Here is a 72,089-nt window from a genome sequence, read left to right on the forward strand (position 1 = left end):
TTACAACTTCCTGAGATTCAGCCTCAGTTTCATCCTTGACTATAGCCTCCGCCCCTTGTATATTAGAATTGTTGTTCCTTTCCCACTCCTTCTGGATGGCTGGTAGGCTTCCAATGAATGATGTTTTCCGATCATGCGTCATGTTATCTAGAAGGTTTTTTAGGATATTCCAAGCTGGCAGGTCATTTTTACACACCCAGAGCAAGTGACCAGCTCTCAGTGCCATAGTGTTACTCACTCCTGTACAAGCCAAATGGAATCTAGTCTTACAGATATAACATTCAATTCCCGTTACCTTCGTCTTTAAGGAGTTGTTACAGTGGCCACAAATTTGTTTATTTACTCCCATTTTGCCTTGTTTTGTTGTATATATCTATATATTTATAATATTATATGTATATTGTATATTTGTAACAATATATATGTATATATATTTATATGTTTAATATTTATAGTATTATATGTATACCGTATATTTGTAATATTATGTATGTTATTTTGTTCAAACTTTATGGCAGGTACTTAGCGTAGGGTAGCGAGGCTGGTCCCCCGGTCGGTACAGGTGACCTCTTGTTGTCCCAGGTTGATGTCACCAGTTTCCAGTTACCCGATTTATAACCACTGATGCCGCCTCTTGCCACTATTCTATAGTTCTACTATTCTATATTTATAATATTCACTTGCAACTTATATGTTGTTGTGATACCCGTTCCACATCACTGTTCCACGAATCACCGTTCACAATTTTTTTTTTCCTAATACACGCATGTACACAAAGCCTCATTCACTGGCTCACACGTGATCTCCCGTTTATTCTCTATTTAACACAAAGTTCTATTGTTAATGACTATTTTCAATTTTCTAGCGGGTCACTATGCACTTTGTTATGTCTGTAATCAGTAATCCACGGCAGTAGTCCTAAGAATCCCGGTTAATGTCACGATTTTAACGGAGCGCGCACGGTACGTCTTCCCCCTCCCTCGACCTCGACCTGACTCGTGTTGGGGGAGTGTGTAGTGGTAGTGCTGTGTGGGGGAGAGTGTGTCGTGGTAGTACTGTGTGGGGGGGGGAGTGTGTGTAGTGGTAGTACTGTGTGGGGGAGTGTTTGTAGTGGTAGTACTGTGTGTTGGGGAAAATGTGTATTGGTAGTACTGTTTGGGGGAGAGTGTGTAGTGTTTTGTACTGTGTGGGGGGGGGGAGAGTGTGAAGGGGTAGTACTCTGTGGGGGGGGGGAGAGTGTGAAGGGGTAGTACTCTATGGGGGGGGGGGGAGAGTGTGAAGGGGTAGTACTCTGTGTGGGGGAGTGTGTAGTGGTCGTACTGAATGTGAGGGAACAGTGTGTAGTGGTAGTACAGAATGTTGGGGAGAGTGTGTAGTGGGCGAACTGTATGTGGGGGAGTGTGTGTAGTGGTAGTACTGTGTGTAGGGGAGTGTGTGTAGTGGTAGTACTGTGTGTAGGGGAGAGTGTGTAGTGGTAGTACTCTATTTGGGGTAGAGTGTGTAGTGGTCGTACTGTATGTGGGAGAGAGTGTGTAGTGGTTGTGCTGTGTGTGGTGGGAGAGTGTGTAGTGGTAAGCGGTAGTACTGTATGTGGGGGAGAGTGAGTAGTGGTAGTACTGTGTGTGAGGGAGAGTGTGTAGTGGTAATACTGTGTGTGGGGAGAGTGTGTAATGGTAGTTCTGTATGTGGGGGAGTGAGTGTAGTGGTAGTACTGTGTGGGGGTGAGTGTGTAGTGGACGTACTGTGTAGGGGGAGAATGAGTATGTAGTGGTAGTACTGTATGTTGGGGACAGTGTGTAGTGGTAGTACTGTGTGTGGGGGAGAGTGTGTAGTGGTAGTACTGTGTGGGGGGGAGAGTGTGTAGTGGTTGTACTGTGTGTGGAGGGAGAGTGTGAAGTGGTCGTACTGAATGTTGGGGAGAGTGTGTAGTGGTTGTACTGTGTTAAGGGAGAGTGTGTAGTGGTAGTACTGTGTGGGGGGAAGACTGTGTAGTGGTAGTACTCTGTGTTTGGGGGAGAGTGTGTAGTGGTCGTATTGTGTGGGGGGAGTGTGTGTAGTGGACGTACTGTGTTGGGGAGACTGTGTAGTGGTCTTACTGTGTGTGGGGAAGATTGTGTAATGCTAGTACTGTGTACTCACCTAGTTGTACTCTCCTAGTTGTGCTTGCGGGGGTTGAGCTTTAGCTCTTTGGTCCTGCCTCTTAACCGTCAATCAACAGGTGTACAGGTTCCTGAGCTTATTGGGCTCTATCATATCTACACTTAAAACTGTGTATGGAGTGTTACGATATATCGTATCGTGTTATTTCATCGCATAAAGGCACGATTATTTAAGTCATACGTTCATTATTACAGGAAGAACGAGGTTAACAACCATGGAGGTCGTTAACGGTCAGCACGGTATGGCTCGTCCGGTGGCGGGAATTTATGTTAGCCAATCAGAACCACCGGGCGAGGTAACGTGTGCTGGCCGGAGCATGTGGAGAGACAGACATCTACTCCCCTCCATTGAGTCAACAGGCTGTCGTCGCGTTTGGATGTGTGACCAACGGACCCAACTGTTAATGTGCTCCACCCTCACGAAGGAAGAGGACCTCGAGGCATGGTCGACGTTCTTGAAAGTTATGGAAGATAACAGCTTTGAGATTTAGAGGTCGGCGTAGAGGTAACGCGCTGATTTTCCTGATAGCGGTACAAATTGCAGGAAAGTAGATGATTTATAAGTTGGAAGATCAATCGGACAAGAGACAACCGTAGCATGGTCGTAGTATCTCTCTCTCTATATATATTTAACTGTACTTGTGTACAATGCACACACACATATATATTGTGACGGTAACGCGTTGGTGTTTGGCTGTTCAAAAGCTAGGGGTATGGCCTCGTCACATATAGAAAATCTGGAACTTCGTCTGTGGTAAGGTAAGGAGAAGACACACAAAACACAAGTAAATTTTAACAATGAAATTTTAATTACATTAAAGAAAGCAAAACATGAATAAAATGGACATACAAATTCGTATAATAAAATCAATCAAAGTAATAAGAATAATCGAATGACAAAATGAAAAGTTACGTTAAGACAAGTGAACAAATAACAAGTGTGAAACAATGGAAATAGGTGCCGGAATATTGGCTTCAAGCTATCACTTCTCTTAGTACACGTAAGCCTGGGGCTTTAGTCTACCAACGAGACGTGTTAACCTGTCGAAAGCACGGGATATTCTGAAGACTGAGGTCGTGGCGGCCCCAGACATCAAGTAGTATGGTGGGTGGAGTGCAGTTGCAGCTAGACCCACAGCCAATCAGCGATGAGCCGGCGACAAGACAGGTAGTTTGGCGGTTTGAGGTGGAGCAGGTGTTCCTGGCTGCATACGTTTTGCGCTCTGGCAAACCTTGCTGGTGTTGTCGTTGTTGGATTTTTCTTCCATATTAGTTTTATATAGATGTATCGACGTATTTTTGGAGGGAAGAGCAGGCTCAATCTCTTTGAAGGAGATTACCGTCACAACTCTCCCCCGAAGCCTGCGGTTCTGGAAGAAGTACGTCGTTATGTGGTGGAGTAATAGATGGAGTCGCTTCTACTTCATAAACTCTGGAGAGGGCATCGGCTATGGTGTTGTCAGAACCCTTGATATAGCGGATCTTCAGGTTGAAATCTTGTAAATTCAAAGCCCATCGTAGAAGACGCTGGTTGGTGAATTGGGCTTGATGTAGGAAGCGGAGAGGGTTGTGGTCTGAGAAGATGGTTGTAGACCTGGCGCCTTGTAGGTACGGAGCGAAGTGTTGGAGGTTCAGGACGATGGATAGTAGCTCCTTTTCAATAGTGCTGTAGTTCCTCTGGTGTGGTTTCAATTTGTAGCTGTAGTAGCCGACAGGTAGAACCTACTCGCCTCGTTGTTGCATCAGGACACCACCAACGCCGGTACCACTGGCGTCGACATGAAGGACGAAAGGCTTGGTGATATCTGGTGGGGCGAGAATGGGATTAGAACAGAGGAGGAATTTGAGTTGTTCGAAAGCAACGGTTTGCTGCATGGTCCAATTATACCGTTGCTTGGGACTGGTTAATAGAATTAGAGGTGTGGCGACTGTACTGAAATTCCTCACAAACCTACGGTAGTAGGAGGCAAGACCAAGGAAGCGCAGGAGCTGCTTCCTGGTGGTAGGCTGTGGATACTGTTGGATGGCTTGAATGTGAGAGTCTAACGGAGCTAGGCTGCCACTCCCAATAACATGACCCAGATAACGCACTTTACCTTTCGCGAAGGTGGACTTGCCCAGGTTGATGGTGAGGCCGGCTGTCAGGAGCTTGGAGAACAGACGTCGCAACTGGAGCAATGTTCACTCCAGGTGTTGGATGCTACGACGATATCGTCCAGGTAGGCGTATGTGTTATCCAAGTCCTGGATGACACGGTTGACAGCTCTCTGAAAGGTGGCCGGGGCATTACATAGTCCGAAAGGAAGGCGTTCATATCTTAAAAGTCCAAAAGGAGTGATGAAGGCAGATATCTCTTTAGCTCGCTCCGTTAGTCACACTTGATAGTACCCCTTAAGCAAGTCCACTTGGGACAAGTACTGGGCACTACCAATGGCGTCAAGGATGTCATCTATCCTAGGCAAGGGGTAAGCATCCTTGACAGTTACGTTGTTAAGTTTTCGATAGTCAGTACATAACCGCACCTTACCTTGGGGTTTGGGCACCAAGATACAAGGTGAGGCCCAGGGGGACTCACAAGGTGTAGCCAGTCCATGATCCAAGAGGTACTGCACCTCAGCACGCATGACTTCCTTCTTGCTCGGGCTGATTCGGTAGAAGGGTTGACGAATCGGCCGGGTGTCGGGGAGCAGTTGGATGTCGTGCTGGGTAACATTACACTCTTGGGGATCATCTCGGAACAACTCCTGATGTTCTCTGAAGATCTTGACAAGAGGTGCACTGTGATTATCCTGAAAGTATTTGGGAAGATCATTAAGGATTTCGGAATTAGAAAGCGCTGACTCCTTGTCAGTGCTTTCGGGAGGAGAAGCTGGGAAGGTCTCACTGTGGATGTAGGGTTCTGTGAAGGTAGAATAATTTATTAGGACAGTGGGAGGAGTACCATTATATTGCTTCAGGAGGTTGACGTGGCACAGCTGGGTCTTCCGCCGCCTATCTGGAGTCTCTATGACGTAGTTGTTGTTATTTCTGCACTCTTTGACGCGGTAGGGTCCTGAAAACCTGTTTTGTAAAGGTGAACCTGGGATAGGGAAGTATGCTAGAATGAAGTCTCCTGGCTTAAATTTTCGTACTTTGCTGGTCTGGTCGTAATGAGTCTTCATCCTCTCCTGGGCTTTCAATAGATTATCATGGGCAAAACGGTGGACTCTCTCTAGAATGTGTTGAAGGTTTTGAAGAAACTGGGGCACATTCTGATGCTCACTGAAGGTGGCATCTCGGAGAGAGTCTTTGAAAGCCTTAAGGGGAGTACGGCACTTACGGCCGTAGAGCATCTCATAAGGAGATACTCCTAGGGACTCATTGGGAAGACTTCTGTAAATACACATTATAAGGTCGATTTGCTTATCCCAATCCTTAGAGGTTTCACTACAAAACTTTTTCAAGAGTGCTTTGATAGTCTGATGACTACGTTCAAGAGAACCCTGTGAAGCAGGATGATAGGGGCTGGACAATACCTGTTTGATGTTGAACTCCTCCAGTGTCCTTTTGAAGAAATCACTGGTGAAGTTGGTACCACAGTCGCTCTGAATCTCCCTGGGAAATCCGTATTGAGTGAAGATCTTCAATAGATGTTTTACAACCGTAGCAGCCGTGATGTTCTTCACTGGAACTGCTATGGGAAATCTGGTGGTAGGACACAGGATGGTTAAGATATAGGCGTTACCTGAACTGGTTCGAGGTAAAGGACCAACACAGTCTATTATGAGTCTGTGGAAAGGTTCCGCTGGCACCTGTATGGGAATCAGTGGCGCTCTGGGAATGGAGATGTTCGGTTTGCCTGCCATCTGACATGTATGACACTGTTTTACGTACTGTTTGACGCTATTTACCATACCTGGCCAGTAGTAGTCTTGACGAATTCCATGGTAAGTCTTGTTGAAGCCGTAGTGGGAGAGTGCTCCGTGGGCCAGGTGTAGAATAGTGGGCCGCAGGCTGGTAGGAATCACAAGTTGTTCGATGTTGGCCCAATCGTCCTCCTCCTTCAGTTTACTGGGTCTATATCTGCGGTAGAGCAAGTCGTTCTCTATGAAGAACCCAGGAATACTGTCGGGTTGAGTCTCAGCCTGGAAAAACAATGGTGTTAAAGTAAGATCTTCCCTCTGCAACTTACGGAACTCCAACTTGGTCAGATGCGGGGGTAGTTTCTGAGGGTCTTGAGGGACAGCGGTAGCAGTAGAGTCAGCTGGCTGTGGACGTGCGGCTTGTGCACGGGTGGTCATGAGAACCGGAGGAGAAACTTCATCACTCTCTTGAACCTCTGCTGGAACATACGCTAGAATAGGGTTACTTGGCACAGAGTTACACACCTGGGGTTTGTCCATGACGATCAGGTTGGTTGGATGCAGGTCTTCTGCCAAGTCGTTGCCTAGGAGAAGTTGCACTCCAGGCATGGGAAAAGGCTTTTCCCTGACGGCGACTTGGACTTCTCCGTTCACGTAGGGACAATCCAGGTGGACTCTGGCGAGAGGGTATGGAGTGGTAGCAGTGAGGTCAGTGATGAAGACAGTTTCTCCGGTGTAGGCGATGTTGGGCACAGCCGACTTCAAGATGATCGATTGAAGAGCCGCTGTGTCCCCCAAGATGTTCAATTTGAAACGTCCCTCCGGATTTGAACCGTTGGCAGAGACAGTTCCAGTATACAGGTGGTTACTGAAAAGAGAAAGATCATTAACATTAACACCAACATTCATCACAGGCTTACCGGACTTAGGAGGAGTTGGTTTGGTTTTTTTTGGGTCAGTGGTTCCCTTGTATTGAGACTTACCACACTTGTCTATGGTATGTCCATAGAGTCTACAATATTTGCAGTACAATTGCGAGCCAGCTTGATCGGTGCTCGCTTTCTCGTAACTGTACCACGACTTCTTACTGGAGGATGGTTCGGGTGTCAGCCGGTGGATGAGGCTGTAAGTGTCAGCCGACTTAGCACACTTCAGGTAGTCGGTTTCTTCTTTATCTGCTTAGTAGAGACGGACAGGAGGCGGCACACGCCTCAAGAATTCTTCAACTAACATCAGGTTGACGAGTTCTGTAAAAGTAGAGACATGTGCTGCTTCCAGCCATTTCATGAAATATCTCCGTTTTGTGTTAGCAAACTCAAGGAAGGTAGTGGTACTTGCCTTCAGGTGGTCACGGAATTTCCTTCTATAGCTTTCTGTAGAGAGGAGGTAGGCGTCCAACACTGCTTGTTTCAGAGTCTGGTAGTCATTCTCAGACGCCAAAGTACTGAGTGTGACTGCAGCTCTACCTGTAAGATGGACTCTGAGAAGTGTGGCCCATTGGTCGACAGGCCAACTGAGTTGATTAGCAAGGGTTTCAAAGGTGGTGAAAAACACATCAACTTCTGCTTCTACAAAGGATGGCATTAACTTACTTGCATGTGATATATTAAAACTGACGGGAAGATTGGCAGTAGCTTGCTGGCGTTGAGCGAGGTGTGAAGTTTCCAACGTGTATTCTCGTTGACGACACTCTAGAGCCAGAGTCGCTTGTTGCTTGTCATGTTCGCGTTGCATCTCCAACTCGCGTTGTTTGGTTTCAAGCTGTAAGCGTTCCCGCTCCTGGAGTGTTTTAAGCTGCACGCGTTCCCGCTCCTGGAGCATTGCAACCTCACGTTCCTGGAGGGCGAGTTCACGTTCTTGTCTTCTTGTCGTCTTGTCTTCTCCCTTCGTATGACAGCTGTTCTTGTTGTTCGAGGGCTTCCCTTTGCTGCTCACGTTCAATCTTGGCCAGCTCTAGTTTGAGTTTCATCGTCGCCAAATCAGTTTTATCTGCAATATAGTAAGTTTCATGAGTTTCAGAGTCTATCTTACCTTGTTCTAAGAAACGATCCAGCAACAGATTGTGTATTTCACTCTTGTTGGCTTGGTAGGGAACTGTTAGCTGATACTCATGTGCAAGAGTTTGTAATTCAGTCTTCTTGGCATGACTTAAAGTCCCTATTGCACCTGCTGGATCTGCACGGAAAGCTTGGAGACGAAACATGGTGAAATTAGCAAATAAAGGTACAACGAATATTCAGTTATAGTGAATGTCAGAAACAGGACAACGTGGCAACTGGTACCTATCCTGTGGGATCTTTAACAATTACAGTTAAGTACAAGGTGTTAAATGATTAATTTAAATCAAGGGCGCAGGAAATCTTGTACCCGGTACTCATGTAAGAGGATAAGGGCAAGAAAATCCTACTAACAAATGAAACAGAGTTTCGAAAACAAATGAAACAGTTAATTGCCTCAAAAGTAAAATTGGTAGTCCAAGGATGTAGGCATACCTTGCCGAGTCTCTATAGGACATAAAGCAAGTTTTTCCTACTGAATTTAATATGATACTTACAGAATTAGCGAACTTTTGTGCTCTGAAAAGTAAGCTAATTCCCTACCGTTGTATGTATCATCATCTCTGACTGACGTGTAGGGGTGCGAGGTGTCAACTGGTGACGAGAACTGCTGCCGAGGTCCCAATTCAGCAACTAAAGTTCGAGCTAGAGGAACTATGGCCCTCTTTGTCCTCCTACAGTCAGATTGCAGAAGATTGGGTGCTCTTGACCCGGGGCAGACCACAGTACCAGGGTACCAATATGATGATCTGTCAAAAATGAGAAATATCCAAGGGACAAAGATGGTAAACACGAGTAATAACACGGTGGGAGAGATGACCAATTAAAAGTATGACTGAGGCCTACAGTCATCACGTAATCCAAAGTTGTCTCACCTTCACCATATGTTACTCTCGTAACGCACAATACACCGCACCATATAAAAAATGAAATTGAATATGAAAAATAGTAAAAGCTACGTTAACAGAGTTAAATACGCTTACCATTAATTACCACTTGGCACCAGTACCTGAGTGAAGCTCCTAGGACAGGCCCCCATATAATATGTGACGGTAACGCGTTGGTGTTCGGCTGTTCAAAAGCTAGGGGTATGGCCTCGTCACATATAGAAAAAAAATAGAAAATCTGGAACTTCGTCTGTGGTAAGGTAAGGAGAAGACACACAAAACACAAGTAAATTTTAACAATGAAATTTTAATTACGTTAAAGAAAGCAAAACATGAATAAAATGGACATACAAATTCGTATAATAAAATCAATCAAAGTAATAAGAATAATCGAGTGACAAAATGAAAAGTTACGTTTAAGACAAGTGAACAAATAACAAGTGTGAAATAATGGAAATAGGTGCAGGAATATTGGCTTCAAGCTATCACTTCTCTTAGTATACGTAAGCCTGGGGCTTTAGTCTACCAACGAGACGTGTTAACCTGTCGAAAGCATGGGATATTCTGAAGACTGAGGTCGTGGCGGCCCCAGACATCAAGTAGTATGGTGGGTGGAGTGCAGTTGCAGCTAGACCCACAGCCAATCAGCGATGAGCCAGCGACAAGACAGGTAGTTTGGCGGTTTGAGGTGGAGCAGGTGTTCCTGGCTGCATACGTTTTGCGCTCTGGCAAACCTTGCTGGTGTTGTCGTTGTTGGATTTTTCTTCCATATTAGTTTTATATAGATGTATCGACCTATTTTTGGAGGGAAGAGCAGGCTCAATCTCTTGAAGGAGATTATCGTCACAATATATATATATATATATATATATATATATATATATATATATATATATATATATATATATATATACATGTAAAATATTGTATATAAGGTGATTAGAGATATATCACAATATATCCATGATGAAGTTTTATACCATCTTATTTTCTTGTCCTTTGTCAGACCTCAGCACAAAGTGTGTCGCACCTGACAACAGGTCCGGCTGAGGCTGACAACTGTTCAGATTCATGTACCCCGTTGTAGTACAACGAAGCATTAGGATAAACATTCAGAATAAACCTAAATTAAATGTGTTGGGTTGTCAACAGTTCGATCCCAACACATATGGGGTCCTGTCCGGGAGTGTTTTGAGCAAGACACACTGTGTACACTTGCAGCACCCATTGCTAGTCATCTAGGTGTCCAGCCAGGCAAAGTTTTTATCATGGATCGTGTCCAAGAATTTATAACAAAAGAGGACCCATTGATTTTGGAGAGCTGTACAAAAGAACAGCTGAAGCAAATCGCCGAACACTATGAGATAGAATTAGTGTCGACTAAAGTGGTCTATATGAGACAAGAACTTGGAAATAAAGTAAGGTCTCGACGCGAAGACGTCGGAGCGGGTGTGGGGGAGAGTGTGTAGTGGTAGTACTGTGTGTGGGGGAGAGTGTGTAGTGGTTGTACTGTGTGTGGAGGGAGAGTGTGAAGTGGTCGTACTGAATGTTGGGGAGAGTGTGTAGTGGTAGTACTGTGTGGGGGGAAGACTGTGTAGTGGTAGTACTGTGTGGGGGGAAGACTGTGTAGTGGTAGTACTGTGTTTGGGGGAGAGTGTGTAGTGGTCGTACTGTGTGGGGGGAGTGTGTGTGTAGTGGACGTACTGTGTGTGGGAGAGAGTGTGTAGTGGTTGTACTGTGTGTGGAGGGAGAGTGTGAAGTGGTCGTACTGAATGTTGGGGAGAGTGTGTAGTGGTTGTACTGTGTTAAGGGAGAGTGTGTAGTGGTAGTACTGTGTGGGGGGAAGACTGTAGTGGTAGTACTGTGTTTGGGGGAGAGTGTGTAGTGGTCGTACTGTGTGGGGGGAGTGTGTGTGTAGTGGACGTACTGTGTTGGGGAGACTGTGTAGTGGTCTAACTGTGTGTGGGGAAGAGTGTGTAATGCTAGTACTGTGTACTCACCTAGTTGTACTCTCCTAGTTGTGCTTGCGGGTTTGAGCTTTAGCTCTTTGGTCCCGCCTTTTAACCGTCAATCAACAGGTGTACAGGTTCCTGAGCCTATTGGGCTCTATCATATCTACACTTGAAACTGTGTATGGAGTCAGCCTCCACCACATCACTTCCTAATGCATTCCATTTGTCAACCACTCTGACACTAACAAAGTTCTTTCTAATATCTCTGTGGCTCATTTGGGCACTCAGTTTCCACCTGTGTCCCCTAGTGCGTGTGCCCCTTGTGTTAAATCTAAATCTACCCAATGAATTCCCTTGAGAATCTTGAATGTGGTGATCATGTCCCCCCTAACTCTTCTGTCTTACAGCGATGTGAGGTTTAATTCCAGAAGTCTCTCCTCGTAGCTCATACTTCTCTGCTCGGGTACTAGTCTGGTGGCAAACCTTTGAACCTTTTAGAGTTTGGTCTTATACTTCACTAGATATGGACTTCATGCTGCGGCTGCATACTCCAGGATTGGCCTAACATGTGTGGTATACAAAGTTCTGAATGATTCCTTACACAAGTTTCTGAATGCCGTTCAAATGTTAGCCAACCTGGCATATGCCGCTGATGTTATCCTCTTGATATCGGCTCCAGGAGACAGGTCTGACGTTATATCAACCCTTAAGTCTTTTTTATTCTCTGACTCTTGAAGTATTTCATCTCCCAGATGGTACCTTGTATCTGGCCTCCTGCTCTCTACACCTATCTTCATAACATTTCATTTGCTTGTGTTAAACTCTAACAACCATTTGTTTGATCATTTCTTCAGCTTGTCTAGGTCTTTTGTGTATGGCGGAGAGTGTAGAGTAGTAGTACTGTGTGTGGGGGAGAGAGTGTAGTGGTAGTACTGTGTGGGGGAGAGTGTGTAGTGGAAGTACTGTGTGTGGAAGAGTGTTTAGTGGTAGTACTGTGTGTGGGGGAGAGTGTGTAGTGGTATTACTGTGTGTAGGAGTGTTTGTAGTGGACGTACTGTGTGGGGGAAAGCGTGCAATTGTAGTACTGTGTCTGGGGGAGTGTGTGGAGTAGTAGTACTGTGTGTTGGGGAGAGTGTGTAGTGGTAGTACTCTGTGGGGGAGAGTGTGTAGTGGTAGTACTGTGTGTGGGTGAGAGTGTGTAGTGGTAGTACTGTGTGTGGGTGAGAGTGTGTAGTGGTAGTACTGTGTTGCGGAGAGTGTGTAGTGGTAGTACTGTGTGTGGGGGGGGAGTGTGTAGTGGTAGTACTGTGTGTGGGGAAGTGTGTGTAGTGGTAGTACTCTGTGGGGGAGAGTGTGTAGCGGTAGTACTGTGTGTGGGTGAGAGTGTGTAGTGGTAGTACTGTGTGTGTGTGAGAGTGTGTAGTGGTAGTACTGTGTGTGTGTGAGAGTGTGTAGTGGTAGTACTGTGTGTGTGTGAGAGTGTGTAGTGGTAGTACTGTGTGTGGGTGAGAGTGTGTAGTGGTAGTACTGTGTGTGGGTGAGAGTGTGTAGTGGTAGTACTGTGTGTGGGTGAGAGTGTGTAGTGGTAGTACTGTGTGTGGGTGAGAGTGTGTAGTGGTAGTACTGTGTTGCGGAGAGTGTGTAGTGGTAGTACTGTGTGCGGGGGAGTGTGTAGTGATAGTACTGTGTGTGGGGGGGGGAGTGTGTAGTGGTAGTACTGTGTGTGGAGAAGTGTGTGTAGTGGTAGTACTGTGTGGGGGAGTGTTTGTAGGGGTAGTACTGTGTGTTGGGGAGAGTGTGTAGTGGTACTACAGTGTGAGGGAGTACTGTGTGTGTACGGGGAGTGTGTAGTGGTAGTACTGTATGTCGCGGTGTGTGTGTAGTGGTTGTACTGTGTGTGAGGGAGTGTGTGTAGTGGTAGTACTGTACTCACCTAGTTGTGTTTGCGGGGGTTGAGTTCTGGCTCTTTGGTCCCGCCTCTCAACCGTCAATCAGCAGGTGTACAGGTTCCTGAGTCAATTGGACTCTATCATATCTACACTTGAAACTGTGTTTGGAGTCAGCCTCCACCACATCACCTCCTAATGCATTCAATTTGTCAACCACTCTGACACTAAAAAGTTTTTCTAATATCTCTTTGGCTCATTTGGGCACTCAGTTTCCACCTGTGTCCCCTTGTGCGTGTGCCCCTTGTGTTAAATAGCCTGTCTTTATCAATCCTGTCAATTCCCTTTAGAATCTTGAATGTGGTGATCATGTTCCCCCAAACTCTTCTGTCTTCCAGCGAAGTGAGGTTTAATTCCCGTAGTCTCTCTTCGTAGCTCAAACCTCTCAGCTCGGGTACTAGTCTGTTGGCAAACCTTTGAACCTTTTCCAGTTTAGTCTTATCCTTGACTGGATATGGACTCCATGCTGGGGCTGCATACTCCAGGATTGGCCTAACATATGTGGTATACAAAGTTCTGAATGATTCCTTACACAAGTTTCTGAATGCCGTTCATATGTTGGCCAGCCTGGCATATGCCGCTGATGTTATCCTCTTGATATCGGCAGCAGGAGAGAGGTCTGGCGTGATATCAACCCCGAAGTCTTTTTCTTTCTCTGACTCTTGAAGTATTTCATCTCCCAGATGGTACCTTGTATCTGGCCTCCTGCTCTCTACACCAATCTTCATAACATTACATTTGCTTGGGTTCAATTCTAACAACCATTTGTTCGATCATTCCTTCATCTTGTCTAGGTCGTCTGTGTGTGGGGGAGAGTGAGTAGTGGTAGTATTGTGTGTGGGGAAGTGTGTGTAGTGTTCGCACTGTATGTGGGGGAACAGTGTGCAGTGGTAGTACTGTGTGTGGCGGGGAGAGTGTAGTGGAAGTACTTTTTTTCTTTTCTACCACAGACGTTGCCACACATTTACAATGCTAACCAGCATATATACATTTTCTTCTGTCCTCCATGGACAGGGTTAGAGAAGTCTTAAACATATAGTTCAAGGGTTTATTGAACACTCAACCACAGAAGGTGATTCAGTGCTTTAAAAATGCTAAGCTAACCTACATACGTAAATACATAGATACGCAGATTTACGTATGCCCTACATAAAGTGTTTGATGTGTCTTTTACATAGTGTCATTAATGTACATTCACAAAGGTGAAATGTAATTCTGATCAGCTTCCATATATTCTTTATACCCATACATATACATACGCACATATACATACATATAAACACACACACATGCATTCACATACATTTGTCTCATTTACGCTGACAGGGTGAGATAGCTGATAAAGAAACTAGTGTGCAATTAAGCACTTAATCACTGAAGGTGATGAAGGTGCTTTTACAAGCACAGGTTATATAGTTACATCATATATATACATTGTATGATTGATATATTACATGGTCAATCTTGGATACAAGTCCAATATATCATCAAGTGTTCCAGTACTCGTATAGTAATTTCAGAGTTCAGCATACCTTAGCCCAGGAGGGCGAAAGTCAGTCAGTATGGGACATTCTACAATATAATGTTCAAGAGAGTGCATGTTTTCTCTTTCACAAAGTTGACACATTGTGTACTCGACATTTGGGGTTTGAGAAATCTGCCAGATACGTCTATATTCCAGGCGTATTCTGGCCACTATAACATCACATTGCCGGGTTCTTGTTCTATTAGTCCCATATGTGAATGTCTCCTCACGATATCTATCATAATATTTAATGCTACAACTTTCAGGTCTTTGAGAATTTGTTAGGTCGGTGAGATTTTCATTAGATATTTGTTTATGTATTCTCTGTCACTGCTAATGAAACACCCATATCAATTTCTACCACTGGTTTTCTGCAGGCTGACTTAGCAAGCATATCAACAGTGTCATGCCTTGAGATGCCAACATGTGATGGTATCCATAGGAATTTAATCTCAAATCTGTTTTCTTTGGCAGCTAAAACATTCATTCGAATATCACTGACTATTTTCTGGGTGTCACTACTATGTGCGTTCAATGCCAGGAGTGCACTCTGCGAGTCACAGTATATAAGTCCACTGCCTTTGTCTTTTAAAAATTCAGTGGCAAGGTATATGCCTGCAAGTTCGGTTTGAGTTGTACTTGCCCAGTCATTGACGCGCTTCATTGCTGTATGTACGAGAGAAGATTGTTCAAATATGTTACATGCACATCCGGTACATCGTCCACCTTCTTCTACAGAGCCGTCGGTATAGCACTGATACACATCGTTACCCATACTCTGAGTACTTTCAGTGATGCTTTTCAGTGTTAACTGTTTTAATAATGTAGTGTGCACACTATCTTTCTTGGGCGCATTTACAAAATCAACTGATAGATCCCAGTTATCCCATGGAGTAATTGGCTGATTAATCATTAGTTGAGTTGGGTTCATATTTAATATTTTGATGGAGTTGGCAACCTTGTAGAACCAATATACATAATCAGATTTCGTTCTTCTTCTATAGACCTCAGGTGAATGCAGCATATTAGAAAGTTTAGCTTGAAACTTCATGTGTTGTCTAGATCTACTCAATGCCTTCATGCCGAAAACTGTGCTAATAGACAAAATTCTCTCACTTATGGTAGGTAATTTTAACTCTGCTCTCAAATTAACTATTCTCGTGGACTTTGGAGCCCCAAGGATGAGACGCATTGCTTCAGTTTGCAAGGTTTCAAGAGATTTCAGCTCTTTGTCAGTATTCAGTGTGAGATGTAGAGCATTGTAGTCAATCACAGAGCGTATAAATGATGCATAAAACATTCTAGCAAGTCTCACGTTAAGTCCATGATTAACACCAACAAGGACCCGCAAGGGCTTTAATCTCTCCCAAAGTCTGCTCTTGAGAGAAGAAACCTTTTCCCCAGGGTCGTTAATGGGGATACCAAGGTATCTGTAAGACTCACAGTTCTCAAGTGCTCGCCCATCTATATGATAATTGGCTGGTGGAATACCACATGGAATGAGGGCACGAGTTTTCTGTACAGAGAGAAGGAGGCCACATTCCTCAGCTCTAGTAGCAAAAGCGTCGAGCAGAACTTGCATTCTAGGCTCGGTAGCAGCCTGTAAACATATATCATCAGCATAACAAATGACAGTGTCTTCATTATTAGTTGGAAGATCTTTAAGTTTATGCATCAGAACGTTGAACAACAAGGGACTGAGGATCCCTCCTTGTGGAGTTCCCACTTCAAAGTGTTTACTCTCTGGGCTTTTAACACCATTAAACAAAACATATGCTGTTCGATTAGACAAATAGCCCTTTATCCATTTCAGTAATTTTCCTTGTATTCCCAGCTTGGCAAGCTGTTCCAGTATGATTTCTCTGTTTGCTGTATCAAATGCTGCTGCTAGGTCGATGAAGACTGTTTGAGGGGAAGCTTCAATATGTGCGAAGTACTCAGCAAAACAGTGCTGTGTACTGAGCCCAGGCATAAATCCAAACAGTTGAGGTGACAGGTGCCCCTGTATACGATACATGAGTCGGTTAAGAACAATACGTTCAAGTACTTTACAAACACACGATGTTAGAGATATGGGTCTATAATTATCTGAGTGTGGTTTGGGGATAGGAACAATGACACTCTTTGTCCAAGCATCAGGTAATACTCCTTCACGTAAACTCATTCTGTACAACACTAATAGTGGATTACCTGGTACGTGTGAGACTAATCTCAGTAGACTGTAAGTAATACCATCCTCTCCAGGAGCAGTTGATTTTCCCATCTTTAGTGCATGATTTAATTCCCAGATGAGTCTAGCCCTAGCTTCGGTAGGGGAAGGACGTGGTGAATCGGCGCTCCGGCTGTTGGTGGTGGTGGTTACCAATTTGACCGGTTGAGGGCGGGTGTGTCTCTGCCTGCCTGTGCTGACGTGGAGTTAACGATGGGGGTCCCCCTCCCCCCTGTACTGCGAGCTCAGTCTGTAGGCCTCGAATTTTCCGGCCGGGCTGGGTACCCAGAGATAGCGCTGGTGTGTGAGTTGCTTTATGTCCCTGTGTTAAACATTTATGGAGTCGAGCTGGTGACAGCTCGTCGAGCGATATTAAAGTTTACCGGGGAATTGGCATATCGCGAGTTTCTCCGTCGTTACGAGGGGTGGACCGGATGGTGTGGGCACTGTGTCACTACCCAGCAAACACAAATCATCTACACAACGTTCGCCTATCTCTTGCCATAGGTGTGGGAATGATTTGCATTGAGAATGGTGCAGGAAAGCCTTTGAGAAACTTTTACTCAAAAAATCCAAACACAAAGGTTTAATTATAAATTGTTTTTCTACAATTATTTTCTTCCAAATGTAAAACAAATAGTTTTTACATGTTTAAATATAAAATTTATGGTGTTTTTTTGTAAAATTCATTAATAAATTGTGAATGATATATATTGGCTGAGTGAAACCTTTATAATCCATTTAGTTATAATTTGAACAGAAAAAAGTATTTTTCCAAATTTTCTAAAAATTGCTCTTTTTAACACAATTTGACTCCTTATACATTCCACTAAACACTATATCATGTTTAAATATATAATTTATGTATTATTCTCTAAAATAATTTATATAAATTATATAAGTTGTTGGAAAGTGGTGTTAAGGATTCTGAAAACATTTTGTTGTGTTAATATGTTCTTATTAACTATGTCTCAAGTTCACAGTTTATCAAACAAGAATATTAACATTCGTCAACTCTTAAAATCTTATATGTTATCTTGCTGGTGCAAAAAAGGGTGAATCTTTAGGAACAGCTATAGTATTGTAACAAACTAGGCTGTTGTAAGAATTATCCAGAGTGGTTTATCGACAAAAGAGAATGGGAAGCTGAGCCGCATGGTGACCTGACCCCCAGGGGAATTCGCGGTGGAAATAACCAACGCTTTGTTCATATCTGCGTATAATGAATCATCCTATAGTATTCAGTAATTTAGAGAAAATTAGCCTTTATTCATTTTTATTAAAATTGTATTGTATAATAGTACTGGATACAATATCAAGAGTATTCTAATTATTGAGTTAAGTCACCATCAGTGACGTCACGAATCGGATCTAACTTTTAAGGCGGAGTGACCGGCGGTCATAGGTCAGCAGGGTTGACATGTCTAATATTTCTCAAAGTTTTAATAACCATTTTTGTGATCGGGAACAGCTTTGCCGTTAGATGTTTGTGTAATCTAATTAAAGTAAAATAATTCAACCAGTCTGGATCAATTCAGTACAAACAGAGGTTAATTGTTATAACTTAACCTTGCTAAAGTAACTGGGTAAGCGATGCGGAACAATACAATACTCTGTCTGGGCGAGATCAGACGAGGACAGATTAGTGTGGTCACGGAAGCAGCTGGGATAAGAGGTCAACATCTTACCTCTCCCCAAGAACAGCCCCAACACCTAGAGCTGTGGTCGCCCAAGGTATAGTTGCTATTGTTAAGTATAGAAATAGTCTCATTTGCCACTCAGGTCAAGTAGGGAGTGTTAAAGTGATAGGGAGTGAACATATTTAGATTTTGTTTTAGTTTTCTTTTAATAAATTAAATTTGTTATTAATTTGCATTTTATTGTTTCCATGTGTTTTATGTGTATACTTGTCCTGGTCACGTGGTCCACACGAGGCAGAGTTGCATTGGGCGCCGATTCTAACATCGAATCGGAATTATCATTACCGTGTAATTTATTCCACACTCAAGGTCATCGTTTATAGTGGGGATCAAGCCCCTAGGTTGATTAATTAGCGTGATCGATCCAGACCTCGATCATTGCTCTTGTATTACTGGTCTGGTGGTGGCAGCAGAGGTGACTCTAGGGTTTTGTTCAGAGCTTAGGTCACGTCATACTGGGTGTAGAATCCTAAGTCGGTCAATCGTCTTAGGACCACGTGGCGTGGAGTTGGCTTTGTTAAAAGTTTTGGAGTCCCTTGGTTTAGAAATAAAAGTAAGAATACGGGTAGAGGGAGTAGAAAGAAGGAAGTAAAGAGAGAGGGACCCGAACCCGTGTTACAATGGTGCACAGCGGTGGTTTCAACAATTTTGTTTGAAATTGTTGAAAGGCTCACGCGTCTAGCCGTTCGAACACGTGCGCGGATGCTAAGGAGACAGCCGCGGGCCAGGATTAGCAGTGCGCCCCACAAGTGCGTTTGAGTGGGGATTGGCGAATCTTGGGTCATGCGGGCTGATATGATTAAGGTTTAGTTAGTAAGATTAGGCTGTTAAAATAGATTTATTGAAAAGGAGACCGCTCCGAGTTGATTGGACTGGGTACCATACTCGACCCATTGCAATTAATTCAGAGGTGTTGGGAGCCACCATACTCTCAACAGCAGTTCCTTGAGGGCTGTCGGGGGCGGATATATCTGTGGGACGCCAGTAGATAGTCCGAGGGCGTTATTAGACGACCCAAAACGCTAGGAAAAACGTAATCCGTGAAGGGCGTTGCGGCCTCCGAGGGACGGACTAGTAACCTACCTAGCAGCGATTCAACAACTAAGTGATCGCACACTTAGTGGAGGTTGAGTCGTCCCTAGTCATAATTGTTGCTGAAAGCTGCGTGTCGCTCTGTTGGAACCTAGATGGTGTGGCCTCTAGGCTAGGTGTGGTACGGCGAGCCGGTAGGAGCAATTATAAGATTAAGTCGAGTGCATTTTTTTAATTAAGTATACTTAAATTTATAAAGTAATTTCCGTTTATTTGCGTTGTTCTAGATTAATTTTTTCCCCTAAATTCAATCCCCGGTTAAAATTTTTTCCAAGTGTTTAGCGTTTTCTTGCATATTAGGCTAAGTGCGTACATTAAGTTTTGCAATTCCCTGTTGTATTAGTCTAAGTCAGAGGCGTTGTTGCTAGAGTGTAGTTAATCCTCTGGACTTAGGGCTATGTGTCGGTCACGATAGATAAGTGAAGGAGTTTAAGGGATAGTAAGTTGCGTGTAAATGTTATTTGTCCGCGGAATATTTCTAAGTATTTTGGGATAAGTTTTCGGCTAAGTCGATGTCGGAAACTCGTTAACTGTAATTAATTTGTATTCGTGGGTCACGTGTATGATCTGGGCATCATTAGGATTCCCCAGTCGATGCGAGTGATAGTTTCTAGTTTTTACCAGTAAGACGGTAGAATTGTGTTTGTAGACTTAGAATTCTGTTTTCAGTAGAAACGTAGGTGGAAAATTTTCTAAGTCCAGCTTGGGCTAGAATCTGACTTTTTGGCGAAAATTCGAATTTTCATGTTTTGTGTATATTCTGGGGCCAGTATTACTCTCTAGTGCGCGCAAGGGACGTAATTCTGTTCGTAAAACATTAAACAGTGATAATTACATTTTTGCCGAATTTAGTTATTTTTCGAGAAAATCGTGTTGTAATTTTGTCAGAGTCCATTTGAGGTGAAAATCTCGGATTTTGACGAAAATTCGAATTAGTGAGTGTTGAAACCGCCCGAAGTGTCAGTATTGTTCTGTATACAACGTCAGTAGTAAATAATAACGTATTTATATCTGGAAACGAGAAACCCAAATTTTTGTGAATTAAAGGAGTTTTGTGATATTTGGGGTGATAGAAATTTTTTTCACTCGGAGTCAGAAAAATTGGCAGAGTCCAGCAATTGAGTAAAAACGCAGTTTTTGAGTAAAATTCAATTTTTAGTAAGCATATATAGGTCCTGGGTGTCTATATTAATCGCTAGAGCGGTTTATTAACGTAAAACTAGTTATTTTCCTTCAGAACAATAATTTTGTTTTTTCAGCGTTTAAGCGAAAAAGCGCGGGACTTAGTTTTTTTCAGCGCAGCTGGTCCCGCTCCATCAGTCATCAGTGGCCACGCTGCTCACTTCAAGCGCGCTTAGTATTCAAGTACAGGAAATATTCTTTATTAATCCATCACGAGTGCTGCGCGTTAGTGGCGTTATCATTTAAATTGTTTTATATAAATTAGATTCTTTAATTTTTTTTAACGTAAAGGACTTAGGTTTCAGCAATAGAACTGCGGGATATTTCACGGTCAGACACGAGTGCGGGGCAGACACTCATTCATTGGATTCACTTCAGCGATTCTCTCGATAAATCGGCGTATTTCCTATTTTGGGAATTTAGTAGTTTTCTCTTGGAAGACGAGAAGAGTTGCGATTTTTTTTTTGTTATTATTATTTGTGTAAGATCACGGTTGTAGTGAGTCCGGGTCGAGGGGGTACTATAGGGTAGTTTAGAAGAGACGTGGCACACCAGGAATCACAGAAAATGTTTAACCCAGATAATGACCAGTCAGTGGGGACCAGTGGGAGTGGAAGTGGAAGTGTAGAGGACAGCACCTCTTCCGACACCACTGGGGACCACCTAGGTACACCTCATCCGTCACTACAACAACCCCAACCCCATCCTCAATTCCCATACCCACCCCATCCTCAGTTCCCATACCAACCCCATCCTCAGTTCCCATACCAACCCTTCCCCCAACCCCAGGCCACTCCATACCCATACCAACCCCAGGCCACCCCATACCCATACCAACCCCAGGCCACCCCATACCCATACCCATTCCAACCCCAGGCCACCCCATACCCATACCCATTCCAGCCCCAGGCCACCCCATACCCACCCCAACCTCAATCCACACCCCAGCCTGAGGTCACCCACACCATACCTCAACCCCAACCTCAATCCACACCCCAACCCGAGGCCACCCACACCATACCTCAACCCCAACCTCCATCCACACCCCAACCCCAGGCCACCCACACCATACCTCAACCCCAACCCCAGGCCGCCACAGCCTTAGACAGGCAGATGCGCACGGAGACGCCGGGCACTCAGTTGTCGCCATACGTAGAGGCGTTAAGTAAAGGCGAGGGAGCCAAGCCGAGGAACTGTGGCGCGGGTTCATCAGGCGGGAAGCAGCCCTCAGCTGCAAGTTCGAGCCACCCTGCGCGGGGTACCAACAGAGATCCGCGGAGGTGTTACTCCTGCTGGAAGCGCGGGCATATACAGAGGGATTGCGAAGTCACTCCTACGAAAGCATGAAAGCAGGCTCCTAGTGATGGCAGGCCTACTTTTGAGGTGAAAGTGGAAGGTGTGAGATTGACAGCTTTTGTTGATACAGGAAGCCAGGCAACGGTAATTAAAAAGTCAGCCTTCAGCAATTTTAAGTATGCACGTCTTCAACGTTGCGCAAAGACATTAACAGCAGTCAATGGGAAAAAGATTGAGATCGTAGGTCAAGGTACAGTTAATTTTGAGATTGATGGGGAATTGCAGCCTCACACATGTACGATCGTAGAGAACCTTGATTTTCCTGGTCACATCTTAATGGGAACTGATTTTCTGTCGCGATTTGATTATTCCTTGTCTGCTCAAAAAGGGGCTAGGAACTGCAGGTTGCAGTTGGGACAGACTTCCTACCCAGTGGAGATGATCGACCATCCTCCAGTTGTAGCTTCAATTAAGAGGAAGCTGAAATATAATGCGCACTATCCAAAATTGATTTTTAAGTCTCTTCCAGACACAGTTAAGAGGTCATGCGCATTGCATGCATTGACTAAACAGAGTTGCCCACCACATTCTGTTAAATTTATTAAAGTAGCCGTGGGACGTCACATACAACCAGGTACCACCCTTCAGGTGGCTGGGAGATGTGATAGTTTATTAATTCCTCATCACTTAGTTGTAGTGCTCGATAAAGGTGCACTCATTCCAGTTGTCAATCTTTCACATAAGACTTTTCGCTTCAGGGCAGGTGATAGGGTATCTCAGGGAACCATGGTGGAGGACACAGAAATCTTTCACCATGAGTCAGCTGAGACGCCAGCCGTCACTGCACAATGTAGTGCACTGAATATGTTGAAAACTAAAACACCATCCAAAGTACAATACGAAACGAGAAATGTTGCACAGAATGTAGAGGAAGTAGAAAAATTAATTTCAGCACTTGATTTGCAACATGTTGCACAGGCGGATAGGAAGGCACTGAGAGGAGTTTTACGAAAATTCCCGAAATTGTTTGCGACAGAGGATGACCAGATTGGTCTCCTTGATAAGATCGAGCACACCATTCCAACTGGTGACCATTTGCCTGTGTACACAAGACAGTGGAGGTTGCCGGAACAGGCAAAGAACATTATCAGGGAGGAGTGCCAGAAAATGTTGAGACAGGGCGTGATAGAGCCTAGTACGTCACCATGGCTCTCTCCTGTTGTGCTAGTTCGGAAACCGGACGGTAGTTATCGTTTCTGTGTTGACTACCGGAAGGTGAACGAATTAACTAAGGGTGATGTGTATCCGTTGCCCCGAATACAGGAGATCATAGATCAATTTGGTGCTGCTAAGTATTTCTCAACTCTTGACGCAAAATCGGCGTATTGGGCGATTCCGGTGGCAGAACAGGATAGGGAAAAAACAGCATTCTCGGATGGTAGGCACACTTATCAATTCCGTAGGATGCCGTTTGGTTTGAAGACAGCGCCTTCGTCGTTTCAGAGGGCCATCAACTTTATCCTTAGTCCGGTACTGGGTAGGCATTCTTTAGCGTACCTGGATGATGTTGTGATATATTCCAGGACGTTTGAGGAACACCTACAGGACTTGACTGAGACTTTGAAATTGTTAGATCAGGCAGGTTTCAGGCTGAATGTTCAGAAGTGCACCTTGGCGGCTCAGAAATTCAAATTTCTGGGGTTCCAGGTGTGCCCAGACGGTATCCGACCTGACCCAGATTCTTGCCGCGCCATTGCTGACATGCCTATTCCAAGGACAGCAAAGGACGTGCGTAGGTTTTTGGGGGCGGCCGGATATTTTCGTCGTCACATTGAAGGTTTCGCTGGCATTTCAGCACCCCTGACTGATCTGACAAAGAAAAATGCGAAGTTTGTGTGGAAATCAGAACATGACGAGGCCTATCGCAAACTGAAAGACCAACTAATCACGACACCGGTATTGGCTATTCCTGATTTTGATAAAGAGTGGGAAGTGCACACTGACGCCAGCGGTATAGCTATTGGCGGGTGCTTAATTCAGCGAGACGCAGATAATTTACCCCATCCAGTAGCCTATTTCAGTAGGAAGGTCAAAGGACCTGAAGTTCGTTATTCAGCTACGGATCGGGAGGCACTGGCAGTAGTAGAATCAGTTAGGTATTTCGAGCCTTACCTATTTCAGCGGCATTTTGTAATCTACACAGACCATCGAGCGTTAACACACATATTTAAGAAGCGAACAAAATGCCCACGAATGTCACGCTGGTCTCACGAACTTTCGGCCCACTCATTCCAGATCTTGTACAAGCCTGGTCCAGCACATGTTGTGCCAGATACGCTAAGTAGAAATATAGCGGCAATGCAGATTAATGAAAACATTGAAACCATTCCATCAGATAAAATGAGAAAATACCAGATGAGCGAGCCTAGATGGAAAGAAATTATTGAGTATTTAGAGGGAGGAAAATACCCGAAAAAGAAAAAGAACTTACCTATACATGATTTTGAGATGAAACAGGGCGTCCTGTATTATGTTAATAGCCAGAATGATAGGGCAGTATTTCAGCTAGTTATTCCGGACGCGTTGCGGTCATCAGCGTTAAAGCTTGCGCATGCTTCAAAAATTGCAGGGCATCCGGGGATCTTTAAAACGCACTTAAAAGCAAAGTCTCTATTTTATTTTCCAGGATTACTTTCTGAGGTAATCAATTTCGTGAAGTCGTGCCCTCGTTGCCAGAGGAGGAAAGGTACCCTTAAGGTACAAGCCCCACTTCAGGAATTTCCTGAAATTCGTGAACCGTTAGATCGTGTGGGGGCCGATCTGATTGATTTACACCACAGTCATGCGGGTAACAGATACGTGTTGGTGCTAGTTGACCATCTGTCTAGATACACTACACTAGTTGCATTACCTCAGAAGGATTCTCGTACGGTTGCAGATGCGTTCTTGCGTAGGTTCGTTACTGTATTCGGACCTCCTAAAGTTTTAGTCTCTGACCGGGGTCAAGAATTCAATGGGAATATATTTAGAGAAGTTTGTAAGATTTTAGAGACAACTTCGGCTTTTACAACGGCCTACCACCCACAAGCAAACGGAATGACGGAACGGACTAATCGTTCAGTCAAGGATATGCTTGCAATCCTTGCTGAACATGATGCAAACACCTGGGATGAACACCTACCCTATGTTCAGTTCGCCTTGAATACTGCCATCCACCAATCAATTAACACCCAACCACTTCATTTGTTTACTGGTAATTCATGCAATTTCCCGTGAGGTCTGCTTAACAGACATAATGTTGCATACGGGGAGGACTATCCTTCAGAGGTTCTTGGTAAAATGAGAAATGCATGGAATATTGCAGCTGAAGCGTCCAAGAAGGCACGGACTCGGTATGCTCATTTTTATGACAAGAAAGTGCGCCCTCTTGAGTTGACAGAAGGAAGCCTCGTATTGAGAGTGAATGAGGCTGCGCCCGCCAATCAGAGCAGGAAACTAGCTCCGAGGTGGCGAGGACCATATAGAGTAATTAAAAGGGCGGGGCCGGTTAATCTTGTTATAAAAGGAGTGTTCGAGGACCAGGTGGAAAGGACAATTCACGTAAATAAATTGAAACATTATCATGCTAGAGAGGAATTAGAACTGCCTTCAGCGGGTCTAGTTCCTGACTCAGCAGTGCTGACTCATGGCTTCACCGACGAGTCAGAAGATGAGGATGACCCTCTGTCATCGCTCATCAGTAGTCAGGTGCAGTCTCGCCACCCTATGGTGACGAGATCTCGCGCTATACAGTAAAGTAACTTCCCTAGTTAGTATAATTTAGTGTTCATTAGATTTTCCTGTAAAGGCAATGAGATGTACTATGTCTATACTTGACTCAGGTAGCAACTTTTACCGTGCTCTGGGGTTCCACCTCCACCAAACCCAGAGTATATCTATGCTTCCGCTGTGTTGTGTCTGTCTGTTCCCAGGTCTGATTGGTACACCGACCCAGTTGTTCCAGCCACACGTGAACCCTTGTCTGTAAAGACCGAGGGGGGAGGCACGTTACACAAAGCCCTCCCCCCACCAGACCCAGTAACCCATACATCAGTTACTTTGGGGATGAGTGACTGTCCAAGAGTCACCCGGCCGACGCCTCACGTCACTAACGAGGTTGTCAGGGCCAGCGAGCTGTCCACATTATAGCAGTCACCGGAGGTGCCATACAACGCCGGGGTAGCTGTCTCGAGATCACCAATACCCACCTGCTGCGTCATCAAGACTGCAGCCATTCCAGCAGTGTTGGAGGAGAGGTCAAGAAATGGAAAGCGCGTAGCAGTACTCAAGAATTTCGCCGGAAGATTAATGATTACGTCATCTGAAGTAACAAGAAAGCGGAAGTAAGGCGGTCACAGGTGGAAGGCACGGTTTCCCTACAGAGTACCGGGACTCGCCAATAGAAGGTCGCAAAATTGTCTCCTTTGGCCTAAAGTCGGCGGTACGAGGGTATACACAGTTGGTGTTTACGGCCTAGTAACCTGGTGACATCAAGAAACGCCTGAGATGACGTGAGCAATGATGGAAGACGAGATTCGCCTGTTCTGCAAACAAGCAACCCGCCTCTACGACCTTCTAACATCACTCCTGCTAAGAGACACCGTTGGTACATCCAGTCCTGCTCTGCTGTGGTCATCTGCGACAAGTTTAACATCAAGACTACCGTGTGAACTGTGATTGATACGAAGGCGTGTGGACTGTCGAGAGCAAGATTAATGGCCGAAGTAACAGTATTCTACAGCTGTCACTTGGCACTCCGCTCTACTACACTCTGTCGTCATTCAGGAGTACCGGATGGGAGTACAAGAGGACCAGGTATGGATGTCTACACATGGGGAGAAGCAAGATCGACACCGTCATCGTCAGCGACTACATTCAGCATCCAGCAGCATCGATTTTTTTTTCTCGTTTACTCAATATGAACAATTGATACGAACAACAAAGTTGGCTCTGAACATCTGTGTAAAGAACATCTGGACACTTTTGTTTAAATGTTGAAAAACAGATTTAAAATAATAATTGGTATAATATATGAATTTTACTCTATAAATTGGTCAGTAATCAAAATCGAAGCCCCTGTGTAATTCTCAGCCCAGAACAAACGGTTATGGAAAATTATGTTGTGCTATTTTTTTCAGAATGTTTGAACACAGGAGAGGCGGACCAATATAAACATTGACACTTCTAGTGAGTGAGAACACTTGGCTGTACAGTCAGCTGAAACCTGTGATATAGTATAGGAATTTTTTTTATATTTTTAGATACATGAAATAAACGTTAGGTGTGTTCCTTAACATGTCAAGGTTGACATTGATGGGGAGTGGTTAGTACACGGATGTGTACCTGATAGTTCTGTAGTACGCTCCCGGATGACTGAAAGTTCAGTCTGATGATATAACTTTAATGTTTGTTTGAGCACGGTGTGGCCGGCTCTAGAGGACACATGGACTTGGCTAGTGAAGAGCCAAGAGAGTTTAATAGCTAGTTTTTGATGGTAGAGTAGGGACATGTTATTTAGCTATGTCAGTAAGGGTAGGATGTATGTTTCCTGATATTGGAGGATTGCTGTCAGTTGACAGCTGAGAAATTTATGAAATATGAACATGTTCATTATGATGTTGGACTATTATTTGTCAAATTTTATTAGTTAGGTTAGCTTTTGTTTGTGGCATGAGTTGAATTGTGGGTTTGGATACTAAACCTCGTGAATTTTAACAAATTAACAAGGTTTACTAAGTGCTTGTGCGGGGGGGTTGTAACAAACTAGGCTGTTGTAAGAATTATCCAGAGTGGTTTATCGACAAAAGAGAATGGGAAGCTGAGCCGCATGGTGACCTGACCCCCAGGGGAATTCGCGGTGGAAATAACCAACGCTTTGTTCATATCTGCGTATAATGAATCATCCTATAGTATTCAGTAATTTAGAGAAAATTAGCCTTTATTCATTTTTATTAAAATTGTATTGTATAATAGTACTGGATACAATATCAAGAGTATTCTAATTATTGAGTTAAGTCACCATCAGTGACGTCACGAATCGGATCTAACTTTTAAGGCGGAGTGACCGGCGGTCATAGGTCAGCAGGGTTGACATGTCTAATATTTCTCAAAGTTTTAATAACCATTTTTGTGATCGGGAACAGCTTTGCCGTTAGATGTTTGTGTAATCTAATTAAAGTAAAATAATTCAACCAGTCTGGATCAATTCAGTACAAACAGAGGTTAATTGCTATAACTTAACCTTGCTAAAGTAACTGGGTAAGCGATGCGGAACAATACAATACTCTGTCTGGGCGAGATCAGACGAGGACAGATTAGTGTGGTCACGGAAGCAGCTGGGATAAGAGGTCAACATCTTACCTCTCCCCAAGAACAGCCCCAACACCTAGAGCTGTGGTCGCCCAAGGTATAGTTGCTATTGTTAAGTATAGAAATAGTCTCATTTGCCACTCAGGTCAAGTAGGGAGTGTTAAAGTGATAGGGAGTGAACATATTTAGATTTTGTTTTAGTTTTCTTTTAATAAATTAAATTTGTTATTAATTTGCATTTTATTGTTTCCATGTGTTTTATGTGTATACTTGTCCTGGTCACGTGGTCCACACGAGGCAGAGTTGCATTGGGCGCCGATTCTAACATCGAATCGGAATTATCATTACCGTGTAATTTATTCCACACTCAAGGTCATCGTTTATAGTGGGGATCAAGCCCCTAGGTTGATTAATTAGCGTGATCGATCCAGACCTCGATCATTGCTCTTGTATTACTGGTCTGGTGGTGGCAGCAGAGGTGACTCTAGGGTTTTGTTCAGAGCTTAGGTCACGTCATACTGGGTGTAGAATCCTAAGTCGGTCAATCGTCTTAGGACCACGTGGCGTGGAGTTGGCTTTGTTAAAAGTTTTGGAGTCCCTTGGTTTAGAAATAAAAGTAAGAATACGGGTAGAGGGAGTAGAAAGAAGGAAGTAAAGAGAGAGGGACCCGAACCCGTGTTACAGTATCTATATATCACAAATGGTGTTTTCCCTAACTCAAACAATGTAGGGTTTATTATTCTACACATATTTCTAATGACTCTTAGATGTTTACATTCTCTGAAGTATAATTGTGAAGGCTGTGTCCATCACTCTCAACACAGATTCTTAAACTCGTCTCTGCAGGTTCAACTATATAATTAGTTTCCATTTTGAATTTCCATGGACATTTGTATCCAAAATGAAACCAATGTGGTTTCCTTCAGCGCCTTCAGCCAGCACATTTGCTCATTCATTTCCACAGATTCCAACAAGGTAGGGGATTTACAGAAATTTGTATATTCATATTGTTATATATTAAAAATATGAATGCAGTTCAATATGATAAGACAAATACATGAGTTTATGATAAATTCGTTTTCTGTGATATACCATTGATATGCTCTTTTTTTCTTTAAACGGCAGACTAAACTAAAGTGCTCACATCAACAGATTTGATGTATAAATGGTCAACGCTCAACAGAGTTAGTATAAATGTATTAGTATAAATCTTACTTGTCTCATTGTTAATTCACATTCAATGTCAACTTGTGGTTTTGATGTGGCACGTTTGGCCAAGACACCCCACCCCATTATGCACCCCATACCCATCTTGTGGGCGGTTGTGGAAAGGGTTACAGAGGCACATAATGGGCTCAGGGACTGAACCCCACAATTCATTTAGCTAAGCAAGTTACAATCTTGATGAGCTACTTACAAAATTCAATATAAGTCATCACATCAACAATGGGTTCGAGATCGACCTCAAGTACAGGTTCTAAATTAAGCAACTGACATATGTGGAGAGCTAGTATCAAAATTTATATGTTTGTCCTGCACACCGTCCCCCATCCAGTGGGCAGCGGTGGATAGGTTACAATCACTTAGTTGTTATCTACAGTTAGCAAACTGGGGATATTTGGCTAAAATTTCTGGTAGCAGATCATTTTGAATGAAATATTGACACATCGCTGGAACATTGGTTATAGAATTCTCTAAATTCATGTATCTTTTCGCACTCCATCACATAGTGATGGAGGGTGTGCGAATAATTTTGTTGACACAGTTTACATTTGGTCAGGTCTACATCAGCAGATAATGAGAATTCCCAGAGATACTTGTAACCGAGTCTAAGCCGAGCAGTAGTAACATCTAGAAGTCTGCTGATTTTATTGGATGATCCATAGATGTGTGGCTCCTCTTGTATGATATGTATGATAGATGGAATTACTAGTTCCAGTTTCTAGGCAGGCGATGAGTACTCACAATAACCTTAATTAAGCGTCAAAACAAAAATGTGTATACTCTTTTTACTCTCCTGACCTTAGTTCTCGAGCTATGTATTTCATTTTGGTACCAACGTGTTCGCAATAACATTCTCTAGAAGAAAATCAGCAAAAACGGTCACCAAAAGTTATATGAATACCAGCACCCAATAAATACCTACGTAGATGACTCGCCGTGAGTGCCCAAGAGCAACAAAATGTTTTTACTCTTGGGATTGTTATCACTTCCACACTTGTCCTACAGCGTTAATTTTGGTATCAATGTACTCGCAATGAAATTCCCAACACGGTGATATGAATATAAACGTAGAATAATGGTCGCTGCCCACCCGCAAGAGTGTGGGAAGTGGCGGAACTGTTACCCAGTATTGGTGACAAGACGACACATGGGCGATACAGTGCTTTGAAAGTTTATAATTATATCACTGTCCTGACATTATTATTGTATGTACGTCATTCATTTTTGTGCCAATGTTTTCGCAATAGAATGTTCTATGAGCCCGTAGGTAAAAAAGAGCAACAAAGCGTAAGATAGAATAGCACCATATATAAAACAACGCTGGTACATATCAGTGAGCGTCAAACACACACGAAATGTGTGTGTTTGATGGTGGTCAAACGATGTTTGATGTGTTTGATCAGGTGATGTCCTGATCCGCATAATTAAAGTATGAATTATGTTGAGAAAAAATAAGAAAAAAGGGAAAAAACAGGGGTGGGAGAAACATGACAGAAAAAGAGTAAAAATACAATTTGGTCAACAAAACAGCATTGTTTAAAATAAAAGATATGGATTGACATTTTGGGGGTTAGGTTGGTAGGTTACATTGAGTTAATTAGGTAGTACTTAGTGTTTATCTGTTATAGATAGGAGCTGCCTGGTATGGACCAATAGGCCTTCTGCAGTTACCTTTGTTTTTATGTTTTTGCCCTGTAACCTAAATGGTTAGAGAGGCACATATATGGGCTTAGGGACTGAACCCCACACTACATTTAGCTAAGCTGGTTACAATCTTGATGATATAGTTACAAAATTCTGTATAAGTCGTCACATTATCAATGGGTTCGAGATCAACCACAATTTCCTGAATAGATATAACAAAGGGGATATTAATAGGGTATTAAAATTGTCAACACAAGATAGAACACGAAACAATGGGTATAAATTGGATAAGTTTAGATTTAGGAAAGACTTGGGTAAATACAGGGTCAGTAACAGGGTTGTTGATTTGTGGAATTTTTCTTAACTTATAAATTTATCTTTATTTATCTTAAACTGGTTGGGAGAGGTACAGTTTTTAACATAATTGGGAAGGTCATTCCACATTCGAGGTCTCTTGATTTGTAAAGCATTTCTAGTTTGACTAAGTCGTACTCTTGGAATATCAAATAGGTATTTGTTTCTGGTGTGGTGCTCATGGGATCTGTTACAACCTTCTAGGAAGCTTTTAAGGTCAGGATTGACATTACAGTGCAGCGTTTTATATATATAAAATACACATGAGAGTATGTGCAGGGACTTAATATCTAACATATTCAGAGATTTGAGTAAGGGGTCCATATATACTGCCCGGTTGCCTGAAATGCTATAGGCCTACTATAGTGGCTTTAGGTATTGTATGCACTAGCTCTATCTATAAATCCAACATTATGTTTGTAAATCAACTATGTATGTACTTTCCTGAATAAAATTGACTTTACTGTACATTTATATTCTCTGTGGATTTGTTACCCCTATCGTTTGGGAGAAAAAAAATGACTAATACGTTCGGCGAATGACTTTGACTTCAACTTCACTTTGACTTCGTTCATGTCATCGTATTTTCCGTAATATATAAAGGTTATGACAATGCAATTATATTATTGTGTGCAAATAAGTTTGAAATTTCATGTACCCTAAAAATATTAAAATAAAGAATAAGAATAATTAAATAATTGTTGTAGTAAATTGTCACACGTTCATCATACGCAAACGAACACACAGTATGGAGCGTCAGTACAAGACCGCCGCCATTTTAAAACACGGCTTCGAATGTAAGTAATGTTTTTCTCGTACTAACACTGTGTTATACAATAGATTTGGTCTTGAATTCACAAATTTAGTTGTTACATCTGACAGAGTATGTTAGACGGTGTAATGCTGGTCCATGTTAACGTATTTGTGGGCTTGGTTGGTTTAAATGTGGAGGCGAGGCCTGGCAGTGCTGGTGTATGTGGAGGCGAGGCGAGGCCTGGCAGTGCTGGTGAGTATGTGGAGGCGAGGCCTGGCAGTGCTGGTGTATGTGGAGGCGAGGCCTGGCTGTGCTAGTGTGTATGTGGAGGCGAGGCCTGGCTGTGCTAGTGTGTATGTGGAGGCGAGGCCTGGCAGTGCTGGTGTATGTGGAGGCGAGGCCTGGCTGTGCTAGTGTGTATGTGGAGGCGAGGCCTGGCTGTGCTAGTGTGTATGTGGAGGCGAGGCATGTACAACACTCCCCAATAGGAAGAAAACCCACTGGGTTCTAGGCTAGGTTAGGCTTATCTGTAATAATTGAATTAAGCCTAGCAAAGCCTAGAACCTAGTTCAGTAATTTAAAAAATGTTGTAACTTGAAAAATGCCATTCAATACATTACACAATTTAAATATTTTCAGGCAATCAACACAACCCTCATGTTGGCTAACCCTCTCTCATGTTGGTCAATAATTTAATTATTTTTTTATGGAGTAATCTTTGCTGTTGAAATGTAGTCTTTTTGAGACTACATTTCAAATGTAGTGTGTGTGGAGGCGTGTATGTTAGGTATTACCTAATATACACGGTGTAATATATCTATCTGTGTGAAATAGATTAAATCCATTTATTTGATATTCAGCTAATAGTTCTGTATTTTCTACATTCATCCATGTTTTGGTAAGTGCAATAATATGTATTGTTTCATTGCAGATTAGAGATTCAAGATAGTTCTAGATTTCCGAAGTACTGAAACGCGCGCCATACAGGCTTGGTGGATCTAGGTGCAAGGTAAAATTATTTACATTTACTTGTTTTGTATTAATGTTTTGTATTTATATGCATATATGCATTTATATGCATTATTCTATAGAATAATAGATCTCGTAATAATTTTGCAAAAATAGTGGCATTTACTATTTTTAAAAGATTATTAAAAAATTTACTGATATGGTGCATTCGGAAGGGCGAAGAGGGAGAACGGCCTGTTGACATAGCTCGGGTGCAGGGGGGGGGGGGGTTGTGTAAAAGCCTGGTTTGTGCCTCGGAGAGGCTATGGGATCCAGTAAGTTCAGTAGAACTTCGGTTTCAACCCTTTTACCCTGTTGTAGCTCAGTCGATTAAGGCAGTGTCTGGGATGCTCCCGGACGCAGGTTCGAATCCTCGTCACGGCCCTTGTGGATTTGTTCATTTGATGCATCACGTTATTGTGATCTGTGTGTGTAATTCTTCACTTGCTACAGCAACAGGAATGTGTGTGTATGTATTTGTGTTGTTGAATATGACCGAAAGTGTAAGATTAATGATTCTAACACAAATCGTCTGAATATTTGTTTTTCTTCACTGTCGAGAGTAGTTAAAAAAATTTACTCGAGTTTATTTTCACACTTTATTTATGGTCCTTAAGTCCCTCTCCTTAATGCTGCTGCTGTTTCTCGCATCTTTGCATCGCTTGTATGTTTGGGGGTTTGGCCTCTTGCTATATATTGATTCCATTTGTGTGTGTTTGGGTCTCAGGCCCTCTCGCAATTTCTGTTGAACAAACCCCTTTTCCTAGTTCTGCATCTCTCCTTTGGTACAAATTTTGTTGTGCTTTTATCATATATTTCACAAAACTTGACATACATTTCATTTACTTCATGTCCTATCAGCAAGTGTTTGTCAAATTCTTTAAGGAAAGTTTATCATCCTGATTGCAGATCTCTAGCGATATTATGTCAACTTCTTGTGGATTCGCAATCATTATTTAATTTACCTTTAGGTGTTCTTTCACCAGCACAGCAACACTGTACCTCTCCCAACCAGTTTAAGATAAAAACTAAGTACTAACTAATTAACTCAATGTAACCTACCTTACCCCCAAAATGACAACCCATGTCTTCTATTTTAAACAATGCTGTTTTGTTGACCAAATTGTATTTTTTTTTTTTTCTGCAATGTTTCCCCCCCCCCCCACCACTCTACCACCACATTGAGTTTAGTAGCTCTGTGCACGTCAGGTGCTGTTTAATATACAGACCTACTCCTCCATTTGACCTAGTTTCTCTATCACATCTATATCACTTTGTGCTTTAGCCCTGGTGGAGCTTGGTCCACCAGGCTGTTGTTTGGAGTGGCCCGCAGATCCACATACAGTCTGCATATGATATACAGTCTGTTGATCAATTAAACTACAGTAGTTAGTTTTTATCATCCGAATGCACCAATATGTGTTCATTCTTCCCAGATGAAGGAACTAGGTAATATTCATCATCTGAATGCACCATCTGATGCTTTAACACACTCATGATACACGAGAGGTTTAAAAAACTTTTAAAACTTTTAAAACTTTTTGACCTATGTATTTAAAAGCAATTCTAAAGTTAAAAAGTGTAGCATAGGCCCCTCGCAGAATGTTCTTAATATGATCCTCAGGTTATAGTTTTCTATCTAAAACCACCCCTAGATCTCTTTCTTGATCAGAATTCTTTATAGATCTCAGTGGCTCGATCATAGAAACTGCTCTAAATCCTTGTTGGCCTGGATTGTGGAGGTCATTGGTCTCTATAAAACTAGTAATCTGACTCCTGATCACTCTCAAATAATTTTATTATGTGGGATGTTAGTGCAACTGGTCTATAATTCTTTGCCAATGCTTGTGTTGTGTTGTGTTGTTTTGGTAGTGATGTGCAATGTGTTGTTTTGGTAGTGATTCGTCCAGTTCTGGTAGTAGTGCGGTTGTTGTGTAGTGTAGTACTTGTGTGCTTGTTAATGACTTGTATTCCAGTCTTGTGGGTATCTCCTTTCCCCTACGGGCCAACTGCTTTGTTCTTACCTAGCATTTTGCTTTGTTTGGGTATGAATGTTTGTGTGCCGTATATTTTGCAAAATTTGCCATATATCTCATTATTTACTCCTCTGCCTAGCAACAAGTCTGTCTAATTATACTCATTAACTGTTTTTCAAAGTTCCCCATAGTGTCCTTTATTGAAATCGAGTTCATGAACCGTTTCAATGTTCTTATTTTCTTCTAGATTATATCTTAAAGTATATTTAAATGTTATTGTTATTATTGTTATTAAATGTTATTGTGACATTGCATTGCAATTGAGCTATGTTGTTTACCATACCGTTCATTTCGTGAGTATAAGTATAGATGCCACACTTGTGACAGGTAAAACCATGCCTTTTTTGAAAAACAGCACCGTCTGTTGCACGTAAGAGCAACCCACACTATATTATGTTGCGATATTATTTCAATATTTCCGATTGTATTGATAATTTGAATTTTCATAGATTTCAATTTATTTTCATTTCGATTTAATAATTTTGTGTGACATTGCATTGAAATTGAGCTGTGTTGTTTACCATACTGTTCATTTCATGAGTATAGTTTATTTTTTTATTTTTTTCATTTCATTTTTTTAGCTGTTCTTATTTTTCAGTGATGGGAATATCAGATCATTTGATGTTCCCAATTTTCTGATGGAAGCATCAGACCATTATAGAATGCATCGGATGAGGTAGTTTGGAATGGTGGGGAGGACGAGAGGGGGGTATGGTGGGGAAGACGAGGGGACAGAGGAGAGGGTAATGGTGGGGAGGACGAGGGGACTGGGGAGTTGGGGATGGTGGGGACAGGGGAATGCTGGGGAGGACAAAGGGACAGGTGAATGGGAGATGGTGGGGGAGGAAGAAGGACAGGGGAGGGGAAAATGGTAAGGAGGACGATGGGACAGGGAAGTGGGAATAGTGGGGATGATGTGGGGACAGGGAAGTGGGAAGGACGAGAGGACTGTGGAATGGGGAATAGCAAAGTGAATTATAATTATATATATTAATTAATTCTTATAAATTTCCAGAAGCCTGTATCAACACCCACACTAATGCAACTGAAAGAGATGTTGAGACAAGTATTGCTGATATGTTGAAGAACGCCCCAAACAAACTCGGTGGAAACAGATACAAGGTAAAGTTTGCCAATTTGCTGTAGTCTAATTCAATTTCTTTTTAGTAATCTTCGAGAACATTTATGCTATGAATAAGATAAAATAATGTAACTGATTTTGATTTATTTACTATTTATTATTTATTTACCGTTATTAGTATAATAGATCTCGTAATAATTTTGCAAAAATAATGGCATTTACTATTTTAAAAAGCTCGGGTGCAGGGGGGGGGGTTATGTAAAAGCCTGGTTTGTGCCTCGGAGAGGCTATGGGATCCAGTAAGATCGTCCTTCCTTTCCTCCCTAGAATCTGGATGTAGCAGGTGCTCAATTGTCAAAAGTGAAAAATTGGTTTTGTCTTCCGAATGCACCATTTCTGTAAATTTGCTAATAATCTTTTAAAAATAGTAAATGCCATTATTTTTGCAAAATTATTACGAGATCTATTATACTAATAACGGTTTGATAAAATACAGTAGACTGCCTACTGGTTTTACCTGTAATAAGGTTTGATACAGATGATTATGATTATGGTTTTGGCCTCCACCACCCTCTCACCTAACTTGTTCCAACCATGTCTACCACGGTTTTGTCTTCCGAATGCACCATTTCTGTAAATTTGCTAATAATCTTTTAAAAATAGTAAATGCCATTATTTTTGCAAAATTATTACGAGATCTATTATACTAATAACGGTTTGATAAAATACAGTAGACTGCCTACTGGTTTTACCTGTAATAAGGTTTGATACAGATGATTATGATTATGGTTTTGGCCTCCACCACCCTCTCACCTAACTTGTTCCAACCATGTCTACCACGGTTTTGTCTTCCGAATGCACCATTTCTGTAAATTTGCTAATAATCTTTTAAAAATAGTAAATGCCATTATTTTTGCAAAATTATTACGAGATCTATTATACTAATAACGGTTTGATAAAATACAGTAGACTGCCTACTGGTTTTACCTGTAATAAGGTTTGATACAGATGATTATGATTATGGTTTTGGCCTCCACCACCCTCTCACCTAACTTGTTCCAACCATGTCTACCACGGTTTTGTCTTCCGAATGCACCATTTCTGTAAATTTGCTAATAATCTTTTAAAAATAGTAAATGCCATTATTTTTGCAAAATTCCTGAATATTGTCAAAATGACGGAAACCCATATGTCAAAAACACATGGAGATATACCAATCCTGGAAGACATTCTTCCATCCCCACTTGAAACTGTTGAGCAGGTGGAAAGTCTGTCACATGAGCTAAAAGTTAACAGTGAATATAAAAAGAGTATGGTAAGTGTTGCTTAATTCTTTTAGCCTGAGTATGGTAAGTGTTGCTGAATTTTTTTAGCCTTGTACATATGTCTTTTGATTAGTTTTTTTTGCAGATGAAGGAAGGTGGGGTGGCACATAATTGATTGTTCAGTGTTATGTTTAAGGTACAAATAAAACAAAAGCAAAAGTTACTCAAATTCGTTGATTTTTGTAATAGTTAAGAAGGAAAATATTTTAATGCTATTTATTTAATACAGTTGGAAATTAGAAAATCTAATGTTGAGATTGAAAGATATATATTATTCTCTATTACCTTACAGCTTATGCATTATTTTAACAGGTCCAGACGCTGTCTCAAATGGGCGGTGCAAGCTGTGGAGACACAGTGAGACGAATGATGAGGAGGATAGGGACCTATGGGGTCTGGTCTCAGTATTCACTCGTTGGGCGCAAGAGGAAACGTGTCTTCAAAACCTTGGATATTTGTAATGTAATAATAAGTACGTAAATTTGACATTTTTTTGGATTATATATATGTCTGCATGTATTATGTATTATACTTGCATGCTTGTTAATGACTTGTATTCTAGTCTTGTGGGTATCTCCTTTCTCCTACGGGCCAAATGCTTTGTTCTTACCTAGCATTTTGCTTTGTTTGGGTATGAATGTTTGTGTACCTTCATTGTATATTTTCCAAATTTGCCATATATCTCATTACTCCTCTGCCTAGCAACAAGTCTGTCTAATTATACTCAATAACTATTTTTCAAAGTTCCCCATAGTGTCCTTTATTGAAATAGAGTTCATGAACCGTTTCAATATCCTTATTTTCTTCTAGATTATATCTTAAAGTATATTTAAATGTTATTGTGACATTGCATTGCAATTGAGCTGCGTTGTTAACCATTCTGTTCATTTCATGAGTATATTTTATTTTCTATTTTTTCATATCATTTTTTTTATCTGTTTTTATTTTTCAGTGATGGGAATATCAGATCATTTGATGTTCCCATCAGAAAATTGGGAAAGTCAGATCTTTTGATGTTCCCAATTTTCAGATGGAAGCATCAGACCATCATGGAATACATGGGATGAGGTAGTTTAGAATGGTGGGGAGGACGACAGGGGGGATGGTGGGGAAGACGAGGGAACAGAGGAGAGGGTAATGGTGGGGAGGACGAGGGGACAGGGGAATGGAGAATGCTGGGGAGGACAAAGGGGACGAGGGGACGGAGGAAGACTGGAGAACAGGGGAACACCTAAATAAAAGCCAACAATGTTATTACTCTGTGGCTTCTTGTCTCCTGACAAAAAGAATTATAATTATATATATTAATTAATTCTTATAACTTTCCAGAAGCCTGTATCAACACCCACACTAATGCAACTGAAAGAGATGTTGAGACAAGTATTGCTGATATGTTGAAGAACGCCCCAAACAAACACGGTGGAAACAGATACAAGGTAAAGTTTGCCAATTTGCTGTAGTCTAATTCAATCTCTTTTTAGTAATCTTTGTGAACATTTATGCTATGAATAAGATAAAATAATGTAATTGATTTTGACTAAATATGTAGATATATTTAATTTTCTGAGCACTAATAATGAAAGAAAACCAAAATAAGAGGTGGCTACTATCTCTAATAATGGGCTGGAATAATACAGGATATAATATATATATATATAAATATATATACATATATTTATATATATATATATTTATTTATATAAATATATATATGATATATATATTCTATTCTATTAGTCTATTCTATTCTATAGTTTTATATAGATTCTTGTTTTAGTTTTTTTCTATAATATGGAAAGGGTTTTTAATTAATAAATTAAATATTATATAATAAAATAATGTATTATTGAAAACAATTAGTAACAAACAATATTTCATTACAGGGTGGTGAAGCAAGAATACATGTGCATCACATAGCAGAGTCGGATATGACGAATAATGAAAACAGCGGAGAGCCTGGTGCATGGCATACCGCTGAATCTTCTCTAATGTCTATATAGAAGAATCTTTGTTTCTGTGTGTATATATGTATATATATCATTAATAAAATATATATATATATATATATATATATATATATATATATATATATATATATATATATATATATATATATATATATATATAACCTATATATATATATATATATATATTTATATATATATTTATATATATATTTATTTTATTAAATATGACCGAAAAAGTAAGATTAATAATTCTAACACGAATTTTCTCAATCTTTCGTACATTATGCTTCACTGTTGGAGGTAAATCAAAAATCACTTCTCCAAAATTCATTTTTATTTCTAGTCTGACGCGACACGGGCGCGTTTCGTAAAACTTATTACATTTTCAAAGACTTCACAAATACACAACTGATTAGAACTTGCATTTCCCTGATTTTATATCTACATTTGAGTGAGGTGGGAAGGGTGATGTGGCATTACATTTGAGTGAGGTGGGAAGGATGATGTGGCATTAGAGGATATTAATAGGGTATTAAAAGTATCAACACAAGACAGAACACGAAACAATGGATATTGAATAGAAGTGTTTGTAGAAAGCCTATTGGTCCACATTTCTTGATGCTTCTATATTGGAGCGGAGTCTTGAGGTGGGTAGAATATAGTTGTGCAATAATTGGCTGTTGATTGCTGGTGTTGACTTCTTGATGTGTAGTGCCTCGCAAACGTCAAGCCGCCTGCTATCGCTGTATCTATCGATGATTTCTGTGTTGTTTACTAGGATTTCTCTGGCGATGGTTTGGTTATGGGAAGAGATTATATGTTCCTTAATGGAGCCCTGTTGTTTATGCATCGTTAAACGCCTAGAAAGAGATGTTGTTGTCTTGCCTATATACTGGGTTTTTTGGAGCTTACAGTCCCCAAGTGGGCATTTGAAGGCATAGACGACGTTAGTCTCTTTTAAAGCGTTCTGTTTCGTGTCTGGAGAGTTTCTCATGAGTAGGCTGGCCGTTTTTCTGGTTTTATAGTAAATCGTCAGTTGTATCCTCTGATTTTTGTCTGTAGGGATAACGTTTCTATTAACAATATCTTTCAGGACCCTTTCCTCTGTTTTATGAGCTGTGGAAAAGAAGTTCCTGTAAAATAGTCTAATAGGGGTATAGGTGTTGTGTTAGTTGTCTCTTCGGAGGTTGCATGGCTTTTCACTTTCCTTCTTATGATGTCTTCGATGAAACCATTGGAGAAGCCGTTATTGACTAGAACCTGCCTTACCCTACAGAGTTCTTCGTCGTCTTGCTTCCATTCTGAGCTGTGGCTGAGAGCACGGTCGACGTATGCGTTAACAACACTCCTCTTGTACCTGTCAGGGCAGTCGCTGTTGGCATTTAGGCACATTCCTATGTTTGTTTCCTTTGTGTAGACTGCAGTGTGGAAACCTCCGCCCTTTTCCATGACTGTTACATCTAGAAAAGGCAGCTTCCCATCCTTTTCCGTCTCGTAAGTGAAACGCAGCACGGAACTCTGCTCAAATGCCTCCTTCAGCTCCTGCAGATGTCTGACATCAGGTACCTGTGTAAAAATGTCGTCAACATACCTGCAGTATATGGCCGGTTTCAAGTTCATGTCGACTAAGACTTTTTGCTCGATGGTACCCATGTAGAAGTTTGCAAACAGGACACCTAGGGGAGAACCCATAGCGACCCCATCTACTTGCTTATACATATGCCCATCCGGGCTCAAGAAGGGTGCCTCTTTAGTACAAGCTTGGAGTAGTTTCCTCAGAATACTTTCTGGCATGTCAAGAGGAGTACAGGCTGGATCACGATACACTCTGTCGGCTATCATTCCGATTGTCTCGTCCACAGGTACGTTGGTAAACAGCGATTCTACGTCCAACGAGGCTCTTATCCCTGTGGCCCGTTTTCTAGATGTAACAGTCATGGAAAAGGGCGGAGGTTTCCACACTGCAGTCTACACAAAGGAAACAAACATAGGAATGTGCCTAAATGCCAACAGCGACTGCCCTGACAGGTACAAGAGGAGTGTTGTTAACGCATACGTCGACCGTGCTCTCAGCCACAGCTCAGAATGGAAGCAAGTCGACGAAGAACTCTGTAGGGTAAGGCAGGTTCTAGTCAATAACGGCTTCTCCAATGGTTTCATCGAAGACATCATAAGAAGGAAAGTGAAAAGCCATGCAACCTCCGAAGAGACAACTAACACAACACCTATACCCCCTATTAGACTATTTTACAGGAACTTCTTTTCCACAGCTCATAAAACAGAGGAAAGGGTCCTGAAAGATATTGTTAATAGAAACGTTATCCCTACAGACAAAAATCAGAGGATACAACTGACGATTTACTATAAAACCAGAAAAACGGCCAGCCTACTCATGAGAAACTCTCCAGACACGAAACAGAACGCTTTAAAAGAGACTAACGTCGTCTATGCCTTCAAATGCCCACTTGGGGACTGTAAGCTCCAAAAAACCCAGTATATAGGCAAGACAACAACATCTCTTTCTAGGCGTTTAACGATGCATAAACAACAGGGCTCCATTAAGGAACATATAATCTCTTCCCATAACCAAACCATCGCCAGAGAAATCCTAGTAAACAACACAGAAATCATCGATAGATACAGCGATAGCAGGCGGCTTGACGTTTGCGAGGCACTACACATCAAGAAGTCAACACCAGCAATCAACAGCCAATTATTGCACAACTATATTCTACCCACCTCAAGACTCCGCTCCAATATAGAAGCATCAAGAAATGTGGACCAATAGGCTTTCTACAAACACTTCTATTCAATATCCATTGTTTCGTGTTCTGTCTTGTGTTGATACTTTTAATACCCTATTAATATCCTCTAATGCCACATCATCCTTCCCACCTCACTCAAATGTAATGCCACATCACCCTTCCCACCTCACTCAAATGTAGATATAAAATCAGGGAAATGCAAGTTCTAATCAGTTGTGTATTTGTGAAGTCTTTGAAAATGTAATAAGTTTTACGAAACGCGCCCGTGTCGCGTCAGACTAGAAATAAAAATGAATTTTGGAGAAGTGATTTTTGATTTACCTCCAACAGTGAAGCATAATGTACGAAAGATTGAGAAAATTCGTGTTAGAATTATTAATCTTACTTTTTCGGTCATATTTAATAAAATATGTCTACAGGAAAGACTGCTACCAAAATATACTAATATATATTTATATATATATATATATATATATTTATATATATATTTATATATATATATATTTATATATATATTTATATATATATATATATTTATATATATATTTATATATATATATATATATTTATATATATATTTATATATATATATATTTATATATATATTTATATATATATATATATATATATATATTTATATATATATATTTATATATATATATTTATATATATATATATTTATATATATATATATATTTATATATATATATATATATTTATATATATATATTAGGTTAGGTTTGGTAGGGTTGGTTAGTTATCATATATCTACGTATAACTAGCTAGTTTTACCTTTATATATATAATATTTATATATATATATATTATATAAAAAGTTTGTGAGGAAGACCTCTGGTGCCAATGTGGGGACCCATAGCATAATAATAATGAAAACGAATAATGAATAATGAAAACAGCGGAGAGCCTGGTGCATGGCATACCGCTGAATCTTCTCTAATGTCTATATAGAAGAATCTTTGTTTCTATATTTATATATATATTTATATATATATATATATATATGTCGTACCTAGTAGCCAGAACGCACTTCTCAGCCTACTATGCAAGGCCCGATTTGCCTAATAAGCCAAGTTTTCATGAATTAATTGTTTTTCGACTACCTAACCTACCTAACCTAACCTAACCTAACTTTTTCGGCTACCTAACCAAACCTAACCTATAAAGATAGGTTAGGTTAGGTTAGGTAGGCTTGGTTAGGTTCGGTCATATATCTACGTTAATTTTAACTCCAATAAAAAAAATTGACCTCATACATAATGAAATGGGTAGCTTTATCATTTCATAAGAAAAAAATTAGAAAAAATATATTAATTCAGGAAAACTTGGCTTATTAAGCAAATCGGGCCTTGAATTGTAGGCCAAAAAGTGAGTTCTGGCTACTAGGTACGACATATATATATATATATATATATATATATTTATATATATATTTATATATATATATATTTATATATATTTATATATATATATATTTATATATATTTATATATATATATATTTATATATATTTATATATATATATATATTTATATATATATTTATATATATATATTTATATATATTTAAATATATATATTTATATATATATATATATATATTTATATATATATTTATATATATATATATATATATTTATATATATATATATTTATATATATATATATATATTTATATATATATATATATTTATATATATATATATATATATTTATATATATATATTAGGTTAGGTTTGGTAGGGTTGGTTAGTTATCATATATCTACGTATAACTAGCTAGTTTTACCTTTATATATATAATATTTATATATATATATATTATATAAAAAGTTTGTGAGGAAGACCTCTGGTGCCAATGTGGGGACCCATAGCATAGGAGAAGAAAATAAAAAGTATTCAGAGGAGACCTTGTGGTCACTCACTAAACACTAATATTATCTTCTACCACCCCCATTCTTTTGTATGTACACATATATTTGCTTTATTTGAACTTTGTTACAAAGAGGGAGTTACATATAGGTTACAAAGATGGTTATCATATATATATTATTTATATATATATATTATTTATATATATATATATTATTTATATATATATATATTATTTATATATATATATATATATTATTTATATATAAATATATTATTTATATATAAATATATTATTTATATATAAATATATTATTTATATATAAATATATATATATATAATATATATACTATTACACTACATTCTTATGTATTACACTAATATATATATATATATATATATATATATATATATATATATATATATATATATATATATATTATATAAATTATTTATATATATATTATATATATAATTATATAGGTCATATGTTTTTGTATTTTTGCTGATTTGTTAGTAAATAATAAAAGAAATATAAATTATTTGATTTTTTTACCCTTAAATTGGTTTTAATATTTAAATTGAAAACACTAATATAATATAAAAAATTTATTATTTAAAATATTTAAAATATTTAAATATATTTAAAAATAAATATTTTTTATTTTCAAGAAATTTAACTTTAAACACAAAGATGTGAAAATGGTTCAGATAAGGCTCAAACCTTTCACAAGAGATTCATATTGGTGTATGAATGGATTATGAATGACTCATGTTAGGAGTGTAAGTTGCCACAACATCTCAAATTAGTGTTAGATACATATGTCTTGGTTATAAGTTTTGGAAACCTATTTAAGTCCACACACAATATCGTATCTGATACGATAAAACAAACGTTTCCAATACTTTCAAATACTTTCCAGATATGTTGTGGCAACCTAAAATTGTTTGCTGGGTATCTGATCGGAGTGGTGCCCTCCCGTACGTTAGTGTGCATGGGGCTCCGTTGGAGTTTCCAGAGAGTCTGCTACGGCGGTACTTCGGCCGGTATGGTCCAGTGGTTAGTGTGCGGGTGAACGTGGTGTCTTCCAGTCCACTTAAGGGTGTGAGGACCAACATTCGCACCCTGGGCATGAGGCTCCAGGAAGATATTCCGTCCTCTGTGCGGCTTATGGGCTACAACGTTCGGGTGTTTTACGCCCGCCAGCCTCGGACGTGTTATCGTTGTGGCCTCTTGGGCCATCAGGCTGCTGACTGTTCTGCGCCTGCCGTTGCACCCGTGAACCTCTTCAGTGAGGAGGATTTTCCACCGCTTCCTGTGGAGGAGGATTCAGTGGATGTGGACGCCTCTTCAGCTGCGGATGTGCCCCGTGTATCGCCTGTTGCGCCGCCTGGTGCGCCCCCTGTTGTTGTCGCCTCTCCTCAAGAGGTTGTGGCGTCGCAGGGTGATCGTCCTGCTCCGACTAGTGTCCCTGGGGTTCTTCAGACTGCCTGCTGCTCGATTCCCCCGTCATCCAGTTCGTCCTCTGCTGCGTCTGACCCTGTCCCTGCAACCTTGCCAGCTGTTCCGGCTTTGCTGGGTGATGGGGTGGATCCGGCGTTTCTTTCTGTGCCTGGCCTGGTGCCCCATGTGGTTAAGGATGCTGCCGTTCTGCGACGTGCGTCGGTTCGCCCAGCTTGTGTTGCGCGTGTCTCTGAGTCGGCCTCCGGGTCTGATGATGTGCGGCCAGAGCCTAAGCGTTCCCGGCTTTCGTCTTCAGCTTGGGCTGACGTTGGCGATTTCGACGCTTGTGGATCTGCCGGCGACGGAGGGGTGGCTCCGGTTGCGTTGCAGACTATGGTGGTGGCGGAGGTGCATTTGCCTGAGGGTGCCAGTGACGGTGTTTCGGCCTCCACTTCAGATTTGGTGTCTGCGGTTCCTGCTTCGGATGGCTCCGGTTTTTCGTGGGGGGTGGTTCCCCCTGCTGAGGTTCGCGGTGAGCGGGGTGGCCTGGTGATGGTGTTGAAAAAGACTGCTCGCTCTGGGGGTTCTGTAACCCCTTCCTCGGTCCCCGTTTCATCGACTGCGGTCTCGACGCCTCTTCCGTCTCCGGCCATCTCTTCAGTGTCTCCTGCGGTCTTGGTTGGGACGTTACCATCTCGTTGCTTGTCCCCTGCTCCTGTGCGTACGGCGACGCGGCCGTCCCGACAGCCCTCGTACGCTTCATCGGTGTCATCTGCTACCTCGAAGGACGTGGTTTGCGCTCCCCAGCCTCGTTATGCGACTTGCGTCGGTGACCTTCAGGAGTGGCCGTTTCCACCTGATCTGGAGGTTCCCGAGTTTATGCTGGGCCCATGGCGGCAGGGGGATCGCCCTCCCCCACCGACTTGGAGTATTTGATTTGGGAGGCCTATAAGCGAAGGTATCCTTGGGATTCGTTCCCTGATAATGTTCCCTGGCTTGTGTGTGTGTCCGGTTCCTGTGCGGTCCGGGGTTTGATTGGTGGGTGTCTGGTTGTGGATGTCGTGTGCTTATGTTGTGCTTTGTGGTTCTATGTTTTTTTTTTATGTTGCTGCTTGTGCGCTTGTTTGTGTAGTGTTGAGTGCCCTTCAGGCTGTTGGCGTGACCCGGTCTGGGTTTATGCTTTTTGTCGAGTTTTGCCATTGTGCTTTTTTTTGATTGTTGTATATTTGTTCCTTTCTAGTTGTTATTTTTATTATCACTGTTATTATTGTTATTATTGATATTATCATTATTGTTATTGTTATTATAATTATTTTCGTACTGTGTTGGTGCCTCTCCGTGTGGGTTTGAGGTGCTGATAGCCTTGTTCTGAATATTTCATATTTTGGTGTGTTATTTCTGCATTGTATTCCACTGTGTTTTAACTTGCTTGTTGTGATTTGTTTGTAATTATTATTGTTTTGTGGTCGGCCCTTCCGGTCGGCGTTTTTGTGTTTAGTACATTTGTTCCTTTATGTTGTTGCACGTTTGTGCTTTGTTATTTTGGTCTGTTCTATGTTATTGTTTACTTTTATTGTACTTATAAGCATGCTTGCATGTAAAAATAAATATAAAAAAAAAAAAAATTTAATTCCCATTCAGTTACATCATTAAGGTCCGACACGTCGATAGCTGTACAGGCAAGATTGATGGTTCGTTGTCTGTTGGGGCGTGTGTCATCAAGTTTATGCTGTATGTTAATTGGGAGTGATTCGTAGCTCGATGTTATTGCCCATTGATCAAGGAGGATGTTTGCTTGTTCTAGTGGGTTGTGGTGCAGCGGTTTGGTTGGGTTGCTTTTAGAAATTTTTCGTATCTTTTCCCAAACTTCAACAAGTGTTGTTTGCTCATTTATACTTTGTAGGAACTCTTCCCAATGTTTATTACGTATAACGTTGCTCATGTCTCTCACCTCTCTATTTGCAACTAGAAATGCATGCAAGTCACCTTGTGCTTTGGTTCGTTTGTACGTATCTCCAAGTTGCTTTACTCGTTCATGTTCTTTAACAAATACGGTGTCAAGGACCCACTTGGATGGTGGTAGGTGTTGCCCACTTCTGCTAGGCTTACGACTTGTTCCCTGAGTTCCACCTGAGCTGCCGTAGGGTGCAGACGTGTCGTCTGACCACTCCGGCAGTTTGGGGAGGTTGCAGTTTTCGCCAGCAGGGGGTGGGTGTCTCTACCCTCCCTGCTGTCTCTGCCTGGTGTTGACGTGGCGCTTTTACCATTGAGCGGCCATCTTCCCGCTGTTGAGAGGGTAAACTCCGTGGGTTTGGAGTTTACCTGCTGTGCAGGGTATCCTCTCATTGAGCAGGTCATGTGTGACGGGCTACATGTCCCGGTGGAGAAGGTCTATGGGGTTGAGCTGGTGACTGCTCGCCGGGTGATCATCAAGTTTGTGGGTGAGGAGGCGTACCGTGGATTTCTCTGGCGGTAAGAGGGCATTACCATGAAGTTGTTGGATGGCACTGGTTCTGTGGCTATATCTGATCGGAGTGGTGCCGTGACGTATGTGAGCGTCCATGGGGCCCCCATGGAATTCCCTGAGTCCCTTCTCCGGCGTTTCTTCCAAAGATTTGGCTCCGTCGTCAGTGTGAGGATGCACAAGCTGTTTTCTGGAAAATATACGGGGTTGCAGACGAACATTCGTACCCTCGGGATGCACCTGAGGTCGGACATTCCATCCTCTGTCCGACTTTTAGGGTACTACGTGCGGGTGTATTATGCCCGGCAACCCCGTACTTGTTTCCGGTGTGACATGTTGGGGCATCAGGCTGCCAGATGCACTGCGGATCTGGTTGCTCCGGTCAACTTGTTCCGGGAAGAAGATTTCCCACCGCTCCCTCTGGGGGAGGTCTCCGGGGATGAAGAGGTGAGCGTTCAGTTAGCGGATGCGTCTCCCCCTACGTCGCCGGACGTTCCTCCGGTTGTTTCAGACTCTCCTCCGGGTCTTGCAGTGCCATCGGATGGTCTACGTGCTCCTGTCACTGTCTCCGCTGCTCCTGAAGGCCTTCATAGTGATCATTGTGACGCGCCGCCGCGTTCTCCCTCGTCTTCGGCTGCTGCGCCTGGCCCTGTGTTCTCGCCTCGGGTCCCGGATGAGCTGGGTGCTGGGGTGGCTGCGGAGCCTCCTGCTGTGTGTGGGCCAGTTCCCCCTGTGGTAGAGGCTGCTGCCGTTCAGCGTCGGGAGTCGGTTCGTCCAGCTAGTGGGACCCGTGTTTTTGGGTCCGCTTCCGGCTCTGACGATCTCCGCCCGGAGCCCAAGCGTTCCAGGCGTTCGTCGTCTGCCTGGGCCGATGTTGGGGAATTCCGTGACTGTGGGTCCTTGGGAGTTGACGGTGTGGAACCGGATGTGTCACTGTCTCCACGGTTGGTGGTGGCAGAGGTTCATGTGCCTGCTGCTGCTGGTGGCCAGGTCTCGGGGGTGCCTTCCGTTCCTTCTCCGCCTGGGGATTCTCCGCAGTGGGAGGTGGTGGCTCCCACTCCCAGGGATGGTGTGGTTGCTGGTGCTGGGCGTGGCCTGGTTGTGACATTACGGAAGGATGCGAGCCGCCCTGGTTCCCTGCAGTCGTCTGGTGGTGTGCCCATGGCCGCTGGTGCCCCGGTGGTGGTGTCCTATGTCCAGCCCCCTCTTGTGAGGGTGTGTGTTGGGGACCTGGGGGACGTGTTGCCGGCGTCGGTGATGCCACCGGGTCACTGGTCGGCGATTGCTGAGTTACTGCTGAATGACGAGCCGGGGGAATTTCATGATGGGGGTGTTCCCTTGATGTGGGGGATTGTGGCAGTTACTCGCGTCAGGAGTGATACCATTTGGGTCCCCTGCTTGCGGGTGTTTGTAGCTAGGGTTCCGGATGATATGGTGTCCCCGGTGGGTGTACTCACCTAGTTGTACTCACCTAGTTGTGTTTGCGGGGGTTGAGCTCTGGCTCTTTGGTCCCGCCTCTCAACCGTCAATCAACAGGTGTACAGATTCATGAGCCTATCGGGCTCTGTCATATCTACACTTGAAACTGTGTATGGAGTCAGCCTCCACCACATCACTTCCTAATGCATTCCATTTGTCAACCACTCTGACACTAAAAAAGTTCTTTCTAATATCTCTGTGGCTCATTTGGGCACTCAGTTTCCACCTGTGTCCCCTTGTGCGTGTTCCCCTTGTGTTAAATAGACTGTCTTTATCTACCCTATCAATCCCCTTCAGAATCTTGAATGTGGTGATCATGTCCCCCCTAACTCTTCTGTCTTCCAGCGAAGTGAGGTTTAATTCCCGTAGTCTCTCCTCGTAGCTCATACCTCTCAGCTCGGGTACTAGTCTGGTGGCAAACCTTTGAACCTTTTCCAGTTTAGTCTTATCCTTGACTAGATATGGACTCCATGCTGGGGCTGCATACTCCAGGATTGGCCTGACATATGTGGTATACAAAGTTCTGAATGATTCTTTACACAAGTTTCTGAATGCCGTTCGTATGTTGGCCAGCCTGGCATATGCCGCTGATGTTATCCGCTTGATATGTGCTGCAGGAGACAGGTCTGGCGTGATATCAACCCCCAAGTCTTTTTCCTTCTCTGACTCCTGAAGAATTTCCTCTCCGAGATGATACCTTGTATCTGGCCTCCTGCTCCCTACACCTATCTTCATTACATTACATTTGGTTGGGTTAAACTCTAACAACCATTTGTTCGACCATTCCTTCAGCTTCTAGGTCTTCTTCGTTCTAGGTGTACGAGACCCTTGGGGGTGGTTACTTTGGGAGGCGTTCAATGTGCGTTTCCCCCGGGTCTTGTTCCCGGGCAAGTATGTCCGCTGATTGGCCGGTGTTTTTCAGAGTGTGTATTCTCTTCATGTATTACCTTGTATTACCATGTTGTATTGTGTTTTCTTTTTAATTTTCCCTTTGTTTATATTTATGATTTGTTTGTGTGTGCATTGTCTTGTGTTGTTTCATTTTCTAAATTTTGATGTGTTTTGTTGTCGGTCCTTCTGGCCGGTGTTTGTTTTTGTTTATTTGCTTGCATTATTTGCTTGTTTGTTATTGTTTTTGTTCTTTACTTTGTCTTGATGTATGCTGTTCCTCCATTTTTGCTAATTATTGTCCTGTGCTGTCGGTCCTTCTGGCCGGTAGCTTCTGTATTTTGTTTTTGTTTTCTCTGATATTTTATTGTATTTATTGTCTTTATCTTGCATGCTTGCATGTAAAAAAAAAAAAAAAAAAAAAAAACTTGTTCCCCAACATATCCATGTGTCGTAGTAGGTAGTAATCGTATCAACGAGATCTCTGGAGAAGGCCTGTACATTCGTTATTGTGTAATCTTGATACCATTTTGAAATACAATTAATAAAGTGGTCATGCAAGCCATATGGAATATTCATTTTCCGTCTCTGATGTCTATTAGGTACATCACACTGTACCTCATAGGAAGCAGAAACTGCATAGTGATCACTAACTAAGTGATTTACCAACGAACATTCAATCCTATCTTGCACACGGTTTCTACCCATTACATAATCAAGTCTGCCTCCCAATAAATGAGTTTGGGTATCCGTAGTATACACGGTTAATCTGTTGTCATAAACATATTTGATAAATTTGCATCCATTATCGTTGTTAGTACTGTCTCCCAGCGTAATATGTCTAGCATTAAAATCTCCCATGTATATTGTCCCATGATTGTCTAGATCTGGGAGCAATGTTACATTGAGTTTCTGGCTTCTGGCATATACGTTGAGGAATGAAAAGTGGCCTGCTGTAGTTTGTACATGAAAGTGATGGTACTGTGTGTGTACATTGTGTGACGTGCTCACAAGAATGTGCGGTAAATCACTTCTGACGTATGTTAATAGGCCTGTGGCGTTACTGTTATTATAAGATGCATACCCTCTGATTTTTGGTGGGGTTTTGTTTATCATATTGGACGTGTAGGGTTCCTGTAAAGCAATTATATCTATGTTGTTACTGGTAACATATGCAATTAGGTCACTCAGTCTTTTGTTGATGCTACGAATGTTCCAACTGAGAAACCTAATGGTTCTTGTGTCAACAGCAGCCATCGTCTTGGTGTTGTTCCTCCCTGGGATTGGTGGTCCCATTGTTGTCCTTATCCCACTTACACAATGTGTCAATAAGTGACTCTACGACGTAAAGAGCCACACCAACCTGGCGTTTGGTATCGTCAGGAACATCTGTTGATATCATCAGTTTCTTGATCACTGAGCAACTCGGGATGGTCCGCGAGTGAATGTTCTCTGTAAGTCATATGGCATAATTACTGTCGCTCAGAGTATTATCTTTTTCATTCTCGTACTTGGCTTGAGCGCGTTCGTTAGGGTCATGAATCATTATAATGTACGCTGATACAGATCGACTTCCTTTTCCAGATAATGTTTCTGTGTCACTAACACTGCTGTCATCCCTGAGTTGACTGACGACGTCGCTGCCACCGCCTCTGTTGTCGCTCTCATCTCTGTTGTCGCCGCTGCTGCCGCCGCCGCCGCTGCCGCCGTCACCACCACCACAGGAACCTTTACCAGCGCGGGCCACGGCTGTGACACAGCAGCATGGAGGCTGCTGTATCTCTTGTGAAGGAGCCTGACGTAACGTCTGTATAATTTCAGTCAGTTCTGCTACCTGTGCTTGCAAGGTTGCCAACTGTCCATTAACTGTTGTATCAGGCTCTTGTGTGTTGTCAGGGGCGTTGCTGGTACTGTCACCACTATGGGATGGGTCAACAGTACTAGAGCCGGCATCAGTAGTCACTTGTTGTGTCTCGGGCACTTGCCTCCTTGTGCCAAGGGAGGCTGGCCGTTAGGTACAATCTGAGTGCCAGATGGTGACTCCTTCTGTACCACATCTGAAACACTTCAGCGGCGGTTTAGACAGAGCCACAGATTCAGGATGTTGCCCTGCTTCTGTTGCAGTGTTTTGTTGCTCCTGTTCCTGCTTTCTTTGGTCTCTGGTCTTCTTATACTGGCAGTCCTTCAGTGCATGAGGAACGGAACAGAGAGCACACTTGGGTGTGGGGCACCAGCAGTACTTAGCTATGTGGCCACTGCCACAGCACTCGTAACACTCCACAGGGTCAGGCTCCCACAACCTGAACGTGCTGGGGCGCGCATACGACCCACCAAACCAATGCTGGTCAGGTGGCGGGTCAGGCTTCTTCCAGACTATGACTATTTGATCAGTAGGCTTACCATTCATGGTCAATCTTCGTGCTCTGTGTACCCCGTCTAATTCATAGGCCCACTCTAGTGGATACCTGTGACTGTACCTGTAGACTAGGTATTCATCCATCTTCTTGTTCCGTGTTGGATTATCTAGAGGGGAGAGCTTTACATCACCTATTTTCTCTTGTAGAAGAGCCACCACAACCTCCTGCTTCTGTCTTGAAACATACACATGGAGAGTTGACATGTGGACGCAGCACGCCTGCAGAGCCAGGTGGGTACACCTCGCTCAGTTTCTTGCTCCACACAATCCTGTCAGCCACACTCTTGCCTTTAGGGAAGGTCAGACGTGTGTACTCGCTCCTTGGTGCTATCGGACGCCTTCCACCCTGTTGTTCACCAGGCTTCTGTTTCCCTTGTTTCCTTCTCTGGCTCTTACTTACCACCTCCACAAACCCATCACTGGGTGGTGGGGTGACAGTGTCACTGGTCACGGTAGGGGAGAGCCCTGAGGGTCCAGCAGCTACCTCCTCCATACCTGCTTCTTCAGGCGGCATTAATTGTTGCTCTAACCTCGTCTGATACCTGGTTAATACCATTTATAACCATGTGCTGATGAATAACATGACAAATGGCAGGACAAGCAGCAAGCCTTACCAGTCATCAGCGCCAACAGTCATAAACCTGCTCTGAGGGGTAGAGCACTCTCAGTGGGTTTGAGAGTGCTCAGACGACTTGGATAAACACTTGGATATTCCACTTGGTTGGTTGGGACTCGCAGAGGGTAGCCCTCAGTGGCGTATTCTCCTATGTGTGGACAGAATGTCCCCTAAGACAGCCTAACCCTGCTACAAGGGTGAACAGATGCTCAAGTCAAGTGGCCCCCCAGATTTTACAGGTAACCGCATGGGCCACTGGACCGGTCCACTTGACCTGTTGAAATGGCGAAATGAGAAGAATAAGAGAAAGTGGGGAAGATAAGTCTTATAACTAGGAGTGTACAGTTGCTCTGTACAAAGCTGGCATCATTGAAGTGTTTGCGGCTGTCAACCTCCCGCCAGGGAAGGGATAGGGGGGAGGTCGGGTCAGCGCTCTAACCGCAAGGGTCAGAGGTCCGTCGGGGACAGATTACCATCCCACAACTCTCCTTGCTGTTTGTTGCCTGAAGCTGTAGATGCCCTGTGGTTCTTGCTAGAGTCTTACAGTGAGTCCCAGGTACACTGTACAGGTGATGCTGTGTTATTAGCACCAGCAATGCTGCACCAAACACTAATGTTTGGTAGGCTTCCGCTAAGGGAGCGGAGGGGGCAGGCTAGCCTGCCTCCGACCTCAGGCGCCACTCACTAGTTCACTCTAGGGTTCCCTTGATACTAGTGACTTATGCAAGTGTTGGAACACTCAGCAGCACAGTAGTATTGTGACGATACCGCCCTGGCGATCACAGCACAAGGTTGGGGACGAGGGACTTGACCCAAAGAGGGAGAGGAGGCGCACACATCCTCTCAGCTCAAGGCCTGGCCAGCGAGTGCGAGTGGAAGTACTTTGTGAGGGGGAGAGTGTGTAGTGGTAGTACTGTATGTGAGGGAGAATGTGTTGTGGTCGTACTGTATGTTGGAGAGAGAGTGTAGTGGTAGTACTGTGTGTGGGGGAAAGTGTGTAGCAGTAATACTGTGTGTGGGGGAGAGTGTGTAGTGGTCGTACTGTGTGGGAGAGAGTGTGAGAAGTGGTAGTACTGTATGTAGGGGAGTGTGTAGTGGACGTAATGTATGTTGGGGAGAGTGTGTAGTGGTAGTACTGAATGTGGGGGGTTGAGTATGTAGTGGAAGTACTGTGCGTGGGGAAGTATGTGTAGTGGTAGTACTGTGTGTTGGGGAGAGTGAGTAGTGGTAGTACTATGTGTTGGGGAGAGTATGTAGTGGTAGTACTGTGTGTGGGAGAGAGTGTTTAGTGGTAGTACTGTGTGGTGGAGTGTGTAGTGGTAGTACTGTGTGTGGGAGAGAGTGTGTAGTGGTAGTACTGTGTGTGTAGTGGTAGTACTGTGTGTGGGGGAGTGTTTGTAGTGGTAGTAATATGTGTTGGGGGAGTGTGTAGTGGTAGTACTGTGTGCGGGAGAGTGTGTAGTAGTAGTACTGTGTGTGGGAGAGAGTGTGTAGTGGTATTACTGTGTGGGGGGGAGAGTGTGTAGTGGTAGTACTCTGTGTGGGGAGGAGTGTGTAGTGGTAGTACAGTGTGTGGGGGAGTGTGTGTAGTGGTACTACTGTGTGTGGGGGTGAGTGTGTATAAGTAGTAATGTGTGGTTGTGGGGGGGGGACTGTATAGTGGTAGTACTGTGTGTGGGGGAATGTTTGTAGTGGTAGTACTGTGGTAGTACGGTGTAGTGTTGGTACTGTGTGTGGGGGAGTGTGTGTAGTGGTAGTAATGTGTATGGGGGAGAGTGGGTAGTGGTAGTACTGTGTGGGGGAGAGTGTGTAGTATTAGTACTGTGTGTGAGAGAGAGTGTGTAGTGGTAGAATTGTGTGTGGAGGAGAGTGTGTAATGGTAGTACTGTGTGGGAGGGAGTGTGTGTTGTGATAGTTCTGTGTGGGGGAGTGTTTGTAGTGGTAGATCTGTGTGTTGGGGAGAGTGTGTAGTGGTAGTACTGTTTGGGGGGGGGGTGTGTGTAGTGGTAGTACTGACTGTGGGGAAGTGTGTGTATTGGTAGTACTGTATGTTGGGGAGAGTGTGTATTGGTCGTACTGTATGTTGGGGAGAGTGTGTATTGGTCGTACTGTATGTTGGGGAGAGTGTGTAATGGTCGTACTCTATGTTGGGGTGTGTAGTGGTCGTAATATATGTGGGGGAGAGTGTGTTGTGGTCGTACTGTACTCACCTAGTTGTACTCACTTAGATGTGTTTGCGGGGGTTGAGCTCTGGCTTTTTGGTCCCGCCTCTCAACCGTCAATCAACAGGTGTACAGATTCCTGAGCCTATCGGGCTCTATCATATATACACTTGAAACTGTGTATGGAGTCAGCCTCCACCACATCACCCCCTAATGCATTCCATTTGTCAACCACTCTGACACTAAAAAAGTTCTTTCTAATATCTCTGTGGCTCATTTGGGCACTCAGTTTCCACCTGTGTCCCCTTGTGCGTGTTCCCCTTGTGTTAAATAGACTGTCTTTATCTACCCTATCAATTCCCTTCAGAATCTTGAATGTGGTGATCATGTCCCCCCTAACTCTTCTGTCTTCCAGCGAAGTGAGATTTAATTCCCGTAGTCTCTCCTCGTAGCTCATACCTCTCAGCTCGGGTACTAGTCTGGCGGCAAACCTTTGAACCTTTTCCAGTTTAGTCTTATCCTTGACTAAATATGGACTCCATGCTGGGGCTGCATACTCCATGATTGGCCTGACATATGTGGTATACAAAGTTCTGAATGATTCTTTACACAAGTTTCTGAATGCCGTTCGTATGTTGGCCAGCCTGGCATGTGCCGCTGATGTTATCCGCTTGATATGTGCTGCAGGAGACAGGTCTGGCGTGATATCAACCCCCAAGTCTTTTTCCTTCTCAGACTCCTGAAGAATTTCCTCTCCCAGATGATACCTTGTATCTGGCCTCCTGCTCCCTACACCTATCTTCATTACATTACATTTGGTTGGGTTAAACTCTAACAACCATTTGTTCGACCATTCCTTCAGCTTGTCTAGGTCTTCTTGAAGCCTCAAACAGTCGTCTTCTGTTTTAATCCTTCTCATAATTTTAGCATCGTCCGCAAACATTGAGAGAAATGAATCGATACCCTCCGGAAGATCATTTACATATATCAGAAACAAGATAGGACCGAGTACAGAGCCCTGTGGGACTCCACTGGTAACTTCACGCCAATCGGATGTCTCACCCCTCATCGTAACTCTCTGCTTCCTATTGCTTAGATACTCCCTTATCCACTGGAGCACCTTACCAGCTACACCTGCCTGTCTCTCCAGCTTATGTACCAGCCTCGTATGCGGTACTGTGTCAAAGGCTTTCCGACAATCCAAGAAAATGCAGTCTGCCCAGCCCTCTCTTTCTTGCTTAATCTTTGTCACCTGATCGTAGAATTCTATCAAGCATGTAAGGCAAGATTTACCCTCCCTGAACTCATGTTGGCGATTTGTCACGAAGTCCCTTCTCTCCAGATGTGTTACCAGGTTTTTTCTCACGATCTTCTCCATCACCTTGCATTGTATACAAGTCAAGAACACTGGCCTGTAGTTCAGTGCCTCTTGCCTGTCGCCCTTTTTGTATATTGGGACCACATTCGCCGTCTTCCATATTTCTGTTAGGTCTCCCGTCTCCAGTGACTTACTATACACTATAGAGAGTGGCAAGCAAAGTGCCTCTGCACACTCTTTCAGTACCCATGGTGAGATCCCATCTGGACCAACAGCCTTTCTAACATCCAGATCCAGCAGGTGTCTCTTGACCTCCTCTCTCGTAATTTCGAACTCTTCCAAGGCCGCCTGGTTTACCTCCCTTTCTCCTAGCACAGTGACCTCACCTTGTTATATTGTGAAGACCTCCTGGAACCTCTTGTTGAGTTCTTCACACACCTCTCTGTCATTCTCTGTATACCTGTCCTCGCCTGTTTGAAGTTTTAATACCTGTTCTTTCACTGTTGTTTTCCTTCTGATGTGACTGTGGAGTAGCTTTGGTTCGGTCTTGGCTTTGTTTGCTATATCATTATAAAAACTTTTCTCTGCTTCTCTTCTCACCCTGACGTACTCATTCCTGGTTCTCTGGTATCTCTCTCTGCTTTCTGGTGTTCTGTTATTCCGGAAGTTCCTCCACGCCCTTTTGTTCAGTTTCTTCGCTTGCATACATGCCCTATTATACCATGGATTCTTCTGTTGCTTCTCGGATTTTTCCCTTTGGGCCGGGATGAACCTGTTTACTGCCACCTGACACTTTTGGGTAACATAGTCCATCATACCCTGTACAGACTTATCTCTGAGGTCTGTGTCCCATGGTATTTCACTTAGGAAACTTCTCATCTGTTCATAATTCCCCTTTCGGTATGCCAGCCTTTTGATTCCTAGTTCTTTTTTGGGGGAGATAAGTCCTAGCTCTACCAGGTACTCAAAGTTCAATACACTGTGGTCACTCATTCCCAAGGTCGCTTCCATCTTAACTTCCCTTATATCCCACTCATTTAGGGTAAATATCAAATCAAGCATTGCTGGTTCATCTTCTCTCATTCTTGTTGGTTCTTTGATGTGCTGGCTTAGAAAGTTTCTTGTTGCCAAGTCCAGCAGCTTAGCTCTCCATGTTTCTGGTCCTCCATGCGGGTCTCTGTTCTTCCAATCTATTTTCCCATGGTTGAAGTCTCCCATTATTAGTAGTCCAGATCCATTCCTGCTAGCAACAGAAGCTGCTCTTTCTATTATGTTAATGGTGGCCATGTTTTTTCTGTCATATTCCTGTCTAGGTCTTCTGTCATTTGGTGGTGGATTATATATGACTACGACTATATTTTTTTCCCCCATTTATTACAGTACCTGCTATGTAGTCACTGAAACCTTCATAGCCCTGAATATCCATCTCCTCAAAATCCCAGCCTTTTCTTACCAGCAGAGCTACACCACCCCCACCTCTTCCTTCCCTCTCTTTCCTTATAACATAACAGACGCAGTGTTCCCACAGGACTATTATCGTTTTCGTGATCTTTGTTTCTGTTAGGGCTATTATGTCTGGGTTTTCCTCTAGTACCCGTTCTCCAAGCTCATTTGCTTTATTTGTAATTCCATCTATGTTAGTGTACATCGCTTTGAGGCTCACTTTCTTCTGTCCCTTCTCAAATAGCCTCCTTGGTGAGTGTTCTGTTGGTGGGGGAGGCTGTTCCATGGGTGTAAGGACCTGTGAGGTGGATAACAGGGTCTCAGAGGATACTGGGATGAGGGACGGGGGATCCAGTGAAGGGGGAGGGACAGGGAGGTTATGAGGTGAAAGGGGAGGGAGGACATGAAGGAACGGTGGGGAGGGAGGACTCGGGAGGAGGGGAGGGGTAGAAGGGTGGGGATTGGGTGTGGGGGGAGGGAGATTTGGCTGAACATTTGAGTGGGGGCAGGGAGGGTTTGGGGTAGGGGGGTTTTCTATGCAGAGGAGGGAGGCAGGGTTGTCCTCCCTTCTGGTGTTACTGGGTAGCTGGTTGTGGGTACCCCCCTCGCCTCTGTGTTGTTGTGTTGGGAGCTGTGACTTCCTGGTTTTCCCCTCTTGCCCTGCGCCTCTTCCTTGCTTCTGCCGCCACGGCTCTCTCCTCCCTTGCCATGTCGCTCTGGAGGAATACATTTTTTAATTTTCCCACGTTTTACAGGGAGCTCTTCCTTGATAGGATCTTCTCCTTTGTGCTCTCGTTTGCAAACACTATCTTTATCATTCGGTCTCGGTCTTTGTTGTACCATCCTAGCCTGAAAACCTTCTCAATGCTATGCTCAGCCCCTTCCATGTCTAGTGCCTTTAGTATTTCATTCACTGCTGCTTTGTCCTTGTCATTCCACTCTGTCCTATTGGAGCCTTCCTGTTCTTTAATACCCACAGCAACCACTGATCTGTTCCTTTCCAGCAGTTGGCTAGTGGAGTGTGCCGCCTCCTGTGAGGTGGCTGCTTTCATGGCCACCTCCATCACTGCAGTCATTACTTCAGTTACTTTTTTTTAGTATTTCCACAAATGTTGCTTTTATTGTGGCATTCTCATCCAAAAAACTATTACCACCTTCTCCCTGGATGGTTTTCTGATTCTCATCCTTGATACCATTCTCTTTGAGGGCTCTAATCTCCTCCTTTGCTGCTGTCAGCTCTCTTTTCAGGTTGCTTATTTCGTTCTTCATTTCCTGCATCATTTCTTGCATCTCACTCCTGATGTCCTCCAGAAACTGGGTGAACATTTCCTTCATTTCGTCACCTTGGCTCTTCTCTGTTCCCCTGGTACCTCTGGCTGCCATGCTTGACCCTGTTCCTATAGTTGTGCCGTGATAGGATTTGTCAGGAGGGCAGAGCGGGATGGGGGAGGGAGAGAGAGAGAGATAGAGGAAGAGAGCGAGAAAGAGAGAGAGAGAAAGGGAGTGATAAAGGGAGAGATAAATGGGTGGGTGGGGGAGATCTGACCCTTCCACTGAAGTGAGAAGAAAGTAGAAGGGGTGGGGAGGAGGAGATGGAGAGAGAGGCGGGAGGGAGAGAGAGAGGAGAGGGAGAGAGATGGAGAGGGAGAGAGCGGGTGAGGGAGAGAGCGGGTGAGGGAGAGAGCGGATGAGGGAGAGAGGGGGGGAGGTGTGTGTGTGTGTGTGTGTGTGTGTGTGTGTGTGTGTGTGTGTGGGCAGAGAGGGAGGGGGAAGGAAAGAGAGGGGGAGAGAGAGTGAGGGAGAGAGAGAGAGAGAGAGAGAGAGAGGGAGAGAGAGAGAGAGAGAGAGAGAGCAGGAGAGAGATAGTGGGGGAGAGAGAGAGTGGCAGAGATAGAGTGTGGGAGAGAGAGAAAGTTTGAGAAGGAGAGAGGGGGAGAGAGTGGGGAGGGGAAGAGTGTGTGTATGGGCGATGCGGGGGACAGGGGGTGGGAGGGGAGCATAGATAGCGACCAGGTCAGGTCAGGTCAGGTCAGATGTGGGGGTCAAGAGGGGGGGGATAGTAAGGTCCTGATCCCAGGTGTTAATGCCTTTTCCCCTGACTGAACGATTGTGTGTGTGTGTGTGTGCGTGTGGGTGTGTGTCTGTTTTAGCGTGTGCACACTTGTGTGCGTGTATACGTACGTGGGCGGTCGTGCTTGTATGTGTCAAGATATCCCTTATGCGTTACCTCTGCCTAAATGCGCCACCCTGAGATTTTTAAATATATAAGATATCCTGAACAAGAATTTGATAATATTTTACCTCAATCTGTACACCTGATTAATTGACCAGAGAGGGGTACATACCAGTCTCCTCCCGCTCACACAACCAGATGAGTAAGGACGATGTATGATGACGATGGTTATCCGTCGTTGTCTCCCACTAGGTGATTCACTAAGTGCTGTTAGATTGACGAGGTCGGTTCTTCTCTGTCTACACAAAGCTCTGGAGTCAGTCACTGTATCGTTGTGTGACAGTTCACTAATTCAATGTAACACTGATCACAGTCACCACTCAACAGCACAATCAGGTAGTTCCACGGCGGGGCGTCCCACCCGGTTAGGTCGCACACTTACATGCACCGGTGATGCCACTAGCTCCACTTTGGTTTCTTCGCCAAATCTTCGCACTATCGCTAGCGATATGACTATGCTATGTTGCACCCTGCTAGCTACACACACTGCGAGAGGCCAAATACTATGATCTAGCCTCTATACTCCTTCAATATCTTGAGAAATTAACGAATTTCCGCGGACCTCACTAATCATGTGTGTCTCCTATCGTCTCCCGGCCTACCTGATGTATGTTGGGGTGAGTGTGTAGTGGTCGTACTGTATATTGGGGAGAGTGTGTAGTGGTCGTACTGTATGTGGGGGAGTGTGTGTAGTGGTAGTACTATGTGTTGGGGAAGAGTGTGTAATGGTAGTACTGAGTTGGGGAGAGTGTGTAGTGGTAGTACGGAGTGTGGGTGTGTGTGTGTAGTGGTAGTACTGTGTGGGGGGGTGGAGTGTGTGTAGTGGTACTACTGTGGTTGGGGGAGTGTGTGTAATGAAAGCACTGTGTGTGTGGGGGGGGGATGGGAGTGTGTAGTGGTAGTACTGTGTGTGAGGTAGAGTGTGTAGTGGTCGTACTGTGTGTGGGGGGGAGTGTGTAGTGGTAGTACTGTGTGTGGGGGAGTGTGTGTAGTGGTACTACTGTGTGTGGGGGAGTGTGTGTAATGGAAGTACTGTGTGTGTAGGGGGGAGAGTGTGTAGTGGTTGTACTGTGTGTGGGGGAGTGTGTGTAGTGGTAGTGCTGTATGGGGGAGTGTTTATAGTGGTAGTACTGTGTGTTGGGAGAGTGTGTAGTGGAGGTACTGTGTGGGGGGAGACTGTGTAGTGGTAGTACTGTGTGTTCGGAGAGTGTGTAGTGGTAGTACTGTGTGGGAGAGAGTGTGTAGTGGTAGTACTGACTGTGGCGGAGTGTGTGTATCGGTAGTTCTGTATGTTGGGGAGTGTGTGTATTGGTTGTACTGTATGTTGGGGAGAGTGTAGTGGTCGTCCTCTAAGTTGGGGAGTGTGTGTAGTGGTCGTACTGTATGTGGGGGAACAGTGTGTAGTGGTAGTTCTGTATGTTGGGGAGAGTTTGTAGTTAACTGTATGTTGGGAAGAGGGTGTAGTGATCGTATTGTATGTGGGAGAGTGTGTGTAGTGGTAGTACTGTGTGCGGGGAAGAGTGTGTAGTGGTAGTACTGTGTGTGAGGGACAGTGTGTAGTGGTCGTACTGTGTGTGGGGGAGTGTGTGTAGTGGGAGTACTATGTGTTAGGGAGAGTGTGTAATTGTAGTACTGTGTTAGGGAGAGTGTGTAGTCGTAGTACTGTGTGTTTGGGGGAATGTGTAATGGTAGTGCTGTGTGTGGGGGAGAGTGTGTAGTAGTCGTACTCTATGTGGTGTAGTGTGTGTAGTGATAGTACTGTGTTTGTGTGGGGGAGTGTGTGTAGTGGTCATACTGTATGTTGGGGAGAGTGTGTAATAATAGTACTGTGCTGGGGAGAGTTTGTAGTGGTAGTACTGTATGTTGGGGAGAGTGTTTAGTGGTAGTACTGTGTGTGGGGCAGAGTGTGTAGTGATCGTTCTGTATGTGGGGGAGTGTGTGTAGTGGTAGTACTGTGTGTGGGGGAGGGAGTAGTGGTTGTACTGTGTGTGGGGGAGAGTGTGTAGTAGTAGTACCGTGTGTGGGGGAGAGTGTGTAGTGGTAGTACTGTGTGTGGGGAGTGTGTAGTGGTAGTACCGTGTGTGGGGGAGAGTGTGTAGTGGTAGTACCATGTGTGGGGAGGAGTGTGTAGTGGTAGTACCGTGTGTGGGGAGGAGTGTGTGTAGTGGTAGTACTGTGTGGGGGAGACTGTGTAGTTTTGGTACTGTGTGTGGGGGAGTGTGTGTAATGGTAGTACTGTGTGTGTGTGTGTGTGTGTGTGTGTGTGTGTGGGGGGAGTGTGTAGTGGTAGTACTGTGTGTGTGTGGGGAGTGTGTAGTGGTAGTACTGTGTGTGTGTGTGTGTGTGTGTGTGTGTGTGTGTGTGTGTGTGTGTGTGTGTGGGGAGTGTGTAGTGGTAGTACTGTGTGTGGGGAGTGTGTGTAGTGGTAGTACTGTGAGTGGGGGAGGGTGTGTAGTGGTAGTACCATGTGTGGGGAGGAGTGTGTAGTGGTAGTACCGTGTGTGGGGAGGAGTGTGTGTAGTGGTAGTACTGTGTGGGGGAGTCTGTGTAGTTTTGGTACTGTGTGTGGGGGAGTGTGTGTAATGGTAGTACTGTGTGTGTGTGTGTGTGTGTGTGTGTGTGGGGAGTGTGTAGTGGTAGTACTATGAGTTGGGGAGAGTGTGTAGTTGTCGTACTGTATGTGGGGGAGTGTGTGTAGTGGTAGTAATGTGTGTGTGGGGGAGAGTGTAGTGGTAGTACTGTGTGTGGGGGAGTGTGTGTAATGGTAGTACTGTGTGTATGTGTGTGTGTGTGTATGTGTGTGTGTGTTTGTGTGTGTGTGTGTGTGTGTGGGTGTGTGTGTGTGTGGGGTGTGTGTAGTGGTAGTACTGTGTGTGGGGAGAGTGTGTAGTGGTAGTACTGTGAGTGGGGGAGGGTGTGTAGTGATCTTTCTGTATGTAGGGGAGTGTGTGTAGTGGTAGTACTGTGTGGGGGGGAGAGAGTAGTGGTAGTACTGTGTGTGAGGGAGTGTGTGGAGTGGTAGTATTGTGTGTGGGGGAATGTGTGTAGTGGTAGTACAGTGTGTGGGGAGAGTGTGTAGTGGTCGTACTGTGAGTGGGGGAGAGTGTGTAGTGGTCGTGCTGTGTGTGGAAGGAGTTTGTGTTGTGGTAGTACTTTGTGTAGAGGAAGTGTGTAGTGGTCGTATTGTATGTGGGGGAGAGTGTATAGTGATCGTACTGTATGTTGGGGTGAGTGTGTAGTGGTCGTACTATATGTTGGGGAGAGTGTGTAGTGGTCGTACTGTATGTGGGGGAGTGTGTGTAGTGGTAGTACTATGTGTTGGGGAGAGTGTGTATTGAGGGTACTGAGTTGGGGAGAGTGTGTAGTGGTAGTACTGAGTGCTGGGAGTGTGTGTATTAGTAGTACTGTGTGTGGAGGAGAGTGTGTAGTGGTAGTACTGAGTGTTTGAAAGATTGTTTAGTGGTAGTACTGTGTGTGGGGGAGTGTTTGTAGTGGTCGTACTGTGTGTGGAGGGAGTGTGTGTATTGGTAGTAGTGTGTGTGGGGGGAGAGTGTGTAGTAGTAGTATTGTGTGTGGGGGAGTGTGTGTAGTGGTAGTAATGTGTGTTTGGGAAAGTGTGTGGTGGAAGTACTGTGTGGGGGAGAGTGTGGAGTGGTTGTACTGTGTGTGGGGGAGTTTGTGTAGTCTTAGTACTATGTGTTGGGGAGAGAGTGTGCAGTGGAAGTACTGTGAAGGGGAGTGTGTGTAGATGTAGTACTGTGTGGGGGGGAGAGTGTGTAGTGGTAGTACTGTGTGTGGGAAGAGTGTGTAGTGGTAGTACTATGTGTTGGGAAGAGTGTGTAGTGGTAGTACTGTTTGGGGAAGAGTGTGTAGTGGTAGTACTATGTGTGGGAGAGTGTGTAGTGGTCGTACTGTATGTGGGAGAGTGTGTGTAGTGGTAGTACTATGTGTGGGGGAGAGTGTGTATTGTAAAGAATTTTGTGTGGGGGGAGAGTGTGTAGTGGTCGTACTGTATGTGGGGGAGTGTGTGTAGTGGTCGTACTGTATGTGGGGAGAGTGTGTAGTGGTAGCACTGTGTGTGGGAGAGAGTGTGTAGTGGTAGAATTGTGTGTGGGGGAGAGTGTGTAATGGTAGTATTGTGTGGGGAGTATTTGTAGTGGTAGTGTTGTGTGTTGGGGAGTGTGTGTAGTGGTAGTACTATGTTGGGGAAAATGTGTATTGGTAGTACTGTGTGTGGGGGATTGTGTGTAGTTGTCGTACTGTGTGTTGAGGGAATGTGTGTAGTGGTAGTACTGTGAATGGGAGTGTGTGTGTAGTAGTAGTACTGTGTGGGGGGGAGAGTGTGTAGTAGTAGTACTGTGTGTGAGGGAGGTTGTGTAGTTGTAGTTCTGTGAGTGGGGGAGAGTGTGTAGTGGTAGTACTGTGAGTGGCGTAGAGTGTGTAGTAGTAGTAGTACAGTGTTGGACGAGTGTTTAGTGGTAGTACTGTGTGTGGGTGAGTGTTTGTAGTCGTAGTACTATGTGTTTGAACGAATGTGTAATGGTAGTACTGTGTGGGGGAGAGTGTACTCACCTAGTTGTACTCACCTAGTTGTGTCTGCAGGATCGAGCATTGACTCTTGGATCCCGCCTTTCGAGCATCGGTTGTTTACAGCAATGACTCCTGTCCCATTTCCCTATCATACCTGGTTTTAAAATTCTGAATAGTATTTGCTTCCACAACCTGTTCCTGAAGTGCATTCTATTTTCCCACTACTCTCACGCTAAAAGAAAACTTCCAAACATCTCTGTGACTCATCTGAGTTTTCAGCTTCATCCATGTCCCCTCGTTCTGTTTCTATTCCGTGTGAACATTTCGTCTATGTCCACTCTGTCAATCCCTCTGAGTATTTTATACGTTCCTATCATGTCCCCCCTCTCCCTTCTTCTTTCTAGTGTCGTAAGGTACAGTTCCCTCAGGCGATCCTCATACCCCATCCCTCGTAGCTCTGGGACGAGTCTCGTTGCAAACCTCTGAACCTTTTCCAGTTTCATTTATATGCTTCTTCAGATGGGGATTCCATGATCAGGCGGCATACTCTAAGACTGGCCTCACGTAGGCAGTATAAAGCGCCCTAAATGCCTCCTTACTTAGGTTTCTGAATGATGTTCTAACTTTTGCCAGTGTAGATTACGCTGCTGTCGTTATCCTATTTATATGTGCTTCAGGAGATAGATTAGGTGTTACGTCCACACCCAGGTCTCTTTCGCGCGTCGTCACAGGTAGGCTGTTCCACTTCATTGTGTACTGTCCCTTTGGTCTCCTATCTCCTAGTCCCATTTCCATAACTTTACATTTGCTCGTGTTGAATTCCAGTAGCATTTTCTCTGACCATCTCTGCAATCTGTTCAGGTCCTCTTGAAGGATCCTTCAATCCTCATCTGCCACAACTCTTCTCATCAACTTTGCGTCATCCGCAAACATCGACATGTAGGACTGTACAACTGTAAACATGTCGTTAACATATACAAGAAATAGAATTGGTCCCAGCACCGATCCTTGTGGTACTCCACTTGTTACTGTTCGCCAGTCCGACTTCTCGCCCCTTACCATAACTCTTTGGCTCCTTCCTGTTAGGTAGTTCCTTATCCATGCTAGGACCTTTTCCCCCACCCCCGCCTGCCTCTCGAGCTTGAACAGCAGTCTCATGTGCCGTACTGAATCAAAGTCTTTTTGGCAGTCCAGAAATATGCAGTCTCTCCAACCATCTCTGTCCTGTCTTATCCTCGTTATTTTATCATAAAATTCATAGAATAGTGTGTAGTGATAGCACTGTGTGTGGGAGAGAGTGTGTAGTGGTCGTACTCTATGTGGGGTAGTGTGTGTAGTGGTAGTACTGTGTTTGTGTGGGAGAGAGTGTGTAGTAGTAGTACTGTGTGTTGGGGTGAGTGTGTGGTGGTCGTAATGTATGTGGGGTAGAGTGTGTAGTGGTAGTACTGTGTTTGGGGACAGTGTTTAGTGGTAGTACTGTATGTGGGGGAGAGTGTGTAGTGATAGTTCTGAATGTGGGGGAGTGTGTGCAGTGGTAGTACTGTGTGTGGGGGAGGGAGTAGTGGTAGTACTGTGTGTCAGGGAGAGAGTGGAGTGGTCGTATTGTGTGTGGAGGGAATGTGTGTAGTGGTAGTACCGTGTGTGGGGGAGTGTGTGTAGTGGTAGTGCTGTATGAGGGAGTGTTTGTAGTGGTAGTACTGTGTTTTGGGAGAGTGTGTAGTGGACGTACTGTGTGGGGGAGACTGTGTAGTGGTGGTACTGTGTGTGAGGGAGTGTGTGTAGTGGTCTTACTGTATGTGGGGGAGAGTGTGTTGTGTTAGTACTGTGTGTGGGAGAGAGTTTGTAATGGTAGTACTCTGTTGGAGAGTGTTTGTAGTGGTAGTACTGTGTGGGGGAGTGTTTGTAGTGGTAGTACTGTGTGGGGGAAAGCGTGTAGTTGTAGTACTGTGTGAGTGGGGGGGAGTGTGTAGTGGTAGTCCTGTGTGTGGGGGAGTGTGTGTAGTGTTAGTACTGTTTGGGGGAGTGTTTGTAGTGCTATTACTGTGTGTTTCGAAGAGTGTGTAGTGGTAGAACTGTGTGGGGGAAGTGTGTGGAGTGGTTGTACTGTGTGTGGGGAGTGTGTGTAGAGATTGTACTGTGTGGAGGAGAGTATGTAGTGGTAGTGCTGTGTTTGGGGGATAGGTGTAGTTGTAGTACTGTGTGTGCGGTAGTGTGTGTAGTGGTAGTACTGTCTGGGGGAGAGTGTGAAGTTTTTTTTTTTTTTATTTTTATAAAAGAATACACAATGTACAAAACAGACACCCGCCGAAAGAACAAGTTAAGAACATACACAGGACAACATAACAAAGGAAGTAAACCACGGATACACTAAACATACCCAACAAAAACCAAGAAATAAAACACATGACAAGGCACAAAAAAAAGAGAACCCAGAAACGGGGACAGTATTTACCACAAAAAACAGAACATGACATAAATAGCACACAATAGAAATAACATAAAACATAGGCACATCCACACAACCTTAAGTACAGAAATACAAAAGGAGAACGCACATACAAGCCCAGCCCAACAACCCAAACACAGGTGCATAAAAGTACAGAACAACAGGCCTCCGAAACCCCTAAGAGGCAAAATTACAAAACTACATTAAACAAAAAACATGGAAATACAGAACATTGAAAGTCAAACAGAAATAACTGAGTACAATTCTTGTTTCTTACTCCGTTTCCTCATGCATAATTAAAAAGACATAATACAAAGGCAGAACACAAAACACAAATCAAGAAAGAACAGATAAATAATACATAAATAGCCCAAGGCAAAGTACATGGCACATAAAAAGAGAAATAACAATCAGTAATGGCAAAAAGAACACTCATAACACAGGAACAGTAGTACATGAAAAGGGGGGGGGGGAGGACAAAACATAAACCCGGGCACCCCAACCCCCACACAGAAAATCACAAAATACAGAAGAGGCACGCTCCAAAGACATAGGAGCATATAAGCATACATACCATAAAGAACAAAAATGCACAAACCATAAAACCCATACAAGGCAAACAAAAAGGCCCACGCAGGAGCCAGGGAAAACATAAAAACCACACCCACACACAAGCACACCCAAACGAACACACCCACGGGAGCAACCACAACAGAAACAAAACAACCACACACACACACACACACACCATCCAACAGGCCCAACTGGACCCCAAGATCATTTAAACCACGAACATGCAAAGACGCACAGACAACAGAGGGCGCCATCGGGAGAACCTCAGGACACCCCCAACCCAACGCGTCCCCCAGGGGACACAACCGCACCCGCAGCGGGAGCCACATCCACACCACCAGGCTCAACCCCCTGCCGCACCCTGGAAGACGACCGGCCAGGAACCGCCTTCAAAATCACAGGGGAGACACCATACGAAGAGGGCGCCCCAGGCGTCGAGGACACCATCCACAGTTTTTCCCCTGCCTCCGCCACCCCGAGCCCGACACCACGCTCAATGCCCCGCTCATCCCCATATCCCGCTTCCGAAGGGGGAGGAGGAACCACTGGAGAAGCGGAGGGAGGAGCACCAGCCAAAGGCACACCACCCGAAGCCTCGATCCTCTTCCCAGGGGGGCCCCTGCTGTGCGACCGATCCCTCGGAGCGCGCTTTCGTCGAGGAACAGAAGAGCCCAATGCAACCACAGGAGGCACAGCACAAGCGACAGCAGGCGGCTGCGCCACGGCACCAGCATCAGGAACACCGCTAGGCTGGCCGTCAGGAGACACAGTAACAACACCGCCCCTGGCCTCGGGAAGCACACTGGCCACTGCACCAACCTGTCCTCTTAAAAAGAACGTCAACTGTTGCCGTTTGACTCTACGGCTGTTTTTGGACGTTATTTTGTCTTAAACTACGTCTATTTTCGCTTCCATGGACTATCTCTTGTTATACAATGAAATACTACACTCTTATTATTCTATAACTCACTGACTATGCTCTGATATATGTTCTTCAAGTAAAAATACATATATTTTTGCCTTAATTTGGCCATAATCCAGAAAATTCCAGCCCATTGATCTTTATATTTAGGAAAACATCTAATAAATTTGGAAATGAATTTTTCGTTCGCCGACAGTTTCCTGTTACTATTTAGTCTTTTATGCTTTAATGTCGCTGGTCATTGTGACTTTCCCAGGATTTATATATGTTTTGTAGTAGCATTTAGTCACACTACAGTAATTTAACTAATGGGAAACCTCTATAGTCGTCGTAAATTAGTAATAATCATTTATCAAATAATAAATTAGCAAACATGTACAACTTCTTATGTTACGACTATTCGGGTAGGCCGTTCTGTTTGTTTACAACCCCAATGTTTCAAAAAACACAATACTTTTAATATATAAGTGACTAAGTATGCTCTAATACATGGTCCTCAATGAAAATTATGTTTTTTTTTTGTTAATTTGTCCATAATGAATAAGATTCGTTACTGTTGATCTTTATATTAAGAAAAACATCTAAGAAATTTGGTATTGAATTTTCGTTCAAATAAAGTTTCCAGTTACTATTTCCTAGTTATCCTTAAATGTAGGTGGTCATTATTTTACTGTTATGTATATAGAAATTTAGCATTATGCATTTATAATACAGAACAATTTGGTCGTTCCACTGCCTCATAATTATATAAAATACATTGTGACAAATACTTGATAATTAAAATCAGAGTTTTTTGACAACTATAAAAAATCCTGTTGAAATCATGCCGTTTTGAGTTGTCATACGCTTCTTAGTAAATAATATTGTGTAATGTTTGGCACAATTTATCACTGTATTTACAAACTGTTTAGGTATTAATGTATTCATTTTTTTTAATGTGTAATATGTTACTTAATCATAAACTTCTTTTGCAACATTTATATCAGTTATAAATAATTGTCGCGAAACGGCGTATGAAAAAATAAATTTCCCCAAATGAAATTAGTGTATCGGCGATCGAGCGGCCATATTTAAAAGTGTATACTCTTGTCACTGTTCTGACATTAGTTTTCGATGTACGTATTTCATTTTTGTACCAATGTGTTCGCAATAGAATGTTCTAGAAGAACATAAGTATAAAACGTCACATAAGGATGTGTTCGACCGGCAACATATATAAAAACTACGTCGATTATACTCGTCGTGTCAATAATACAATTGTTTTACCACGCTGATTCAATGCCATACTGTTTTCTCAAATAAGCTCTTCGGCTATTAAAGAAAACGTAAATTTCATGGCGAACATTTGTAAACTATCCCCAAGTAGATCTGATCGAAATTGGAATTTATACAAATATTTATTCTCGTGTTGCCCGCCACTGTCACCCTTGAGTAACCAGAAACGGATATACAGTAAAAACTAGGCTAACTCATCCTAATCCTTGCACAAACCCTCCAGAATTTCTTTATTGAAGATCAGCAATTATTGCGCAGCTCATATTATACAGTTTAAGAATGAGATTTCCTTGTTCTAAAGGAATGAAAATAACACTGCCTTAATCTCAGTCGATTAAGGCAGTGTCTGGGATGCTCCCGGTGCCCGTGCCTGGTGCTCGTGCACCAGGCACGGCCGATAGTGTACGTTTTGTATTGTATTGTATTGTATTGTATTGTATTGTTTAATTGTTCTTTTAGTGTAAATAACGGAATAAAATGTAAGACATAGTATGCAGATCTTTTTCCAGATGTCTTTTTTTTCCTAAAGAAAACTAAGATATTGCGAATTTTGCTTAACAAGTATATTAATTATTAACTTTTTGTCGTTATTATTGTTATAATTAAAAGAATTACATCTTGTTTTTTTTGCTTATGTACAAAACATAGTCTAATAACCACAGTTCGTTGCCCCTAAATCATCACAACATAACTAGTTTACTCATGTCATCGCCCCTAAATCAACAAAAACAACCAGTGTATTATTGTAAATAATTATATCTTATGATTTCTCAGCAATGGTAAGACATTTTTAAGACTCTAACCTTCGTAAGAAGGTATGATGTATACGAACTGATCGACCGGGCTTCACAACAAAAACATGGCCACATGAGTTGGATTATTCCGGTAATATTGAACTACTGTTCATTGTTATTAGTTTAACAATACTGTTATGGAATGTCATAAGAGTTAGGGAATGTCATAAAGAGTTAGGGAATGTCATAAGAGTAGTCACAGGGCAACCAAAGATACCCAGCTTCTGGGTACGGGATCTTTGCCCGAAACGCTATGCGTGCTAGTGGCTTTACAATAATAATAATAATTGATTTAGGAAAAATATATACATAGATGCAGAGTTACAGTACAAACATTCTGTTTGATTTATAGATAGAGGTAGTACATACAATACCTAAAGCCACTAGTACGCATAGCGTTTCGGGCAAGATTGTAAAATCATCATTATTCCTATTTTCTCTCTTAACCCCCAGTGTACCATCTCGTATATTAATAAATAAATAACCAGGTTTTTTTATGCGGCTGTGCTGAAAGCCTGACGTAAAATAAATCATTGTGTCGGAGAACAGGAAGCTACAAATTAGGCTTATATTGAGGTTTCCCCCTCCCCCCTTTCCCCCCAATTACAGGTCTGTCTAATTACCACAAGCTACCACAAGCTACACAAGCTTCACAAAGCTTCCTGGCAATACGTTAGTAATGAATAAATATGATATGTTAGGCTGACCTAACCTAATCAAACCTAACCAAATCTAACCTAACCAAATCTAACCTAACCAAATCTAACCTAGCTTAACCAAACCGATGCTTGGATCGTCGACTTGATTTGGTGTCACCATTTCTTTATTTTCGTCTAATTTCTTT

General features: G+C 43.2%; 1 protein-coding gene and 1 long non-coding RNA gene across 2 annotated transcripts in view; both read left to right on the forward strand.

Annotated features, from left to right (window-relative positions):
• Positions 1-36,234: 36,234 nt before the first annotated feature.
• Positions 36,235-39,644, forward strand: LOC138358282 (uncharacterized). The gene is made up of 4 exons (XM_069316139.1): positions 36,235-36,337; positions 37,934-38,093; positions 38,951-39,057; positions 39,505-39,644. Exons 1-4 carry the CDS (start codon positions 36,293-36,295, stop codon positions 39,619-39,621), a joined length of 429 nt encoding a protein of 142 aa, XP_069172240.1. The 5' UTR covers positions 36,235-36,292; the 3' UTR covers positions 39,622-39,644.
• A 31,507-nt stretch (positions 39,645-71,151) lies between these two features.
• The window catches only part of LOC138357376 (uncharacterized), a 3,431-nt gene continuing 2,493 nt past the window's right edge, over positions 71,152-72,089 (forward strand). The window contains exon 1 of the long non-coding RNA XR_011224955.1: positions 71,152-71,336. This is a non-coding gene — a long non-coding RNA (uncharacterized lncRNA). The remainder of the gene's footprint in view (positions 71,337-72,089) is intronic.

Source organism: Procambarus clarkii, chromosome 7, assembly GCF_040958095.1.
Source record: "Procambarus clarkii isolate CNS0578487 chromosome 7, FALCON_Pclarkii_2.0, whole genome shotgun sequence".
In the NCBI taxonomy this organism is placed as follows: domain Eukaryota; kingdom Metazoa; phylum Arthropoda; class Malacostraca; order Decapoda; family Cambaridae; genus Procambarus; species Procambarus clarkii.

Coding starts and splice junctions, on each gene's coding strand:
- LOC138358282 (XM_069316139.1), top strand. CDS start 36,293: ATGTTGAAGAACGCCCCAAACAAACTCGGTGGAAACAGATACAAG. Junction 38,094..38,950: donor TATTTGTAATGTAATAATAA/GTACGTAAATTT, acceptor ATAACTTTCCAG/AAGCCTGTATCAACACCCAC. Junction 39,058..39,504: donor ACGGTGGAAACAGATACAAG/GTAAAGTTTGCC, acceptor ATTTCATTACAG/GGTGGTGAAGCAAGAATACA.